Genomic DNA, 56,214 nt, shown 5'->3' on the forward strand with positions numbered 1-56,214 from the left:
TCAATAATATACTATTAAACATTACTCTTTCGTGAAAAAATAATAATTTAATAATTTTGAGATATATAACTAAGACAGTAAGGCCATTAGCAGGTGAAAAATATAAATTTCGACTATCTATTTTAAGAAAAAATATTCTAATGATGTTCACACTCACAATATTCTAAATTAGTAAATTTGTAATGCTATATGCTTATTATAGCATGTTATTTGAGTTTCTCTTAATTTTCATATTTCTTATTGAAATTTTTATTATTCTCATTAAATAATTTTTGAGGATCAACAAAATTAATTAAGAATTCAACACACGATTCACATAAGAATTAATAAGCAAACTCTAAATATTGAACGTTAAAGATATTTATATAGAATGCAAAATCAGACGCTTAAGAAGTAAGTCTCATAAAACAAAAGCTACATTTAAGCCTCAACATATTTTGTAAGTGACACCCCACAAGAAATAATGCTAATATAATAAAGGATCGAATCTCATTACGTAATATTCTATCTTCTTGTCCTTCTCTCTAATAATAATTATTTGGACATAAAACTAATAGCATTATTAAATTGAATGAAAGTGAATAAATAAATAAAATATCGAACGGAATGAAAGCTATCAACCGACCACCAACGATAGGGTCCAAATGTTATACTTATTTTTCCAAAAATACATTTCATGTTTCCACTTTCTATCATACACTAAAATATAACATTTTTATAATCATGATATTTTGGACGTTTTTTTTTTATAAATATTACTTGAATAAATAGGGAGAAATTATCTAACTTTTACGATCTTGAAATTTAAACTTGAAACAATAGTTTTTGATTCATTTTATTGATTAATAGATTACACTTTCGAGTGTATAGTAAAATATATTTAGTGATATAAAAGATGACTACATTTTTATTATTCAATCATAAGTTACTACTATATCACTCTTAATCGGAGCGTTTGGAGGTAGATTATCAAAATAGAAGATTGGTATTTTATTTTCTTACCAAGGTTATTAGTATTGTTTATACGTTTGTTTATATATAAATTTGTAGTGCTATTTAATTATTTTTTTCACACTGTTTATCTTATTATCTTTTGTTGTTAATTAATGTTTGTTGTTACTATTACCTTTTTATCTCTCTTTGAGTTAAAAGTCTATAAAAAATAATTTTTTTTATCTTAACAAGATAAGATCTGTGTATACTTTATTTTCTAAAAATTTATTTAAAATGGACTTTACTGATGAAATAATGAAGAATTTGTGAAATTTTCTTCTATTTTCTGCTGACCTCTTTTACAAACTACTCTAGAATTTATATACATTGTATGGAATCTAATTTTATAACAGAATTGACAAGTGTCCCAATTTCTGTTGTAACCTCCTAACAACCTAAAAATTAAAATAAATACTGAATTTACAAATACACAAATAAAATAAACATTATGTACAAGTCATATAACCATTGGACCTTCATCTACTATCCACACAACCTTTTCTGTCAGCCCAACTCAAACTGAAATCCAAATATGAAAACCCAAAATATAGGCCCAACTCTTGCCAAGCCCAAACTTGCCCCAACATAGAGAAATATCTGAGAGGTTCTAGACACTTCGATATGTACGAAGTGATCTGAACCTCTTCAGTCTTCAGCTACCCTTTCATCTTCTTCACTTCATCTTCTTATTCTTACCTGTGTATCATATCTCTGAAAGAGACAAATCACAACACCCCCCCTCAAGTTGGAGGGGAGGAGGAGACACCCAACTTGTCTAACAAGCGAAGATGAAGCGGTCCAGTGAGCGATTTGGTAAACAGATCGGCAAGCTGTGCGTTCGATTTGACAAAAGAGAGGGAAATCAAACCAGCAAGATACTGTTGACGGACGAAGTGACAGTCAAGTTCAACATGCTTCGTCCGTTCATGAAAAACAGGGTTCTTTGCTATGTGGATGGCAGCGAGGCTATCGGAATGTAAAGGAATAGGCAAGGAAAGCGGAACAGACAGATCGTCAAATAGGCGGACTAACCAGGTAAGTTCAGCTACAACTCGTCGCATGGAACGATACTCAGCTTCAGCTGAGCTAAGAGAAATCGAAGCTTGCTTTTTAGATTTCCATGAAATAGGTGAAGAACCAAGCGAAATAAAAAAACCACTAACAGATCGGCGTGAATCTGGACAGGTACCCCAATCAGAGTCACAAAAAGCGAGGAGTTTGTAGCAGGAGGAAGAAGTCATGTACAAACCAAGTCCTGGGTCCTTCAAAAGATAGCGTAACACCCGAAAGGCAGCAGTAAGATGTGGTTCACGAGGATCTTGCATAAACTGGCTCAAATGCTGTACAGTGAAAGACAAATCAGGCCTGGTGTGAGTAAGGTAATTCAACTTACCCAATAAATGCCTATAGAGTGTGGGATCTGTGATAGGTGTGCCTGTGTGAGCTTGTAACTTGACGGTAGAGTCCAAAGGAGCAGAGACAGGTTGAAGATTTAATGAATCAAACTCGTGGAGTAGATCAAAAGTAAACTTCCTTTGAGATAGAACAAGACCATGAGATTCTCGAACAACTTTCATACCAAGAAAAAAATGCAAATTTCCCAAATCTTTGATCCGGAACTCCGTATCCAGAAACATCTTAAGGGAATGTAATTCGGCTGGATTGTTCCGAGTCATGATAATGTCATCCACATAAACCGCAACAATAGAAATGAAATCACCTTCCTTCTTTACAAACAGAGAATAGTCATTTAAAGAATGTTTGAATCCTTTGAAACTGAGAGCAGAGGTTAGCTTTGAATACCACTGTCTGGAAGCCTGTTTAAGTCCATAAATGGATTTTTTCAGCAAACAGACATGGTTAGGAGAAGGAGGTGAGATACCTGGTGGAAACTTCATGTAGACTTCCTCATCCAAATCCCCATGTAAGAAGGCATTGTTGACATCTAGTTGAAAAAGACCCCATCTTTTCTTAATTGCCAAAGCCAAAATACACCTTATTGTCGTCATTTTTACCACAGGTGAAAAGGTCTCATTATAATCCACACCTTCTCGTTGAATATCTCCTCTAATCACCAATCTAGCTTTAAGTCTTTCAATGCTCCCATCTGAATGTTGTTTGACCTTGTAAACCCATTTGCAGGGTAAGGCTTTCTTTCCGGTAGGCAGAACAACAACATCCCAGGTATGATTTAACTGTAAAGCTTCAATTTCCTTGTTCATAGCTTCTTGCCAACCAGGATGATAAGAAGCCTGTGCATAGCTAATAGGTTCTTGGATAGTAGATATAGATTTAAGCATGTCTTGATTAACAGAAGATAAGTGACTAAAAGAAAAACATGCAACATTAACTGGACAAAAGAAATTACTTGAAGTCATGTCTGTGTGTGTGATAGCATTGCATATGTAATCCTTGAGATAGGAAGGAGTTTTTGGAATCCTAGAGGACTGTCTAACTATGGTTTCAACGAGAGGTTCAGTAGAATTAGGAATAGGAGAGTGAGAGATAGCAGAAGAGGTAGGACTAGTGATAGGATTAGTAAGAGGGGATATAAGATCTGTAGTGACATTGCAATCATCAGCAGTAGTAGCAGGATCTGGAGACATAAAGATATCAGATGAAGTAGGTTCTGGATTCTCATGATAAAATAGATGTGGAGGATGGTGGGGAGTAGGAGAGGAGAAAGGATAAAATTCCTCATGAAAAACAACATTTCTAGACACTGAAATTTGCATAGTCTTAAGATTCATCACCTTGTATCCTTTTTTATTGAAAGGGTATCCTATAAATACACATGGCAGAGCCCTTGGATCAAATTTGGATCTATGATTTGGTAGAGTAGACACAAAACACAAGCAACCAAAACACTTTAGATGAGAATACAATGGCTTTGTGTTAAATAAAAGTTCATAAGGTGTTTTATAGTGTAAAACTTTAGAGGGAAATCTGTTGATAAGATAAGTGGCTGTTAAAACACATTCTCCCCAGTAGGTGATAGGTAAGTGAGATTGAAACAGTAAAGCCCTGGAGGTTTCAAGAAGATGCTTGTGTTTCCTCTCCACTACTCCATTTTGTTGTGGGGAAGAAACACATGTGGTTTGGTGTATAATACCTTTAGAGGATAGAAAATCTGATTGGATTTTGCCACTTCCTAATTCAAAAGCATTGTCTGATCTTATTATCTTTACATGAGAATGGAACTGCCTTTCCACCATGCTTAAAAAGGATTGCAATATTGAAAATGCATTTGACTTTGTGCTTAACAAATGAGTCCAAGTAGCTCTTGTAAAGTCATCTACAATAGTGATAAAATATTTAAAACCATCATGAGTAGGAGTTTTGTATGGTCCCCAAGTGTCTATGTGTATCAAGTCAAAAGCAGATTTGGATGTGATTGTGCTTAAAGGAAAAGGTTGCCTGGTTTGTCTAGCCATAGGACAGATAATACAAGGCGAAGTAAATTTAGAACAAGGAGAAATTGGAACAATATTTTTCATATTACTCAAAGGAAGGTGACCCAGCCTGTAATGCCACAGTTTCTCTTTTACACTTGGATCAAAAACACTAGAAAAAACAGAAAACACAGACACTGAATTGGAAATACAAATGGACTGATCCTTAGGTAAGTTAAAACTAGAACTAGACAAGCAACTAGAAACAGCCTTAGGAAAGCTACTAGAAATTGCTGGCTGATTGGGCTTTAAGATGTAGAGTCCTCCTTGTTCTCTACCAAACACCTGAGGGTTCCTCAGTGAAAGGTCCTGCAAAAGAAAACAGGCACTAGGTGTGAAAAGAAGAAATTTTCTGAGTTGTTTGCACAATTTATGTGCAGACAGCAGATTAAACCTGAAAGAGGGTATATAGAGTACATCATGTAGAATAAATTTAGAGGAAAGGCAGACAGATCCTGAATAGGTTACTTTGACCCTTTGAGAATTTGGAAGATTTACCACAATAGGCTCAGAAATTGCTTTCAAATTAGTGAACAAACTTCTGTTAAAAGTCATATGCTCAGTTGCTCCACTATCTATTATCCAAGATCTATTATCAACATTGAATATGCAGGCATTGGAGTTAAAAAACTTAGTCATACCAGCACAAGTTAGATTTGCAGCATTTTCAGTGGAACCTGCAGCTTGCTGGTTCATTTTCACTTGTTCCAAAAGTTGCAAAAGCTGAGAAATATTGTCTTGATTCAAAAACTTTGCCTCACTGTTTCCTCCTGATTGTTGTGAATCATCTGCTGAACTGATTGCATTGTTAGATTGAATATTATTTTGAAACCTTCTTTGCTTTGTAAATTTGAAATCAGCTGGAAAACCATGAATCTTGTAACATTTGTCAATAGTGTGTCCTGGTTTCTTGCAGTAGTTGCAGTAAACTGTGGTTTTCTTAGTGTCATATGCAAGTTTTTTGATTCTTATGATCATTAAACCTCCTGGGATGTTGGTTAGCTGCCATAAAAGAGGATGATTCCCCTGGGTAATTAGGGGTTGCATGAATTTCTCTTTGTTTTTCATCTTGAATTACCAAAGAGTAAGCTTGCCCAATAGTAGGAAGTGGTGAAGACAACAAAATATTACTCCTTACTCCTATGAAAGTCTCATTCAGCCCCATCAAAAATTGCAAGAGTCTCTCATCCTGATGTGCCTTCACAGTCTTCTCTTTTGCACCACACTTACACTCACATACACATGCTGAAAAAGTATTCATTGCATCTAGTTCATCCCATAGACTTTTCATTTTTGTGAAATAAGTAGAAATGCTAAGGTTTCCTTGTGTCAGTGCATTTAATTCCTTTTGAAGTTGAAATAATTTTGCCCCATTTGCCTGACCAAATCTATCTTCCAGGTCAGACCAGAGTAACTGTGCACTGTGGGAGTACAACACACTTTCAGCAATCTCTTTTGATAAAGAGTTCAGCAACCAAGAGAGTACCATATTGTTGCATCTTTCCCAAGCTTTCTGGAGCATAAGATCAACAGCTGGAACAGTTAGGGATCCATCAATGAATCCTAACTTGTTCTTAGCTGAAAGGGCTATGATGACAGCCCTTCTCCATCCTCCATAGCTTCTACCATCAAAGAGAGCACCCACCAAATTCATCCCTGGATAATCTGATGGGTGTATGTAGTAAGGATGAGATGAATCCACAACATTAGTTGTAGTGGATCCTTCATTCCTTTCATCAGAAGAAGAACTATCTCTAGGCATTGTAAATTAGTTTATGAAATTACAAAAAATGATTGACAGCAGAATATTAAAATCAGACCTGCTCTGATACCATGATGAAATAATGAAGAATTTGTGAAATTTTCTTCTATTTTCTGCTGACCTCTTTTACAAACTACTCTAGAATTTATATACATTGTATGGAATCTAATTTTATAACAGAATTGACAAGTGTCCCAATTTCTGTTGTAACCTCCTAACAACCTAAAAATTAAAATAAATACTGAATTTACAAATACACAAATAAAATAAACATTATGTACAAGTCATATAACCATTGGACCTTCATCTACTATCCACACAACCTTTTCTGTCAGCCCAACTCAAACTGAAATCCAAATATGAAAACCCAAAATATAGGCCCAACTCTTGCCAAGCCCAAACTTGCCCCAACATAGAGAAATATCTGAGAGGTTCTAGACACTTCGATATGTACGAAGTGATCTGAACCTCTTCAGTCTTCAGCTACCCTTTCATCTTCTTCACTTCATCTTCTTATTCTTACCTGTGTATCATATCTCTGAAAGAGACAAATCACAACATTTACATTCTTTTTTATGAAATAAAAAATAAACACGAAAAATATAATCATTTTTTGTCATAAAAGTCGGCAGATTTAGATATAGCAGTGACTTATGATTGGATAATATATTCTTAAATGCTCCTCCAAAAGTCACTGACAAGGGTCCCATTCTTACCCCACGTTTATTGAAATAGTTGAATTAAAAAATTCGTACCCCTCATCTTTATTTATTTATTATATTATTTTAAAATGTTCAATAATATTTATTCAATTTATAAAATTAATAAATAATTTATTATAATATTTTTATTTTATTTTTATTTTAGAGTCGGGGTCTCTCGGAAATAGTCGTCCTACCTTGGTAAGAGTAAATTCTGCGTACACTTTACCTTCCTCAGATCCACGTTGTGTAATCTCACTGAGTTGTTGTTGTTGTATTTTTATTTTATTTTTACTATTAAATATAATTTATTTTTCAATTCTTAAATGACTTATATTTAATAAAAATAATTTGATAAAATTACAATTTGTTATTTCTATTTCATAATTTGTGTATCAAGTAAATATTGAAACAGTTTTGTTGTTGGTGGTGGACGGGTGAATATTACATTTTTTTTTGGTACATTGAACTCAAAAAGTTTGTCCTATGCCCATTTTACATGCTTAAATAATTCATCCACCTCAGCCATAACCAAGTGTCAGATAATCAGTCACTTCAATACTTGTTGAACTTTGAAGCCAACCCCTCAATATTAAATTAGTTAAATATTATACGTCTCGTTTAGTTTAACCAATGGAACATTAGATTCTCCAATTTTTTTATGTACATACTTCAACTGATTTTTGCATTTTGTCTTCATTTACTATAAATTGCAGTACAACTGAAAGTTGTGAAGAACAAGGATTGGTCACAAACTGTACTTTTGTTTATTAAAGGTTTGAGTCTTTTTGTCTTGCTTGATTGGGTAGGAAAAAGATTGAGTCTTTCTGTTATTCTTGATTTGGGTTTCTCTTTCAAAGGAAAAAAATTGTGTCTTTTTGTTATTCTTGATTTGGGTATTTCTTTCAAGGGAAAAAGATTTGAGTCTTTTTGTTATTCTTGATTTGGGTATTTCTGTTCTTTTGAGTTTGAGATTTAAGAGCTTGTGGGTGTGTGATTTATTGATTTTGGATTGGATTGAGCTATTATATAGAATGGAGGAAAAATATGAGCTTTTGAAGGAACTTGGTGCTGGGAATTTTGGAGTGGCAAGGTTAGTTAAGGACAAGAAGACAAAGGAGCTTTTTGCTGTCAAATATATAGAAAGAGGGAAAAAGGTTAGTTTTTGGTTATCAAAAAAGTTTATTTTTGTATATAATTTAGGTAGATGCTGTCATTATTTTTCACTTTGATAGGTTAAGGATTGTGTTGGATTTTCTTATTTGGTTGATTTTTCTACTGAACTCCTTTACTGGTTCTTCTTTGAAATTTGTGTGTGTTTGTGGTTTTGGAACTTTTGAGTTTGCAAAGTCAGCTTTTGAGTTTTTGCATAAAGTGTTTTCTTGAGCTAAATCTTGAAAAAAGAAGAACATTTTTTTCAAGATTTTCAAAAACAGGAAACCATAGCTGTTTAACTGAATTAGGTGTTCTAGCTGGAATTGCAGTTTGCATTATGTTTTTACTGATTCAACTATAAGACAAGTACAAAGGAGCAATTTTGGCCCATTACAAAAGATCTTTTAAGTGCAATATTTTTCTCCTCATTTACTAAGTTGTGTCAAATGCTTTCAGCCTGATGCAACAGTTGCTTTATTCTTATCTCAGATTGATGAGAATGTGCAGAGAGAAATCATAAATCATAGATCGTTGAGACATCCGAACATTGTTAGGTTTAAAGAGGTAAATACTTCCTTTATATCTATTTGTTACGAACCTTAGAATTGCATATATCCATCTGATGTTTACTGTATATATTCTTTTTATAATCACAGTATAAGAAACATTGTTACCCAATGACATTTCTGAAACAAAAGGCTCGGTAGAGCTTAGCTTTCCAGTTTAGAGATCATAATGATCATTATGCTTTTATCGAACCTGGATAGATATGATAGTCATATTGAGATGACTCCCCAGATTAAGTGGAAATAGAGATAAATTACACTAGTTCTCTTTTGTAAGAAGAGTGTATACTGAGTAGTTAGCCGACCCTAACTTGTTTGGGACTGAGGTGTAGTTGTTGTTGGAAAGAGAAATACATTTCAATTGTTCTGTTTTTAAGTAAGCAGAGTGCATATGAGTAATCCCTTGCAGTTCTAAACTTAAAACCTCAAAACACAATTTACTGGTCCTTTTTTAGTCTATGGATAGTTACTCCAATTACATAAGTCCCTCTTGAGCAACTGTAATATTGACTCTTACTGATGAATTTTTGTGGAATGCAAACGACGAGTTCATGGGGCTTAATCTTTAGTTAGACATATTTTGCTTGACCCAAATTTTGATGTAGTTGTCCAATGGATTGATTGTATACTTTATTTCTGGTGCACACTATCTATTGTTGTTGAGCGAAGCTTTTAGATTGCTGGGACTCCGCAATATATATGTTGGTCTTTAAAATTTTAATATTAATTTTCAATAGTATTAATTTGCATTAGTTTTGGGTCAAAGTGTTGCATTAATCCATTTGGAGTTAGTGCATATGTTACTCATTCCATTATTTTTTTTAACCTAATTATCACTAGTAAGTGGTATACTAAATGATAATTGTGCACTAAATATTAATGGTGGCAATCCATTATGGCTTTTTTTTCTTTTGAATGCCTTCCTCTCCTAAAAATAGAGAGGTCTTGTTTGTTTTGAAATGGAAGAAAATATAGAGTGCATTAAGTTTGTCAAAAAAGAGAGTTCTTATTAGTTGAAGGGAAGTGCTCTTTTTGTGGAGCTTTAGACTCAACTCTTGTCCAGAGTTTGTTGAGTTACACTTTGTGATAAGGCTGTTGTATCCTGGTGGGGACAAGTCAAAGGTTAATGTTAAAAAAAATAATGGAACGAGTAACATATGCACTAACTCCAAATGGAGTAATGCAATACTTTGACCCAAAACTAATGCAAATTAATACTATTGAAAATTAATATTAAAATGCTAAGGACCAACATACTACACTTACGTAACTTGAGAAGTCACAGTGTTATACTCCATATAGCACAAGCATTCTGACCTACCTCAAGACATTGTCTAAGTGGTTAGAGTCCCTGCAATATTTTGATGTTTCATGCAAAATTGTTTCTGAGGTTAAAAGTGACTAATCATAGGATCGAGCTGTATCTTCTCCATGTATAAAGGCGATCAAGGACTGAGTTTAAATTTTTAAGTGTCGCTCCATTTCGTTGAGTGTGTGTACAAAATTTATTATCACAGTACTATCAGCTGATATGGTTCTTAAAGAATAAATGTTGATCCATTATTGCTAGTTGTTACTTTTTATTATCCTACATTTCTTCTCTTTTCCTGTTTAGTGCATTTGTAACCTTCTTTCATCTGAATCTTACACATCTTGGCTGTTGAATTAGTATTCGAGTAGATGTTAGCATGAGTTAGGCATCTAGTAATCGTGGTTTTGTGTTAACTTCTGTTCTGTTCTATTATTTTCATTTTGCCGTTGATACTTGTCCATTAGACTACTTGGCATATGTATTGAATGGTGATGTACTCAATGGTCGATTACGCATTCACAGTTAACATGACATGCACTTTTTTTTATTTGTAGGTCTTGGTTACTCCATCGCATTTGGCAATTGTTATGGAATATGCAGCAGGTGGAGAACTTTTTGGTAGAATATGCAGTGCTGGCAGATTTAGTGAAGACGAGGTTATACAGATATCTCTGATTCCTTGTATTGTTCTATTTTTGATGAGAATGATCATGTTGTGCTTAGTAACTTCAATTTTGTGTCAACAAAAAACAGGCTCGCTTCTTCTTCCAACAGCTGATATCCGGAGTCAGCTACTGTCATACCATGGTAAATTTGAATATACATCAACAAATTGTACAGTGCTCATCTTTCTAGTGAGTTTCCATTTTCAAGTTGTTGCTTTTCTTTTCCTGTAGGAAATTTGTCACAGGGACTTGAAGCTGGAAAACACTCTTCTTGATGGAAGTCCTTCACCACGTCTAAAAATATGCGATTTTGGTTATTCCAAGGTTTGTTCTTGACTTCTAGTTATGAAGTTTGCTGTGTTACATTTAACATGATGTTAAATTTACTTATATATACTTTATTATGCAGTCTGGATTGCTGCATTCACAACCAAAGTCGACTGTGGGAACACCTGCTTACATTGCCCCTGAGGTCTTGTCACGGAAGGAATATGATGGGAAGGCAAGCTCTCTTCTCGGACATTGATTTAGTTTTGTATCACTGAGTATTTTTCTTTTTCGCGTTCACAAGTATAAAATTGGCCTAATAATTTTACCTTATTATTCATGTGCAAGGGGCCTTGCTTATGTTACATTTAACACTACACTAATATATTTATATATTATGAATCCTTAGTTACATGATTGTATTCTTTTCTTGTTGTTTCACTTGAATATTGTGCTCATGTTATCGTTATGCATTTTTCAGATCGCAGATGTGTGGTCATGTGGAGTGACACTGTATGTAATGCTAGTAGGAGCATACCCTTTTGAGGATCCTGAAGATCCGAAAAACTTCAGGAAAACCATTGGGGTGAGTTGTGTAAACTTTCATTTGATGTTTGCACCAGTAAGAGTGTCTTGAATTTTTTGGAACCTTTGTCTCAATTAGCGACTAAAGAATCTCCTATTTGTTTTCAGAGAATAATGAGTGCTCAACACTCCATACCTGATTATGTACGAATCTCAGCAGATTGCAAGAACCTCCTTTCGCGTATCTTTGTTGCAAATCCCTCTAAGGTAACATTCTTCCTAACTCAAGTACTCAACTATGGTTCATTAACATAACGTGTATCGCAATGTGTTAATTTTTAATTTCTATTTGCATTAAACATTTGAATTCCCTATTCAGAGGATCACTATTCCTGAGATAAAGAAACACCCCTGGTTCTTAAAGAATCTGCCAAAAGAACTGATGGATGTTGAGCATGCCAAGTACGACGAAGCTTCAGAGCAACTACAAAGTGTGGAAGAAATCATGAAGATGATACAAGAAGCTAAAATACCTGGAGTAGTGTCAAAATCTGAAGGGAAAGATCTTGCAGGGACAACAGAACAAGATGATACAGAGGAAGACCTCGAATCGGAAATCGACAGCAGCAATGACTTTGCTGTTTATGTCTGAGGATGACATTTTATCAATTGGACTAATAAGAGAAAAAGTTGTAATATGTAACTCTTTGAATTGTTTATTATGGTTGTATAGAAGAGTTATGCACAAAACTATTTACTGAGTTCTAAGGTGTGCATTTCAATTTGTTAGATAGATGTAATGTTGCTACAAACTTACTTTTTTTTCTTTCTATTTTATAACTTTTGAAGTGCTATCTATTGTAATGTTTTCTGGTTCCACGGATCGAATTTGAAATCTCTAGCTTAAATGAAGAGATTACGACCATCATATTACACGTTATAGTTAGTATTGAAATTATAATTTTCGTTAAGAGGAGGTACTATAGGTTAAATGTTACTTTGCATTTATATATATTAAATTTTGTACACTTAGTGAAATTCCTGTGTATAAAAAAGCAAGATCAACTAAAGAGAGGAAATGATCTGCCTCATATCATTTCGATTGACTAAGTAAAATATGTGTGCGATTATTGGTTCGAATTGTGAAATTAGTTAATAATATTTGTATCAGAATAGACATTCTACACTAAGACACAATCCTTCTCCAAAATCTACATAAACACAAAATACTTCAGACACCAGATTACTTTATATTAAAAACAACCTATTAAAAATAATTAAGTATATGTACTTCCTCATTTTTCTAGTCTATTATTTCCTGGACTATTGAGACATCATTAACGCTGCCTTTATATTTTAATATTAATAGAATTGAAAACAATTTAATTTATGATCTCAAACTAATTGACTTCATCGTTAATTTTTATTGTATTACATAATATACATGAAAGCCTAGCCGCCATAAAATAAAGATTGCCACCAACACAATAAGTTGCAATTTTATTAAGGATTAAAAAGAATAATATTGATATTCTCTATTATTGGTGAAGTACAACTTTACAACCTAAACCTATTTAAAATTGAACTATTATGTATTAAAATAATGGGATTAATTATTTTATATAGAAAGTGGAATATTTAATATCAAGAGATATCTCAACTCATGAAATAATTTTGTCTATCCCATTCTGATAACCGACAATCCTTTAGTGAACAAGTTATCTAGTAATCTATGATGAATTAGTTGACATGTACATGAGTTTAGTGTCCGAAGCCATTTTTTTTTTGAAAAGATGTCAACTAACACTCTTTTATTTCATTGAAAAATTACTAGATAAATATTCCTGTATGTATATATACTAGATATTAAATTTCCGACTTCTTAATGCGCGCCTGCCAATTGTTACTGTTCCTCATCATTTCAAGTGTGGAAGTAAGCATAAATATATTAATCTTGAAATTTTCTACCTATCTCTCTAGTTGGGGTAGAATTCGATAAATCGGTAATAAATTTGATTGAGTACTATCATGAGTATTATTAATCAAAAGACATATTTGCTCAATTCTGCATATTTTTTAAGAGTATATTTAGTTTTTTTTGTTCGATATATTAATCATCTAATTAGATTAATTGATGGGTACCATTAAAATAAGGAGAAATTTGAATCAAGTATTGGATGATAAGGTGCATATTTATGTTAGAATATTAGGGATAGGTATATTCGTTCAATTTCACATAATTTAAGAATATTATTGGTGTCGTCAAAAGAGCCTAATGACGAGTCTTATTTTTAGGTCTGAATTTTTCCTACACTCTATTTGGATGGTGGTTTCCTATGGTTTCATAATGTACGGTACGATATGGTATGGTATGATATTCTATTGTACAGTACAATACTATGTTTGGATAGACGGTATGATTTGCTATTGTTTAATGATAATTTTGTTGTTTGATTTGACTGTATGACACTGTATCGTAATTGATAAATTTACGAAAATGGCCTTAATTATTATAAATATTAATAATAATTGAAGAGAAAAATTCAATTTGAAATCCCTATAGAAACTTCAATTGAAGAGAGAATTTCAATTTGAAATCCCTAGAAGCTTCAAAAATTGTTGCGGAGGAGAATGAGTAATACGACGGTGAAAGTAGTAGATATATTAAGGTAACATTTAATAAAAAATAAAGGATAAATTAGAATTATTTAAAATTAAGTAAGGATATAATTGGAAAAAAAATAAAGAAACAATGGAACGCCACCAAATTGGCGATTTTAAAAAATGAGAGTTTTCATAGTCACAAAACCATAAAACCAAATCATATCATATCATATAATTATAAAAATAATCAAAACAAATATGATTCTCTTACTATCCATATTGAATCATACTACAGAAAACCACCATTCAAACAGTCATCGACTTTCGAGAAAGAGTAGAAGAATGAGACCTATTATGCCTGATGCTATGGAGGGTCCCACTCCAGTATCCGCTTTGATTCATGCAGCTACTATGGTAACAACTGGCGTTTTCATGATAGGATTCTATGGAGCAAGTCTCCCATTACTTTCGCAAACCAGTGGGACAACTCCCAAAAAAATAAATTTTCCACACGGCGATCTTTATTTAAAATATGAGCCGCTAAAAAAGTGAGGGGGACTTTCTATGGGGTTTTTGTTAGACAATGATAAGTCGATGCACTTGTTCCAAGTTAATTTCTGCGTCTCATAAGGGTCATGTGGACCAGATCAACCTAATTAAGGTTGAAAATAAATTCTTGAGTTCTTTGACTTTTGCACTACGTATGAACAGATTATATCAGTGTAGTTTTATAAGTGAGATTTATGAAAGATAAAATATATGCAGATTTTAGTACTTCTATTATTGTGTGTATAGAGAATTTGTTTCTGATAGATTCTTAGCTCAAAAAAGAAGAAGAAAAATCGAAGTGAAATTGAAAAAAATTAAATCACAACACAATATATAACAAGAAATACAACAAAATACGAAGAAAAAAAAATAGTTATAGCAATTTGACAAGATAGACACATATAAAGAAGCAATAGGTAACAATTTCCGTTCCAAAGGTCACCTTTCGTTTTGTCCAAAAGGGGAAAAAGAACTAATCTGTTTATTATTAGAAGAAATACCTTAATATATGTAAAATAATATAGTACTCGTAATATTATCATAAAAAATTATGGTAAAATGATAAATATTTTTTATTTTTAATTAGATATCTCAAATTCAAGCCATGAATATGAAATTGTCTTTGATAAGAAGTGTTTTTCTCCTCCAATGGTGGACTTTCCGAAGAGAATTCAAGCTAATCTAGCCTCAAATCGTGTATTGATTAGACAAAATAGATAATAGTATTACATTTATAAGTACCAGCGTTTGTAGTCCAACGGTTAGGATAATTGCCTTCCAAGCAATAGACCCGGGTTCGACTCCCGGCAGACGCATTTTCTTTATTTTTTTAATTCTCTCTACTTTTATTAATTTTAAATATTTTGTCCTATTATCCCTTTTTCTTTTTAAATTAAAGACGGAAAATCATATGCTCATATTATTGTGGGAATTACATAAATCTCATAGTATTAAGAGCTAATTATAAAAATCCCATAAATTTGATGGAATCCAGATTCATCCCAAAACATCCTGATACATCACGTAAAGTGATGTATCCGAGAATAGGAGAGAGTAAGAATTTTAATAATTTTTTCAAATGATAATTTTTTTTAGAGAATATGGTAAAATAAGTTGTATACTTATGTAATTTTTCCTATATTATTTGTATTGCATGTAAAATAGGATTATCCTAAACTAAATTAAAAAAAAAATAAAGGAAGAAACATAAATTTTGGTTAAAAAGAAAAAAAAAGAGGAGAAAATTAGGAGAAAGAGAATGGAAAGAGTTGTAGAATTGAAGGGAATAGAAATTTATCAACACACATTAAAAAATAAAAATGAAAAAAAGAGAAATAATTAAGTTGGAATTTCAAATTTGTCTCTACATGAGGGCCACTTTCCTTGTTCTTTACTAACCCACTAGAAGGGTAATTGTTAATAAGGGAAAATGGTCATATTTATTCTTTTAATATTGTCATTTGTTATATTATTAATTTTATTGGATACGTTGTTATTATTACACCATTTGATCCATATATATCTATACAACAACAACAACAACAACAACCCAGTGAAATCCCACAACGTGGGGTCTGGGGAGGGTAGATTGTACGCATACCTTACTCCTACCAAGGTAGGATAGCTGTTTCCGAGAGACCCTCGGCTAAAAAAAAAGCGGAAAAGGGGGTCAGATAAAGTTAAAAAAATTCAAAGCGCTATAGAAAAATAAATCACGAAGGCATCACAGATAAAATAGAGTAATCAAAAGTACTGAAAGCAATAAATAGTAATAGAAATAGCAGAAATGAGAGTACAAGGAATTGTAATGTGCTAGTGCGCCTATGAATAGGGAAGAATAACGAGACTATGTACTAGCCTTCTACCCTAATGTGGGTCCTCCACAGCCTCCTATCTAAGGTCATGTCCTCGGTAAGCTGTAACTGAGCCATGTCCTGTCTAATCACCTCTCCCCAATACTTCTTCGGCCTATCCCTACCTCTTCTGTAGCCATCCATGGCCAACCTCTCACACCTTCTCACTGGGTCATCTGTGTCTCTCCTCTTCACATGCCCAAACCATCTCAGTCGCATTTCCCGCATCTTGTCTTCCACCGAGGCCACTCCTACCTTGTCCCGAATAGCCTCATTTCTAATCCTGTCGCTCTTGGTGTGACCACACATCCATCTCAACATTCTCATCTCGGCAACTCTCATCTTTTGAATGTGAGAGATCTTAACTGGCCAACACTCTGCCCCATACAACATAGCCGGTCTAACCACCACTTTGTAGAATTTGCCCTTAAGTTGTGGTGGCACCTTCTTATCGCATAGCACTCCGGAAGCGAGCCTCCATTTCATCCACGCTGCCCCAATACGATGTGTGACATCATCATCAATTTCCCCGCTGCCTTGCATGATAGACCCAAGATACTTGAAACTACTTCTCTTTTGAATAGCTTGGGCACCAAGCTTAACTTCCACGCCAACCTCCTGATGTGTCTCACTAAACTTGCACTCTAAGTACTCTGTCTTGGTCATACTCAGCTTAAACCCTTTAGACTCCAAGGTATGTCTCCAATCCTCCATCTTAGCATTAACTCCACTACGAGTCTCATCAATCAGGACTATGTCATCCGCGAAAAGCATACACCATGGCACCTCACCTTGAATTTGTCGCGTCAATGCATCCATTACCAAGGCAAATGAATCTATAGTATTATAAAAATGACTCATATTTAACCTTCTTTTCGTTGACTCGATTCGTTTTAGTCATGTGAATCCACGACACAACCCTTCTTCGATTTTCTATCATATACCCATTTTTATTTTCTAACTTATGATGTGAAATACGTTATGTTTTAGTAGGAACAATATACCTTACCTTTTAAGTGAACTTCATCGTTTGGTGTGATAAATAAAAATAAATAGTAATAAAATAAAAAATATAATTCGAAAATAAATTTTGATGTCTTATTTAGTTATTAAATTTGTGATAATTTATTCCATCACTTGTATTATAATAATAGAATAAGTTATTTCATATATAAAATAAAATAACTTATCTAAAAATAATTAATCTCTAAATAATTAAAATAACTTATTCTTAACGAAACATACTTTAAAGTTTTTCCATGAAAAAGTGATAATTAAGAATACGCCATGTGTGAATATTGGAAAAAGTTGGCCTACGTGACTACTAGTCAAAAAGAACATAACTTTTTGAAAAGATAAATATAGGTAATAATAACCCCTTCCACACGCCAAAATTTGTGGGAATTACATAAATCTCATAGTATTAAAAGCTAATTACATTCTATCCATATTTTTTTCCAAATTACAAAAACCCATAAATTTGATGGAATCCAGATTCATTCTAAAACATCCTGATACATCACGTAAAGTGATGTATCCGATAATAGGAAATGGTAAGAATTTTTATAATTTTTTCAAATGATATATTTTTTTTAGAAAATATAATAAAATAAGTTGTGTACTTATGTAATTTTTTCTATATTATTGTATTGCATGTAAAATAGGATTATCCTAAACTAAATTAAAAAAAAATAAAGGAAGAAACGTAAATTTTGGTTAAAAAGAAAAAAGAGAGGAGAAAATTAGGAGAAAGAGAATGGAAAGAGTTGTAGAATTGAAGGGAATAGAAATTTACCAACACACATTAAAAAATAAAAATGAAAAAAAGAGAAATAATTAAGTTGGAATTTGTCTCTACATGAAGGCCACTTTCCTTGTTCTTTACTAACCCACCAGAAGGGTAATTGTTAATAAGGAAAGATGGTCATATTTATTCTTTTAATATTGTCATTTGTTATATTATTAATTTTATTAGATACGTTGTTATTATTATACCATTGATTCATATATATATATATATATATCTATAGTATTATAAAAATGACTCAAATTTATCCTTCTTTTCATTGACTCCATTCGTTTTAGTCATGTGAATCCACGACACAACCCTTCTTCGATTTTCTATCATATACCCATTTTTATTTTCTAACTTATGATGTGAAATACGTTATGTTTTAGTAGGAACAATATACCTTACCTTTTAAGTGAACTTCATCGTTTGATGTTTGATGTGATAAATAAAAATAAATAGTACTAAAATAAAAAATATAATTTGAAAACAAAATTTTGATGTCTTATTTAATTGTTAAATTTATAATAATTTATTCCACTATTTATATTATAATAATCAAATAAGTTATTTCATATATAAAATAAAATAACTTATCTAAAAATAATTAATCTTAAAATAATTAAAATAATTTATTCTTAACCAAACATACTTTTAAGTTTTTCCATGACAGTGATAATTAAGAATATGCCATGTGTGAATATTGGAAAAAGTTGGCCTACGTGACTACTAGTCAAAAAGAACATAACTTTTTGAAAAGATAAATATAGGTAATAATAACCCCTTCCACACGCCAAAATTTGTATAGAAGTTAACGCCAAAATAAGAACGTTCAGATAAAAATTTTATTAAGAAAATTTAAAATATAAATAAATAAATAATAATAAAAAAAATTAATATAAAAATAATTTTAAACATATATAAATATTATAAATTTTCGTGGAAAGAAATTCAAATAAAACCTCTCAATCCTAACTGAAATCTAAGTGACATAGTGAATCATCACAGCTTTTATTGGGCAAAGTTAATCATAAAAAGTACACTAAATATTTCTAAACAAAAAAAATCTTTTAATTTTTCAAACTTAATATTAAACATCAATTACCAAGAGTAGTATGGTAAATTAATCTTGTCAATTTATTTTTTACGGGATGTGCCAAATACAAAAATAGGATAAAGAATAAAATATGATTATTAAATAATAAGTAAAGACACAGTGAAAAGAAAATATTAAGATAAAAACACGATCACACCAAATCAGTTATCGTCACCTAACAATAGATTTATACGATACGATACAATAAATTTTAAATAAAAATAAAAACAAACATTATATTTAAACTAACAATAAATTACAAGACAATGAATGGCAACCATCCAAATTAGGTGCTAGCTAGTGTCCATTATTTCCTCCCTTTCATATTACTTGACCTATACAAAGTCAAGTAAAATGAATCGAAGAAGGGCATCCGAGCAGTAGATACGTCGATTGAAAAGTTAGGTTAGTCAACTTTTATTAGGACTTCTATTAATTATTAATTCGGGTGGGTGGGTCGGGAGGGAGGGGGGTTGTTTAATTATTTGTCCTATAAATAGGGGGGTGGGTGGGATAATGGATTGTGAAGTGAATTATAAAATGTCATCAAATATGATGAATAAAAAGATTTGGAGTATGTTGTTGTTAGTAGTGATATTATGTGGTTGGGAGATAAAAATAGGGAAGGGAGAGGTGAGTGAATCAGTTTGTAGAGAAGAAAGGAGGATTGGTAAGAAAGCATGTCTGCCTGTATTGTTTGGAAGTAATCCATTAGCGGAATGCTGTGAAAGAGTTAGAGTCACTCATTTGGAATGTTTTTGCCCAATTCTTACTCCCAAATTGGCTGCCATTCTCAACCCACGCCGACTCATTCGCATTGCTAAAGGCTGCGGACGCACCATTCCTCGCAACTTCAAGTGCGGAAGTAAGCACTCTGCACGTCCTTTAACAAATATTTTTTTGTCTCATCTCTTAACTTTCATTAAAAAAATCTTATTTTATGTGGCGTTATTTGATTTGATATGATAATTAAGGAGAAAAAGAATTTTTTTTAAAAACAATTTATAGATATTTATGTGAGTATAAATTATTTCATTATAAGGGAGAAAGAGGAATTTTAAAGTCGTTTGTCTAATTATAATAAGGTGACTCTGATTAAGGACAAAAAGATCATATTCATTGTATCACAATTTTTATTAGGTCTGTTCATTTTTATTTGTTCATAATGGATTTTGCACCTTTTTAAAAAAAAAAGATAAATTGTTTTCTCTACTTTCATTAAATTGAGTCCTTTTCTTTTAAAAAAATATTTAACCGAGCAAATATGAAAAAATTTTAAAAAATATTTTTCTCTACACTAAACACATCCCATATTCTTGTGGAACAACAATTTTTTGTTTGGCTTTGCGAAATATTTGGACGAATTTTGTCACAAACTCATATTTGCAGCAAAAATGGTGGAGGTTTAAATTTCTTTTAAGGATAGAAATTACTCTATTACATGCCGTTTCCGATTTCAATATATAAATATATCTGTCTTATGTTTGTATTTTTTTTTGGGGGGGAATTTGCAGGTATTACCATTCCACCTTAATTCTGGGATGCATGTTTAATTAATTGTGATATTAGTACTATGCTCTGCATAATTATGGTATTCAGTAATAACTAAGGGAAACATGTGTTGTATTTCTTTTTGTTACTATGGACCATTTGGAATAAGTCATGGTTGTTAAGTATTGTTTCTCAATATATCATAGTATGATGTTGTATTGTACGTATTATATTATATTATTTTAATAAATATAATGTTTGAATAAATTGTATCATTTTACATCGTTATATATTGTCACACAACAATAATTTGAAGAATAAAAACCTATATGAAAAATATTAGGAGGTGAAACTACTATATATATATATATATATATATATATATATATATATAATTAAAGTAAAAGATAAAATAAGATTATTAAATAAAGATAAAATGAGAAAAAAAAAGAAGAGAGAACTATTAAAAACACCTCTAAACTCCGCGCGAATTAGTAGTTCATCCTCGAGCTATAATTGATAGTCTTAGAATAACCCCTTTACTTGACTAACTGAATTTAATTAAGTACATCTCCGATCTTACAATATGAGTGAAATATACCCCTAAACTCTTTCCAAATTTAGAGGTATTTTCAATACTTCTCTCGGCTTTTTATTAAGAGTCACATACTCTTACAAGAGTTTGAGATCACTTGCTATGTCATGTGGTAGATCGATGGTGTATATAAGTTTAGTTAGTCAAATAGAGATGTGTTTTTAAATCTGTCACTAGTTTGAGAATGAAATTAATAATTTACACCAAATTCAAGAGTGTTTTCAATACTTTTTAAAAAAAAAAAGAAGATAACAATGCAATTACATAAAATTAATCATTAAACAAAATAATTTTTTATCATTATTCAATAATAAATTTAACGATACGATACATTAACACCTTGTTGGACGGGTGTTATACTGTTACCCATTATATTATTGTATTGTATTATCAATTGAAATATAATATTTTCAAATTGCGTAATTCTAACTAGCTAAAACAAAAAAATCCAACGAAAAGTCGTTCTCTGCCAAACATGATCGTAGATTCCTCTTTATTACACTGTAGAGCTTGATATTCAGGACTATTTCCAACTGTAACAATTTCTTTAAAAGATTATTAATTCATTCTCATAATCTTTCCAAATTTTAATTACTCATCTTCCTATAATTTTTTTTTAACCTCAATTTCATACACTTCAGTATCTTCAGGTCAACGATACCACTAAACCAAATAATACAAAAATCTCACAAACCAAACGGAATCAGCCAAATCCGTTTCTGGGTTTTCATCTCCACTCATCAATCTAAAATGGGTCGGAAGCCAAATGATTCCGAACCCACTCGTTGTGCCACTATGATCCTTCTCTTGATGGGTCTATTTTCTTGTACCGTCGTTTACATTTTCATGTCGGCGGTGATGAGACCCACCGGAAATTCGGCTGATGAGCGGTTGACGGCGGTTGAAGGTGAATTTGGCGGCGGTGGTGACAGTGAAGTGGGTGGTGGTGAATGTTGTAATGGGATCGAAAATTTTGAGCTTTGGGGAGCTGCTGTGAAGTGGGGTTCTGATTTTAAGGTTAAAAGTTCTAAGGAATGTTGTGAAGCTTGTAAGGCTATGTGCACAGGTAATCATGGGCCTTGTCTTTGTGATACATGGGTTTTCTGTGGAGATAAAAAAGCTTGTGGTGACAAATTTGGTGAGGTGAGCTTGAAACTTTTTCTTGATTTTGTCCTTTTCTTTTCCTATATAGTGTTTTTAGTTGTAAGTTATTGGCCAGTTGAAATGATTTACATAGTGCCACAAGTGATTAATGATTTGGTTATATGTCCAATTTTGATAAACCATGCATGTTTGGACCTTTAATTATGAATGATCATACAATTGTAATGCAATAAGTGATAAGACATGATTTAGTGAATTGTGATGTTGGTTCTTAAACTAATTACAGAAGTGAGCTATTAGCAATTCGAGGCTGTTTTGCAGCACATTGTTCCCATGATTTAATTGCCTGCTCTTTTCTTTTAGAAGTATTTTGCATGTGATCACTGAGGGAGTCAGGATTTTCACTAAGAGGTTCAAAATATGAAAAAAAAATAAACACATGAAGAAGCAGAAGGAGTTCCATATCTACTCTATATACATTAAAGATAATTTCAACCATGTATAAAAAATGTAATTTTTTGCCTAGGGGGTTCGGATGAATCCCTAGGCCCTACATGGCTCCGCCCGTGCCTGTGAATTGTGATTAGCTAGAAATGCTTGCCTCAGATTTTGTGTGGTGTCTGTAAATGTGGCGTATGTATTTACTTTCAGCATTTATGTAAAATAGCTACTTTTTTTTCAGCAGACCATAGTTTCTAAAATATTTCAAGGAACACAATCAAACAACCACATGAACTTGTTGTTTTCCTTGACAATCTGGAGAATTAAATGAGAAATTGTCAGTATTAATCTCTTTTGTCCTATTGAATATGCAAGAAAAGGAGGTCCAACTGCAAAGGTTTCAAAAAAACCATTCGGGCTTTCTGGAATAAGTTTTTGGAGGTTAAAGCAGTTTACTGAAGTTCGGAAAACTAAGAGCCTGTTTGGATTGGCTTATTTTAGGTGCTTTTAAGTCAAAATAGCTTTTAAGCAGTTTTGGAGTGTTTGGATAAAATTAAAAAGTGCTTATAAGCACCTGCTTTTAAGTCAAAATAACAAAAATAAGCCAAAAGTCATAAGCCAAATGCCAATCCAAACATGCTCTAAACTAACTATTGCCCATTTATAATAATGAAGCAGAGCTCAGTTTTAGAGAAGTCCTCATTTACTTAAATTTGGCATCTATTACTTCTGCATTCATTTTAGATAACGTTGTTGTAAGATTATCTTTCGGTATTTTTAGTTACTTTCTGAACTAATATACACAATGTAAATGGGAGTTTGACTGTTTGGTCTGGCGTGTTTTGCTTCATGCTGCAGTGCTGGTTGAAGAAGCAGAAAGATACTTTGGCTCCTGACAAAAAGGAAGAAGGAGGCAAGAGTATGTGGATGTCTGGCATAGTTTTTGGGAAAGGAGAGGTATACAACTTTCTCAACAACCTAAAATGTACTGCTGTATTTCTCTGATAGCATTATTTCTCTTCATTGTCCTCTTGTGAACAAGTAGATTCAATAGTGAGAATAAGTTTTGGAACTCTTTGCAAAAATGCCTGCAATGATGAAAAGTATACTACAGCACGCATCACCCGTGCGACATTGCCATAGACATTTTTGCAGATTATTCTTAAGACTTACTACTTTGTATGTTACGTATAAATCCATTAACTTTTATAATGATTGAATGCTGATTTAGTAATAGGTAACTTTTTAGATTCTTGGGGAACGTAATGCATCTGGGAAGAATTTCTTTCTCTTTGTAGCTTCTCTGCTCTGTTGATTCTAATGTTTCCTCATATTTTTTCTTGCTACATCCGAGAAACCGTAAAACTCTTTCATTTGTGGAGGAAATCATATCACTACCTCTTTATGGCACTTGAAATTTAATGTACTAACTACAAAAATTTCTCTTTTTCAATCCCTCTTCCTTTTAGGGAATTATCGCCTTGGAAACAGAATTTGGTGCTATTCACGTTAAGGTATGTTCTGTTTCTTGATGAATGCCTACTTCTATATATCTTGCCACAGAGAAATGACGGTATCTAAACAAATGCTGCGAAATTGCAACTCATTCTAACTATGCGGATAAGCCTTTGGAGTGCATTTTGAATAATTTTGCTTAGACACAAAAGTTTCAGTGGCTGCCACTGATTTCTCTGATCTAAATATTCATATATATGGATGAAAATCAGCTTGTAAGAGTGCATACATATTGAAAATAGTATGTGCTACTGCAATGTGCTATATTGTTTTCTGTCTTAATGGATAGTGGGATATAATTCCAGTGCATGGTGAAAAAATTTCGATAGAATCCAGGCAATGAGCAGTAGTCTTTGAGGTTTAACTTTAATAGAAGGATACTTAAAGCGTATCTCCGTCAACGTTGAGATATCTTTTGAAAAGTAATAAATAACATCGACAGAAGTAATGATAAGGAAATAAAAGCAATGGTTTCTGGAAGTTCTTGTGAAAAGAGTTGATTTTGCTGATCATGCTAGATGAAATTATTGAGGTGTGGATTGTTTGACTACTGCACCATGCTGTTATACTTGTAAGATCATGCGTAGAAGCAACTGCAAAATTGAAAAAGAGGAAGGAAAACCTGCTAGGTGATCATGGTTTCTGGATCAATAAGAAAGTTCATGACCAACAAGAACTGTAATACCATTATTGCATGTGAATATGGTAGAATGCGATTGATTCTTTCTGTGATTTATCAAAAATAAATAAATAAGTTGATTCTTGCGGTGACCCTAATGAACCAGTCCCCCTTTCCATTTCCATCATTCACATTTTCTGTTAAAATATGATACTCGGAAATTTTTATCAAAGATAAAGCATGTTAAGATCAGCATCCCCTAATTATCCATTTATGATTTGCCAGCTAGGCTGTGTTGTTGTTGTAGGCTTATCTCTACAGCTACTTGCCTATCCTTGATAAACAAACTACTTGCCTGTCCAGAATTCTGCTCTTTCTTCATGCATCTCCCCAGCTTTAATACAAAATAGTCATAGATAAGGAAAGGGAAGAAGCAGAAAGAGAAGTAGAAGAAAAGTGAGAAAATTTGTGAGCTGAGGACCCAAGGCACACCCTTCCAGAGATTTCGAATGACCTTGTTATTCAAAATTGTGTTTTTTATAAGGTTCTATCTCCTTAATATGACCACTACTAGTGAGGACTGTGCCTTTTTTCAAGTCTTCGTATTTCTTAAAGGTATAGGGAAAGATTTGTTTCGTATGGGAGGGGATACAATATAACGTTATATTGAAATTTGTCATCCATAAGATGTCTCAACACTGTTATCACTTTTCAGAGTCACTAGGCTTAGTTATCATCTAGTCTTTTCCCTTAACAAGGATTTTCTAATTTCTCTTGATATTCATGTCTGTATTTTTTTTTTCTGCAGCTTTTGCCAGAATGTTCCCCACACTCTGTTTTTAACATTCTGGAGTTGTTGGGGGTTCGCCACTCTGCTGGATGCCAATTTTTTCGTGCGGAAACTCGCGGACAAGTTTGGGATGCACGCGGAGATCACATAAAAGATGTAAACTTTCATTACTCTTCTACACTATTACATGTGACTTCTAATCCTAAACAGCTTCGTTTTGATGACATGAGTAAGATGAATTATAGGTACTCGTCTCGATTTGGCTACTTTGACTATGTATAGGGATTTAGAATAAGTGTTCATGTTATCAATTTCAAACTTCCTCCATCCCAATTTAATGGAACTCTTTTCATTGAAGTTTTCTTTAAATTCAATTGATATATTTTCTTCTAAGCAACTTTTTAAGTTTCTATTTAAAATTTTCTTCCATTACTATGTATATTCTTCGCATGTCACATTTTATGTTAACTTTTACTATTAAGGGAAGTCTTTTGCAATGATTACTTCAAACATTTTGTTGAATATTTTTTATATTAAAAATGTGATTTATGTAAATTCTGACTGTAAATTTTATTTCATAAATTTGAAGAATCAATATCTGAATTTATGCCGAAAATTAGAAGGTTTGATAAGCTCTGGCATTTCGGGATGGAGGAAAGTAATATACAAATCAAATTAATATCCTACATGCCATGTCCAGTCAAATAGTGTTTACATAATGGAATGGCTGGAGTACTATTTTGACTTTGTTATATACACAGATCTGGAAAACCATGGAAGTGAGAGAAGCATTATGCATGTATATCCTCAGTTGCTAAACATGTTTGGCTCCTTCCTCTTTGGACTCCAAAATTGTGTCCTATTTCTTCGTTTTGTATGTAGTGCATTCTGCAATTCAGCATCCTTCCCAACTGATATGGCTTGTCAAACCTCTTGGGAGCACAACATGAAAAATTAGTTGCTGCTGATAGCATTTTGTTTATTGCATCCTGTGATTGAAGATAGTATGTATAAATGAATTTTCATCTAGTATTCGTCTCGTGTAAGAGATTTCTCAAGTGCATTAATCATTTTGTGCACTCAAATGCTATCTTTTACGCTAAAAGCTTTTAACTTTCATCAGTTCTTTTGCATCTGCTTTACAACATTTCAGGCGTCTTTTGGCCCTCCATATGCTTTGTTACAAGGAACTCTTGGTGCTGAAGGATTAACATTCGACACAGTTCCTAGTGAATTCTGTCCGGAAATAAGACGGGGTTCAGTTGCCTGGGTTGGTTCTGGCCCTGAATTCTTTATAAGCTTAGCAAACCATCAAGAATGGAAAAACTCATACACTGTTTTCGGCTATGTGCTGCCGGAGGACATGGAAATCGTAGAGAAAATAGCTCAGCTCCCCACAAAATTAGACGTCTGGACCGGAGTCAACGTGACAATCTTGGAGAACCCTGTACCTTTGAGAGTACGACGAATCAAGTCCAGCAATGGTGATCTTCTCCTCAATAGTTAGCACTTAAGGATCTGTATAATTTGCAATTTAGCACAATAATGCTACTTTGTATATTGAAGTCATACTTTTGAAACTGGTCTTTGCACACTTCTATATCCTATGTAATCAATTTTGCAGAGCATGTTTTCATAATTTGGAAAGAAGAAATAACACCTTGAAATTTTGTTGTCTCTAAAAGTGAATTGCATATTACTTGGTTTTCAAATCAATCCAATTTTAGCACAAGATTGGAGGAGAAAAGTGATTACAGCTAGACTTCTCTATAACCATCTGTTCTGTACGACAATATTTTAATTTTAATACAACGGTGAAATGTTTTTCGCAATTAATTTTCACATAACATTATTTTGTTATAGCGGTCAAAAGTACCGTATCAAATGACACTATTATAAAGAGATTGATTTTCTTCAAATGCTTAATATTATGAAAAATATAGCACATACAAGCTTACAACAATAACAATAACAACATACCCCGTGAAATCTCAGTAAGTGGGGTCTGGAGAGGGTAGAGTACATACAAATTTTATTGCAACCTCGTGAAGGTAGAAAGACTATTTATGAAAGACACTCGGAATGCATCAATCCAAGTACAAGAAGACGAAAACAATGAAGAGGATCAAGAGACTTCGGTTTTTCGAAAGATGAAATTAATCTTAAAAAAGAATATGAAATTAATTTTATACTTGTTTATTCAATAATTCCTAGATGAGTACATGAAAATGTAGAAAAAGGTTGCTCGAGGGACAAAAACGAAAATATGGGTAGCAAAAGCAATATATTTTCAAATTGTAGGGGCTAAACTCTAATTTAAGATTTGTCTAAACCCAATTCGCCAAAAATTCTCATATATATAACACCACTTTGAATTCTTCCAACAAACTCCACAGCTACTTCCCGCCACCACCATCTCCGCCATCATCCACCATGATCGCCACCGCATAAGGCGGAAACCTAGATTTCAAATATGGTGCAATTTCACGAGCATATAATCACAGAACTTCTAGAAGATTCCAACGGTGGTTTAATAGTTACCTCATCAGGTCTCGGTCTTCATAAACTCATATCCTCCCTTTTCCTTCTCCACCACCACTCCCAAGGCTGCTTACTTATCCTCTCTGCCACTCCTCCTCAGAAAAGCTCCATCTTACGAAATTACGAAAATGACATTCAATCCCAAATCTCTGGTGAAGTTCCGAATTTACCGTCGGAGATCACTTCAGACTTGCCGGCGAACCAGAGGCTGTCACTGTACACTTCCGGGGGCATTTTATTCATCACTTCCCGGATTCTTATTGTTGACCTGTTGACACATCGTCTTCCGACAACTGCTGTTGCCGGACTTGTTATTCTCAACGCTCATTCGCTTTCGGATACGTCAACAGAGGCATTTATTGTACGTATTTTGCGGTCAACGAATCGTTCTCTCTATGTTCGTGCATTCTCCGATCGTCCTCATTCTATGGTTTCTGGTTTTGCTAAAGCTGAGAGAACGCTTAAATGCCTTTTCCTTAGAAAGCTTCATCTTTGGCCTCGATTCCAGGTAATTCCTTTAAACTCAATCATGAAAATATATAGACTTTTGGTTTGAAGGATAATAAAATGTGTAACCTTTGGTAATCATTTTTTGAGCACTTTCTAGTGTTTGGTTGGGTATAAAAATTATTAACATATGAGAATAACATAAGGTGGATAGTGTATGAGGATAGTGCTTTTGTGGTAATTTTGAGTTCTAAAAGTGGACAACAATGAGCTGTAGGAAAATGTTTAAATAAGGAGCAAACACAATTCAAAAAAAGTTCAACATGGATACATGGACCTGATTGAACGAACTAAATAAGTTGATTAGACATTTGCCTTTAAGGGTGTGATTAGGAGTTGGAATCCCATCAAGACATATTTGATTCCTTCATTCCAGATGCACCAAAAACTAGTATTTGGCACCATTAATCAAGTTATTTGATGGATTTCCCAATTCTAAGTGAACACCAGCTCTCATAAGCATCCTTAATACTGTAAGGCATGACCAAGGCTATTCCAAGAACCGAAAAAAGCTATTTCAAGAACCGAAAAAACACTCTCCAAATGTGCTGCTACTGTACAGTGAAGAAACAGATATCTCACGCTCTCAAATTCCTTCTAGCACATATAACATCTATAGTAGTCTGAATGTTTCTTTTGCTAAGGTTGTCTTGAGTAAGAAAGGCTTCCTACAAGGTTGGCCAGATAAAATCAATTACTTCATACAAGGTCGTTCACAGTAGTTAGTTAGTTTAAATTATTCTAACCTCTTTTTCACAGTTTAGTTGGATTATTCAAAGGGCCTGTATGTGAGCTGGGGGAGTGGTGGTGATCCAAGCTCGGGATAATCTGGTTTGAGTGGTTTGTTCTTGCTGTTTCAGGTTTATGTATCCCAGGATTTGGAGAGTGATCCACCAGAGGTTGTGGATATAAGGGTACCGATGTCAACATATATGATTGGGATTCAGAAAGCAGTGATTGAGGTGATGGATGCATGTTTGAAGGAAATGAGAAAGACTAATAAGGTTGATGTAGAAGACTTGACAGTGGAGAATGGTTTGTTTAAGTCGTTCGATGAGATAGTGAAAAGGCAGCTAGATCCCATCTGGCATACCTTAGGGAAGAGAACGAAGCAGCTTGTTTCAGATTTAAAGACATTAAGAAAGCTGTTGGATTACCTTGTTAGGTATGGAAGTTGGTGTTTTCTTTCACCACGCTGTCCTTCCACTCACTATTTGTCGGAATTACATGTACTTCATGTCCCATTATGCATTATTTTGTTGGTATTAGATGTCTGTGAGATATTTATTGTGTATCTCTAAGAAAGCTAGTTGATGGCTCTTATTTTCTTGAGCAAGAGGGTTTTTAATTGTTAATACTTTTCTGCGACATTGTCTTTGTTGTTCATTGGTCAAGATGCTATTATTTGATATTTGTTATTTATAAACTCTTTATAATTGCTGCATCAGGTTATGGCTTATTTAATATTCTTACTCCGTTGATTCGAATTGTGTCTTGTCGGGCGTCAATTTGAGAGAAAACCCAACACCCAACATATGTTATGTAGTAGTTTGAAAGATCAGTTTCTAATTTGGAAGGTATAATTATTTTTGAATACTTCAAATATCAACCATTTGTATTAAGTATGACTTTATGTTTTACTGGTCTTTAGACAGTTATCTGCTCATAATAGGTGAAAGTATCAAATGGTATTCCCTCGTCTAAAATAAGTAGCCTACTTCTCTTTTTCAGGTTATCCAAAACCTTGTCCACTTTCATTTTAGGGAATGTTTGTGCATTTTCAGTACCACAATAAGTTTTCTTAGACCCTTTTCTCCTCTTCTTAATAGAAGTTCATTCCATATTCTGTTCTACACCATGATATTTAAAATATGACCCCACATATTCTCGGCATATTCTAAAAAATACGTACTTTCATTTAAACTTTTCTGTTAATAATTATGTCATACTGGGACCAGCAGATTGGTCTGGAATGAGAATATAATAGGATGGATCTACTTGGTTGCTAGTCTGAATCCTTTGTTTATCCTAGTTTAGGAAGAGGGTACTAGTGCTGTCTGTGAGGTCTGCTTCAGTTTCTTTTTGCTTATGATTCTTGTATTTGTAATATAGCTTGATCTAATTTTTATATGAGTAGGTATGATGCTGTAACTTACTTGAAGTATCTAGACTCACTTAGAGCATCAGAGAGTTTCCGGTCCGTCTGGATATTTGCAGAGTCCAGTTACAAGATCTTTGAGTATGCTAAAAAGCGAGTTTATCATTTTGGGAGGTCAGATAGTGGAAAACTGGGGCTGAGTAAGACTGTATCAACCAAAAAGAGAAAGCTTAATGACAGCAAGAAGGATGAAGGTGTGTATTAACAGTGCTGACACTTTTTTTGTCAATTGGATTCTCTGTTTATTTTCTTAATGAGGGAATTGGACTAATTTTAATAGCTTGAATGTGAGGTGATCATACTAATCGCAGTGGGGATAACCGTGCCAAATTCCTCTCTTTTCTACCCTCCCCCCCCCCCCCCCCCCATAAAAAAAGCACAAAAACAAAATAGTAAATCAAAAACATTGGGCAAAAGGAAGCACTTATGTAGTTTTATGGTGGTGGAAGTTAAAAAAAGGAACTAGACAATCAAAATAGCTAAGGTGTAAATTTTCTTATTTGAATCTTCCTGCTCATCATTCAATAGTAGCACAACAGTGTAGAGCTGTAAAGCATGACATAGTTCCTCTTGTTTTGCTTATATCTCATAGATCAGTCAACAAGTGCAGAGAGCAGGGTCGTTTTGGAGGAAGTCTTGGAGGAGCCACCAAAGTGGAAGGTCTTACTTGTGAGTGAGTGAGTTCCATTTTCTCAATCATTAATGTAACCTTTGGCAGTTGAAGAATCAACTTTAAGTACTAAATAACAATCATGTTGACTTGTTAATATTATTTGTTTTAATTTGGGTTGCTGGCTTCTGCCTAAGAAAACAAATTTATTGCTTTCTTGGGTTTTAATCCTAGATAATTTTATTCAACTAGGATTTTGCGGGTTTGATTTGTTTCACAGGATGTCCTAGTGGAGATACAAGAGGAAAGAGATAAACAGGCATCGTCTGGAGAAGAGAAAGATCATCTGGGTGATGGGGATGACAATGGAATTGTTTTAGTTGCTTGCAAAGATGAATACTCATGCATGCAACTCGAAGATTGCATCACAAATGGCTCACAGAAGGTTTTTTCTAAGATCTTATCTTTACAAGCCACACTGCTGTTTTCTTCATTTGTTTGTTTATTTAATAAGGGAAGATAGATCAGCCAATCTTAATAGAAATTGTTAGTCCCTGTACATGAAAAAGAATAGTGCGAACAAATTACTGCAAAGTTATACTAAAAGGTTATTTGAAACAATCTAATCTTTTCTTAATTGTGACCATGTTTTACTGTGCTATGCACCATTGGTATCTTAATACATTTTATACATTGGATAGGTCATGCGTGAAGAGTGGGAAAAGTATCTGTTGAGCAAGGTACAGCTGCAAGCATTGCCAAAACGCAATGCCAAGAAAGCTAAAGAGCCTAAAGGGTTTGGGGTACTTGATGGTGTTGTTGCATCACCTGGAAAGAAAGCAGAAGTTAGTAGCATAAGCAAGCAGGAGCATGATGCACTGCTGGCAGCTGCATCTGAAGTTAGCAAAAGAATCAACAAGGATATTATTGGTGAAGGTGATAATCAGAAACATGTGGATGGTGTAGGTTCTGTAAAAGGAAAGGGTAAAGGAAAGAAAAAGAAAGGTTCAGCTGGTGAAAAAACCAACAATGATGTGGCACCTGAAGGTAAATCTGATACTTTTTTCTCTTATAACAGATAAAAACAAATGAATTAAATCTTACGTTCCTGGTATTTTCCTAGAAAATGCAATGGAAGGCAGATGTTTGAATGAAGTGTTTCTTCGAAAGCACGACCAAGGTCTGGATGTTGAGTCTTCAAGAGAAACTAAGAAGATCCCACCAGTGGTTTTCTATGCCTTGGAGAGTGATAAAAAAATTCTTGATATTTTGAAGCCCTCTACCATTATTGCTTACCATCCTGATATTGCATTTGTGAGAGAGGTTGAGATCTATAAAGCTGAGAACCCTTCAAGAAAGGTTAAGGTGTACTTTCTCTTCTATGAAGACTCTACTGAGGTGCAAAAGTTTGAGGCAAGTGTGCGTAGAGAAAATGGAGCATTTGAGTCCCTTATAAGACAGAAATCACTGATGATGATCCCAGTAGATCAGGTTAGCTCTTTTCTACTTGTAAAGATCCACTCATCACAGTATGCTACTATTAATTTGCCATTTATGTCTGTCTAAAGAAATATCAATTTGCACTGTCTGGCAGGGGTGGGGTGTAGTCTCATGCTTGATCTTTGACAAGTTTTAATTTGTCTGGTTTTCTTCTTCCCATTTCAGTAAATCTTTTTATTTCCCATGTTTCATTGATTCTATGGATGATAATAATAACAATGTTAATATTCAGTAGCTGGTTAACTTCTTCATAATTAATAGTCTGTTTGGCCGAGCTTCCGCAATCTGCTTAATTTGAAATGTTTTTTTTTGTCAGAATTGCTTTTCAATTAAATAATTTTCGAGAATTGCAGTTTGTGCTTCTCGAAAGTACTTTTGCCAATATTAGAGCATCAATTTGTGCTTCACCAAGATTATAAAAGTGTTTATGGAGGAAAGCTACTTTTTTCAACTTCTGATAGACAACTTTTGCTACTACTCAAAAACAATTACTTTTTTCCTAAAAGCTTGGTCAAACACCTCACTGTCTAAAATAAGCACTTTTCGTTTCCCAAAAGCTTGTCCGAACAAGCTATAAAAGATAGTTTTTCTAACATAACTGAAAGGTATACATTCATACAAATTTTGAGGGTGCAATATGATATGGTAAAAGTAAAGATGCATGGATAATTTGTAGAATGTAAGAGTGATCTGCCTAGGATGTGGAGGCCTTGCACAAAAATTTAAAGAATTTTAGGAATTAGATACCCAATGTGTGCATTAATGTTTCATCTGTGAGTGACTTGTATCTCGATTCCATAGTTGATTTTCAGGTATAGAATGAAATTCCCTTTAATCTGCAACCAAATCTAAAATGAAATTAGTTGTTCAATAGCTGCATAAATTCATTTCTGTAATCTGAGCTCTTTTCTTCCCGATTTTGGTAATTGTCTCCACAAATTTGCATTCAGTTGGGAGAACCCAACCTTCTGTACTAATAAATGCTCCTCTGTTTTGGGAATTAATTGTGGATAATTATCAGGAGGGACGTTGTCTGGGACTGAATTCCTCCAATGAGCCTCAGTCCGTTATATCTCAAAATCATATAACCAGAAAAGCTGGTGGAAGAAGAGAAGCAGAAAGGGAAATGCAAGTACGTATTTCCAAGTTTTGTTCTGTTGACAATTACATAATTGGATGCCGTCATCCCAATACAGAGACTTTCTTTTTAACCAGGTCATTGTGGACATGAGAGAGTTCATGAGTACTCTTCCTAATGTGCTTCACCAGAAAGGCATGCGCATTATACCAGTGACCCTGGAAGTTGGTGATTACATACTTTCTCCGTTTATATGCGTAGAAAGAAAGAGTATCTCTGATCTATTTGGCAGTTTTGCATCGGGCCGTCTTTACCACCAGGTGGAAATGATGTCACGTTATTACCGGATTCCTGTTCTTCTTATTGAGTTTTCACAGGATAAAAGCTTTTCATTTCAGGTAATTGTGCTGCGTATATTCTGTTTTGGGTTTATCTGTGTTTTAATAGTTGTTTTTCTTGATAAGTTCTCGTTTCCTTTGTAGTCAGCTAGTGAACTTGGTGATGACGTAACCCCAAATAGCATTATCTCAAAGCTTTCCTTGCTTGTTCTCCACTTTCCTCGGCTTCGCATTATCTGGTCTCGTAGTCTGCATGCAACCGCCGAAATATTTGCATCTCTTAAATCAAACCAAGATGAACCCGATGAGGTCAAGGCCATTAGAGTGGGTGTACCATCAGAAGAGGGTGTTGTTGAAAATGATGTCAGGTTAGTTCTATAATTGTCGTCTGCTTGGTACAGGTTAAGCATCTAAAATCTTATTCTGTTGTTTAGCAGCTTGATAACATTCGTCTTGGCTTTACGTTTTTGTAGAGCTGAGAATTATAATACATCTGCGGTAGAGATGTTGAGACGTCTGCCAGGTGTGACAGATTCCAACTATAGGGCAATAATGGCTGGGTGCAAAAGCTTGGCGGAACTTGCCATGCTTCCGGTGGAGAGATTAGCAGAATTGATGGGTGGTCAGAAGGCTGCCAAAATGTTAAGGGAATTCCTCGATGCAAAATACCCAACCTTGCTCTAACTCCCCATAGGACTGCTTAATGCAATGGTTCTAGGAAACGACCTAGCTATACTGTTGTATCATCATCGGCACGTCCCCAGATCTTACCTGCTGGGAGATGGGAAAAAGTTATCATGGCCATTTCCATCATGTAGTTCTTAGGATTTTTATTGCTTTGTTCATTTATTTATTATGAGTTTGCTGTCATTGCAATCTGTGAGCTCAATTGTGGAGCTTTGCAAATTCTAATTGTAATTTTAAAGAGGCTTTCTCTGGCGTGATTCTTTCTGAATGATTTGGTCAATGTGCAATGGAATTTAAAGGTGTTAGGCCAAGATGTGTCTTATGTTGGAGAAAGTTATGGTTTGTCTGCTTGAGTTGTCTTTAATTAATGTCAATAAGCAGCTAAAATGTGGAACTGGATAATCTTTTCACATGAAATAAAGTAGTCAATGGAGCAAAAAATCTGGTCCAAAAAACGAGAAAATTCTTTTGTTTAATTTCTTCTTTTACTTTTTTAAGGGGTTTTATAAGAATAACGTCTCGGTCTGGTAAATTGAGTAGATTGTAAGCCAATCATCATTACACATTAATTGGTCAGTGAGTATTATATCCCAATGCTATTATGGTTTCAGTCTCAATAGGACCTTATCTACCTATTAAATCACAAAAAGAAAGTTGTCTATAAACAATTATGGAGTCAATGCACCTTATGGACGGGAAAAGATAAATCTATATAATAATAATAATAATAATAATAATAATAATAATAATAATAATAATAATAATAATAATATATAGGCCAAAAAAATGAAAAAACATAAAATAAAAAGGGACTCGGATGAATCGGGGGATTGAACCCGACGTGAATCGAACACGCAACCTTCTGATCTGGAGTCAGACGCGCTACCATTGCGCCACGGATCCGAGATATTAAAATCTGATCATATACTTCATTTAATAAGTAATTTAAAGCTTAAATAGAAATTAACATTAACAAAAGAAATGGTCTACAATAAATTGGAAGTGAAAACCGACTGCCTACTTATTATCCAACTTATCAAAAAGCAGGACATAAAGTATCATTGAAGATGGTAAGTATCATTTTTTTTTTGGCTAATAAAGATCACAAACATGCAGAAGATTTGATAAGCTGAGAGAATGTGCTCAAGGAAATGGAGTTTCTTCTACAACCATATATATTTACACCCTCTATTTATAGAAAAAGTAGTTAACTTAATAGCGTATTTGGATGAACTTTTAGGTTTGGTCAAATATATTTTTAAGTCAATTTTTTTACTTATAAAAGTATTTGACAAAGCTGAATTAATGACTTATTTTAAGTCAAAAACCAAAAGTAGGAGAGCCCTACTTTTTATTTTTAATTATAAGTTTGATCAAAAATATTATTTTGTACCCTCAATTCTTTTTGATAATTCCAACTTTATTTGAAATATGACCCTACCTCCTCTTTCCCTCAACTATCTTTCACTGTTGGCTGCTGCGCTCTCTCCTCTCTCCAGCGTATATTTTTCTTGTTCTTCGCTCTCTCTTCTTTTTCACTTAAATTTTTCAAAATTATCGACATTGAAGTAAGATATTCTTCATCCTCTCTTGATTTCTACATTTTCTTTTTATTTATGCGTTTTAATTTATTTATTTTTTGATTATATATTTTCTGTTTTTTCTTTTTGTTAACTTGTTAAAGGCTCAATTTTCATAATAGGACTGTAGCTAATTGAAGTTTCTGAGTATGGGATTTTGCTGAATGAGGAATGATACAATTGCTGTTAGCTGTAAAAAAGGAACGCAGAAAGAAGAGAGTATAAGGAAAATCAATTTTATTCATAGTGAAGAAGCCTGCTGCTAGTTGTTTAGTGGGGTCTCTATTTCTGCATGTTTAGATAAGAGGCATATTTCAAGCTTAGGATAAAATATTTTATTAGGTACTTCTACTGCTTAGGGGATGTGATATTTACTTATTAAAAATGAAAAAAAAACTTGCGAGACTTTTGCAATTGGAAAAAGTGTTATCGTTAATTTTGTATAAAAATTTTATCGTTAATTTTGTTTTAAACATTTTTTTAGAAATATAAATCTTAAAATTAATCAACTAAAAGCTTTAAAGGTATTTCAGACATTCATTTTGATTTTAAAAAAATGTCTAACAGCACTTTTATCTAAACACATCAACAATGTTTCTTCAGCTGCAACACTTTTATCCAAATATATAACTATTCATTTTTAAAGTAATTTTTGACACTTTAAAAATTTACTTTCTTTAAATTACTTTTTTTAAGTCAATTCAAACGGACTCTTAATCCCAAAATAACTAAACCTGACTTTTCTCTTTATAAAAATAAATAGACATTCATAATAATGTATAAAAATATATTTATATCACTGTCAATCTTATTTTAGGATTTTGATCACAAAAGTTAAAAAATTCTGGCAGGGGTACAGCAATATGCATGTTCTTGAAATGCTGTTAACAAGTAAAAGGACAAGGACATTCCACAAAAACTATTGGAAAAAAATCAAATCTGATAGTATAATAGAAAAGGATTTTTCAGCCATAAACTTCAAAATGTCCATTAGTTAATACTATAACATATCAAAGTTGCAGCTTTAATTTGCAGCAAATATATTACCATGATCCAAATAGCAAGATTTTGTGCACAAAAAGGGCCCCTTCTTTTTTTTTTTTGACACAATTTCTTAAGAATTACTCCTTCTCTTCAATTTACATGTCTAACTTGACTTGACACGAAATTTTAAAAAAAAATAAAGGAAAATTTTGAATTATATGATCTTAAATTTGTCATATAAGATGTTGAACGTGAAAAATTAATAAATATATACAATAACATTTTCATTAAAACAAACTAAAAATAAAAACATGAATTTAAGGAAGTAATAACAATTGATTCATTTAAACTGTTCTCAAGGTCAGTTTATATAGGCACCTCGATTAATTTCTCAAGGTACGTTGCCTCTCACTAGTATATATGGGGAGATTCTATTCACTAAGATTTAGATATATAAAAAAAATTATCTAATATTTTTGCTTCTGCTAAACAACTAAGCCTAAGACCACACGATTCTCAAGTCTCAATCCACTTCATTTAAGACCGAACTATATTTTTGGGAGCTTAAAGTAAGAATATTATGTATCAAACTCCAAAAATAAAAATTTTGGGTATTATTAGGTATTATTTTAAATTTGTTGGGAAATCAAGAAATATAGTTTAGTAAGAATATTATGTATCAAACTCCAAAAATAAAAATTTTGGGTATTATTAGGTATTATTTTAAATTTGTTGGGAAATCAAGAAATATAGTTTGCCAGTGTATGTGTGGGTAAGAGAAATGTATATATAACTATACCAAATTTCTATTTGTCTTCTTGTTACAATTGATATGTTCCTTTTGGTTGATGGCAGACCATCTTAATTGATTAGTATCAAATTCTTGGTATTTTCCCCTTCTGCTTAATTATTTGTGCTAAAATTAAAGCATTATATCCACAAGACGACATCTGCCTAGTACTGTATCTTATTAGGTAATTAATTATTTGTGCTAAAATTAAAGCATTATATCCACAAGACGACATCAGCCTAGTACTGTATCTTATTAGGTAATTAATTATTTGTGCTAAAATTAAAGCATTATATCCACAAGAGGACATCAGCCTAAGTACTGTATCTTATTAGGTTAAGTTTCCTTCGTGTTTTTTTTTTTTTTTTTTTTTACGGGAACAGACCCTACACGAGGCTCCCACCTCTCGTGCACAGCCAGGGGTTGAGCCGCACACCCCCAAGCCTTATTATACATAAAACAGAAAAATACACAGAGGGGGACATAAACCTAACCTCCAATCCTATGGTGGTTCATAAGTCGGTCATCCTACTAAGGTCAGCCAACTCATCCCCGATACAAACACACGAAAAGGAAACCTAGAAACTATGCACCTAAAGAAGAGGACTCCTCTCGATACACAGAAACTAGGAAAGCATAAATAAGGGAGACTCGCCCTTTACATAAAATAAAGGAAAAATCTAAATAAAACTGGGGATGAATCCTCATAAAAGCTATATACAACAAAATTTTAGCGTCAACGAGGATCATCAAATAACATGGCTAAAAATATAGCATGGAGACAAACACTGCAATTGGGCGCTCAATCCAATGCTGCAACACTAGTAGTAGATCATGGAGGCTTCTTAATCCTTTTGGTCTTCCTCCGTCTAAAGCTAGGTAGGCCGGCTCTATCTAGCATGTAGTATCCTCGTGTACCTCGAGGTAGCTGCTGGAGGGTGGTGTAGTGGCCTGGAGTGGTAAGAGTGTGACTGTGCTTGGAGAGAGCATCCGTAGTGAAGTTTGCCTCCCTGTATACATGCTTGCAAGAAAAGAAAACAAATAATTCGGAAATATCAACAAGGTCATGAGTTATCCGGTGAAGGCTCCACGGAGGTTTCGTCTGATGATTGATCCATTTAGTGATCAACTCCGAGTCGACTTCTAGGATAACGTGCTGAAAGCCCTGTTGAATGCACCATTTAAGCCCATAAACTACCGCCTCTAGTTCGGCTTGATTGTTGGTTCCCTCCCCTAACGGTATGGCGTAGGCGAAGATAAATCTACCCATATGATCTCTTAAGATGCCACCCCCCCAATTGCCCCCGGATTACCCAACGCGCTTCCGTCAGTGTTCAGCTTAACGAAACCGAGTTGTGGTTTAGTCCACGAGACATGGGTGATCTTCATTTCATGAGCACACTTATCTATGTAGGAAATAGTGTGGATCCAGTTCGAAGGCCAATGGATATAGGGGTACGCGATTCTAAGTAGATTAGAGATGTCTTTGAAAACGGCAAATTTCACTCTCGCCAGGCTAGAAATCTTCCCCCCGTATTTGCTCGCGCACCTATTCTTCCACAAATTCCAACATATAAATATTGGGGTGGAGTGAAAGATAAGTTTGTGAGCTTCTGTGTGGTACTTGTGAAGCCACCAACTTATAACAAGAGGTTTGAGGGGTGTGGCTTCATGCTTTATCCCTAGGGAGTCAGAGAAGTAGCGCCAAATATTCCTAGCGAAGTGGCCCGTGCTGAAAATGTGCTCTATGGTGTCTGGACCTGGACTGTGGCAGCAATAGCATGGAGTGTAAACCTGACCGAATGCAATGATCTTTTCCTCCGTTGGCAGCTTGCCTCTAAAAGCCCTCCACAGCAAAAAAGAGCATTTAAAGGGGATGTTTTTGTGCCAAGTGTAATGGTCGGAAAGTGTCTTGGTCCTATGTTCCCTCACAAGCTGCCATGCCGAGGAGCATGTGAAGTTCCCATTGGTATTCAGCTTCCAAATGGCCTGGTCCGGTGTGTTTCCTTGCAGCTGAAGTGTGGAAGAAGTGATAAGAGGAACTAGTTGCGCTGGTGCCAATTGATTTAGCATATCGATGTTCCATTGTCCATCTATAAGAAAATCAGCCACCCTAGCATTGCTTGCTCTTCCCAACTCCTGCCTATAGTTGGCTAAGGGTCCGATACCTAGCCAATCGTCCCACCAAAAACAACATGAACCCGAGTGAATCCTCCATTGAATGTGAGGTTCGGCAATGTGTTTGTTGTGCATCATGTGTTTCCACACAAGCGACTGGCCAGAATGGAATTTTTTGATGATGGGGTTGGCTCTCTGACAGTATTTGGCTCTAAGGAACTCACCCCACAACGTTGGTTTAGCTCTAAAGATCCACCATTGCTTTAACTGGAGAGATTTGCACACATCTATAGTTCTCCTTAACCCAATACCTCCTTCGTCATAAGGGTAACAAAGTTTTTTCTATGAAGCCCAATGGTATTTTTTTTGTTATCCTTCCACCCCCAGAAAAAATCAGCGGTGACTCTCTCAATCTGTTTGAGAGTGGTACGGGGGGGAGTAATGGCCGAAAGAAGGTGAATGGGGAGCGACTGAAGTACATATTTCACGAGTGTAGCTCTGCCGCCGTAGCTGAGGATTTTGGAGTGCCACCCTCTAATTCTGTTGACAACCTTAGAGACCATGTCCGTGTAGTACATGACTCTCTGCCTGCCAATATACAGAGGGCATCCTAAGTAGGTAATGGGACTATGCTTCTGAGTGAAACCCGTAACCTGTTTCACCGTTTCCACATTGTCTTGGAGCGCACTGGGATGCATCATGAAGTGGCTCTTATTCTTGTTTATAAGCTGCCCCGATGTCTTTTCATACAGAGTCAAGGTCTTCATGATAATTTGAAGAATTTCCCTCCTTCCGGAGGAAAAAATGATAATGTCATCCGCAAAACTCAAATGATTAATCTGTAGGCCTCTTTTCTCCATATGAAAACCACGGTAGAAGTGGTAACAATGAAGACTATTCAACATTCTTGACAGCACCTCCGCTCCCAAAATAAATAAGGCGGGAGAAAGAGGATCACTCTGTTTGAGCCCTCTGGTGGAGTGGAAAAAACCATGTCTAGACCCATTAACGATAACAGAGTACCAGTTGTTAGACATGATTCGCCAAATCATATCAATAAAGGTCTCACCGAAGCCCATCCTTCTCAGTACCAGACAAGTATAGGACCAGGAGACTATCATATGCTTTGGCTATGTCTAACTTGATAACCACGTTGTCGCCAATAACAGGCTTTCGGATATCGTGGATAATCTCCTGTGCTAGCATGATATTTTTAGAGATGCTTCTTCCTTTTACAAACCCGGACTGATTAGGAGAAATAAGACCGGGGAGAATCGGAGCAAGCCTGAGGCAAATGAGTTTTGATATGATCTTATTGGTGAAGTTACTGAGACTAATGGGTCTATAGTCAGAGAGTGTGTTGGGGTGATATACCTTTGGGAGCAGGATCAAACAGGCATGAGAAAAGAACTTAGGCATAGCATACCCCCCAAAGAAAGAAGTAACCACTGCTAGTAGGTCTTCCGAAATAATCTCCCAACAAGCTTGGAAGAATTTTCCATTCATACCATCCGGACCAGCTGCAGAATTAGGATTCATGGAGAAGACTACCTGTTTCAACTCCTCTATGGTAGGCGTGGCTTGAAGGTTTTCATTCTGAGCATCTGTGATCATTCTAGGAACGTAATTCAAGATGTTCTCCGGAATCGGAGACTCATCGCCAGTAAATATTTTCTGAAAATGATCGCATGCTGCTCTAGCAATATGTTCATCGCCTTGAATCCACTCCCCCTCTTCGTTGGTAACCTTGTGAATGAACAGTCTCCTTCTCCTACCACGGATTAGAGCATGGAAATACTTGGTGTTAGCATCTCCATCCTTGAACCAATGTAGCTGACTTTTTTGTTTGAGAATGTTCTCTTCAATTTTAAGAAATCTGATGTATTCGGCGTTGAGAGCATGCAATTGCATCCTGTTCTCTTCATTATTGGACACTATCAGATTTTCTTCGGCACTTTTCACCAATTCTTCATATTCCTTAACCCTGGCAAAAATGTCGCCGAATTCCACTCGCGATCATTTACTAAGGGTGGAGGAAAGTCTTTTCATTTTATGGTGGAAGGACAACATTGGATTCCCTGTCATGGGTCTGCTCCAGCAGGACTCTACTGTTTCGAGAAAAGTAGGGTTATCCACCCAACAATTCAAGAATTTAAAATATTTATTCGCGGAATCCTGCCTAGCATTCATCTCTATTAGTAAAGGGTTATGGTCAGAACCAGTAGAGGAAAGATGGGTAATTGAAGTGTGAGGCATAACGGCTAACCAATTATCGGACACCATAGCTCTATCGAGTCGCTTCCAAATTCTTTTATGCATATCTCGTTGATTACACCAAGTGTAGTCTGAGCCATGATACCCTAAATCTGTAAGGCCTCAAGCTTCAATAACGCTGATAAACTCGAAGCTTTTTCGCATGTTATAAGGGATTCCACCTAGTTTCTCATTAGTGGAGGTAATGACATTGAAGTCTCCAACTGTGCACCAAGGAAGGTTAGTGGGAGCGTGGTGAAGGAGCCTATCCCAGAGCGGCCTTCTAAGAGTATCTTTGCATTTTCCATAAACAAATGTCATAAGAAATGCATTTTGATGCTCTACGTGTTTCACCTCGCAAGTGATCTGTTGGTCGTCAACATCAATAACATTACAATCGACATCTTGAGTCGAGAATATCCAAATCTTGCCATTAGGATTACAAGCGGACCCATCCATACCAAGGTTGATTCTAAAGCTTTGTAGATGAGCATTGTTAGAAAAAGGTTCTAGGATGGAAATTATGGACGTTTGATGGATATGTTTGAGAGAGTTTAGTCTATCTATGACTCCTTTGGTATTGATACCTCTTGCATTCCATACAATTGTGTTAATCATTGATGGGATCTAAGGTTGTGGAGCCTAGTGTTTGGTCTGCTAATAGAAGCACGAATAGTTGTAAATTTTGAATTGTGATGAATGCCTCTAGGTGATAAGCCTTGCTCACTAGCTAGTTGGTTCATCTCGTCATTCGTGACCTTAGTAGTGGTCTTGGATGGAGCAGCTGTTTTAATGGACTGTTCAGTAGTCTCTCCTTCATCCTCAAATTCAACCTCACCTTGAAAGTCTTGGTCATATTCATCCTCCGAATGAATAACACCATATTCATCATCACTAGTAGGAGTTGAAGTTTGAGCCTCATTGTTAGTGCATAGGATGTTGATGGCATTTTCAGGTTGCATAAAAGGAGCTGGCTGAATATTCAAAGGGGTAAGATTAAGGAGATCTTCACAACCAAAATCTGGACTTCTTATTGGAGTGGTCTGATCTAGGAGAACATACTGTGAGCAAGAGGTTGAAACCACCTCACCATTGTTATCTTTTTCACTTGTATGAACAGTCGTTGTAGGGGTGGAGGCTGCAACTTCTGGTTGCTTTTCTAGTTTCTTCTTTCTAGCTCTCTTTCTCCTTAGAGTTTTAGAGGTAGCAGGCTGATTAGAGTTGCTAGGGGTAGCTGAGAATTTCATATCATTAATGTTGTAAGTGTCTTGTTGTTTGGAGTTTGAATCTTGCACTTGGTGGGAGCAAGGACTAGACACTTGGTCACTTAGGATTGTGCTGAAACTGCAGCCAGTAGCTTGGTCATTTTCAGCCATCTCAATGTGACCAAAACTTTGCCTTTGGTGCTGAAATGATGTAAGTGTAGGAGCCATAGCTTGCACATTTTTTTCTTTCAAACTAGGGGCTGAACTAGCACCCAAAACCTGTAAATTTTCCTCCAAATCTGCAGTTGAGGCATGCCCCAAAACCTGCAGTTTTTGAGACTGCATATGGGCTGAATAACCTCCCAAACCTGAAGCTGCAATTTGACCAAATTCAATAGCAGTACCAGCAGGTCTGAAATCATGCACCTTCGTTAGAATGACTCGTTAGGTCATTTTAAAAATGGTTTTTTTTTTTATAAAAGATCTTTTTTGTATATTTAAATAGAGAATTTTGGACTATTTAATAACTTCGGTTAACTAGTTGATGTGTGATTCTAAATAAATAATTTAATTGGTGGATTAAAGTGTTAATTTATTTAATATCTTATACCACTTTATTTATTAAAATAAGAGAATTTTTTTGAGAGAATCGTGGTAAGGGCTGAAGATCGAGTTCATGCTTTTTTTTGGGCTTGTGTAAGGATTTCTTACTTTTAGTACCTAATTAATTAGAAAAAAAAAAAAAAAAAAAAAAAGAAGAGAATCGCGAGGAACTTAGGGTGCGGCGAACTGCAAAGCACAAGATGTGACTTTTCTTCAGGTAAAATTCTATTGGAGAATTTCTTTCTTATTTTTATAAATTAGTGTAAATTGTAAAGGAGAATGACTGGCCCTAAATTATTTTATATTAAATGAGTAGATTGAACAATCTGAAGTAATATTGATTGGGGTTAGAAGTTGTTGTTGTGCCGTGGCGGGAAGAGGACAAGTATGCCCTTATTGGCAACATTGCCAAATAATTGAATGACAGTGGCATGTTACCAGTAAAATATATGACCGATAGAATAAGGGTAATGGTCACCACCATTGTTCCTTATTAGTGCCTTCTATTTTTAGCTATTGTTATTTTGTTATCAAATTAAAAGTTGTGTTTTGATATATTGAGATAGGTAATTAAATGTTAGGCATATTATCTTATATGAATTTCATTAAATTTATGATATTGGAGAAATTGAAACTTAATCCTAGGCTTAAAATTTGGAAAATATGAGAGTCAAAATCTTATTGTGATTATTTAAGTGATTAGATTACATTGATTTGGAAGCCCAACGAAAAGGGAAGACTCAAGTTTCGGAGTGATTGCTTGATTATTTGAGACAAGTGAATTTTTAAACCTCAGTTTAAGCTTGTAGATGCTTGTATTTCCGTGTTATGTGTACCAGAGAGTAATGAGAATTGGACTGGGTTATTGATTGTATGTTGGCCTTAAAAATTGAGATGAGGGGTATAAAATGATGATTTAATGACATGTATTGGTGGAATTGATATGTTGTGATTATGGGTTTATTTTGGACATGTAAAATGAATATGTTGATGTGAGATAGGAAAAATTATTGTTGTTGTCATGTTATTATCGTGAATCATATAAAAATGAATTGATTGCATTGGTTCTGACATATTGTGTTGAGAATGAAAATAATATGAAACAAAGGGGTCGGGCCACACGCTCCATGGCAGGTATTATGAAACAAAGGGGTCGGGCCATACACTCCGTGGTAGGATGTGTATATTGAGGGGACAAGCCACACGCTCCGTGGTAGGTAACATGGACAGAAATGTCCCCCATGAATTCCGGACTATAATTCAGTGGATGTGTACCGATAGGACAGACATGCATCATTTCATTGCATTGCATCACATTTGGTTGATATTTGTGAATTTGTGTTTACCACTTACTGCTTTGTATATGTTGAACTTGACTTGATATGATTCACATGATGAGACCATTGATGAGTATTTGTGGACTGTATTATTATTATTATTATTATTATTATTATTATTATTATTATTGTGTAGAGTGTAGAGTTGGGCTGATTTTATGCAGGTTGTAGTTTATGAGGTTCGGTTGGAATGACATGAGTACTTGTATCTATTGAGCTTTGCTTAGTTTTAGTTATCCACTTATTGAGTACCGTGTTGTTTGGTACTCACCACTTGCTTTTACACTTGTGTAGGTTGTGAGCCCGGACCTGTTTGAACTCCTACTATTTTCTACCACACCCGAGGCTATCATTTCGAGTGTTGAGGTAGCTGTTACATCCATCTAGCGGATACCTCTTACTCTTTCATTATGTTTTAGTCCTATTATAGAGAAAAATACATTGTGACTGTATTTTCTTTCGTACTTCAATAATGTATTAGTGGCTTGTACACGTGACAACCAGTCTTGGGGGATTTTGAGATTATTTATTTGTTTTTGACTAAGTTAAACCTTGCTTTATCTCAATTACTTCCGCATTTACTTTCCATTGAGTTTTAGGCTGACTTGTCTTGGTGGATTGAGATGAGTGTCATCACACTCGAATTCGGGTCGTGACATTTGTCTTTCTTATATATTGCTTAAAGGTGGCTAGAAGGCCAAAGCGAATAATATCATAGCAACCGAATTTACATCGTGAAATGTGGTATTAGAATAATATCTCTCTTAATACGGTGGTAGAACAAACCTCAATAAGAATGTTGAGTCCCTAAAGGAAGTACAGATGAATATCGTAGTCGTTGAACTTGAAAAAGAGTTCGATGTAACTAGTTCGTCTAAAGCAAAATTTTATTAGAACGGGATGAAAATTAAGTTTAAAGTCATATAAGCGCAAGTTAATCAGTCACTTTATAAAAGTGACTTTTGGATTAAAGTCGGAGATAAAACTACAAGGCCCAAAAGAATTGAGGTGATTTTTCAAAGAATCAAACCAAATCAGACAATACTCCGATAATTGTGCTTGGACCGTGACATAATGCGTATATCTATTTCTTTTGAAAATATATAGGTCGTTTTAAGTAACTAATGTTCTTCATAGTCATTATTGTCGACATATATATTCTTTGCAATATATGGTGGAAATTTTATTATATGCTGGGAATTAATGAATGAGGCTATGGAATTGAGCCTAGCTAATAATCCAACTTTTGATATTCATTTGCACCATGAATATTGGCTTTTCTATTATTAAACAAAAGCAATTGGATAAATAATAATGAAGTTATTATAATCATTTTCCATTATTTTATGTTTAGCTAATGGTCTTTATCGAAAATAATTTTTTTATTTTCGCAAGATAAGAATAAAATTTACAATATACATACTATTTTTTTTAAATTGTATTTATAGAATTATATTAAATATGTTATCACCCTATCCACTCAATTCCCTCCACGCCTCTCCCACAAAAGGGAGAAAACACACAGACCAATAACATATGCTATGCTGGATTCCATTATATATGTTTCATTGGCCCAATAAAAGATCAATGCATGTGTTAATAATATTAAGAACGTTATAAGTCCTTTCTGATTTCATGTGTAAATGACTGCTTGAAAAAGAATGTTTGCTGTGAAATATTCAACGAAATCTCATAAAGTGGGGATAGAATATACGCATATTTTATTTTTATATTTTAGAGATAGAGAAACTGTTTCTGAAAAATTCTCGGCTCAAATGAAACAAATCAAAGTATAATGGAAAGGAAAAAAGATAGTGAAGAAAAATATGACAGCCAATAACAAAATAATGCAGAGCATATATGCAAGAAACTGTAACATTAAAACAAGATGGGACCACCTAACTATAGTAAACTACAGATTATAACAGATATTATAAGCCAAAGACTACATAAATAGGTTAATACTACGACATACACGGTGCTCTAAACTAACACGTCCAAGCAAAAGACTACAAGATTATGTCAATACTAGCTAAGACAATACTAAGACTACAAGAATATGTCAATACTAAGACAATACTCAATTACATACTAATTTTCTTCCCTTATCTACAATATAACCTACACCCTCATATTCGATGTCTAATATTCGTTTTGAAGTCTGATTAATTCATATTTGTACCAGAAGTTCAACTTTTGGGTGGTAAAATGTACTATCAAAGACAATTTTATTCTCAAGATTCGACTCAATATTTTCTAATGAAGGATTAAAAAGTACTTACAAATCCACCACAACTTGAATAAGCAGGTAGACAGGTAGTTATTTTCTGTAATTCTTCTAACTAAAGGAGCATTAATTACTCCTCTATATATTTCAATTTATGTGAACCTATTTAATTAAATATAATATAATATTAAAAAAGAATTTTTTTAAAAAAAAATTATAATTCTAAATATATCATAATATTTATTTGACCATAAAAGAGAGGCGAGGAATGAGGTCAATGAGAAATTAAAATCCTAGCTATAGTGCCCCACTTTGTTTAAAAAGTAATAATAATTATTATTAATTACTAAAAGGCTACAATTGATCTACGACTTCTAATTCATATATTCTCCTTGAGTGCAACTTAAGCAATCACCAATAAGATTGAAAAGCTTAACAGAAAATTCCACAATTCCCCTTAATTCTTTTCTTTAAAATAGTCAACAGTGAATATGCTTACCCACTGTGTCAAATCTTATTATAATGCTAATCTTAATTAATGGAAGTTTAATTCTTGGTCTTAATCATCATCAGAGTCATTACTTTTATGCAATTGTTTGTATATATGATCCTAAATGAAAATTGGACTTTACTGGAAATTGGAAATTTGGAAAGTGCCATTTGCCACTACTTATTTAATTGTTGTGACACGGGTAGACATAGAGTGTTTTTTTTTTTCGTGAATCAATGGAAAATTTTGTTATGCATTATAATTTTTTTATTTATTTTTCATCGAATCAGCTTACTGGGAAAATACTTGGTGGGAAATAAATTCTCGCTGAAATACTGAAAAATTATTACTTACTAATTTTTACGTGTTAAATTATTATTATTTTTTCTTTTTTTATTGATTCAATCAAAATATCTGTGAGGATAGTTGTTAAACTTTTTTCAATAGAGAAATAGTAATTCTTTTAGTAGTTTGATAAATCATGGTCTAGTTGTTAGAAATTTATTGTGTTAATTCAAAGTCTATATATTTAGTGACTATGAATGATCATGGTTAACATATAGTAATTGGTTTAAAACAAATTGTTCACTTTCAATAGTTTTGTTTTATGTTGCCTCTTGACGTTAATTCTTGTTCAGAATGACATCATGGTATTTGTCCCCATATTGTTCAATGATACAATTTGGGATTTTTAGGGTGTTTTTGGTACAAAGAGATAAAGTAACTTTCTTATTTATTTTATGGTGTTTCATAAGTAGGTAGAAAGTATTAATTTTAGAAATATTTATATACAATCTAAACAAACCTTATATATATAGATAGATAGATAGATAAAGATGGGCGGGATGAAGAGTGGGAACCAGAGAAGTAGCTAGCTTGTAATGCCATTTATCTTATAACTTGTTTTCTAAATTTATACCGGAAAAGTCATTATTTTCGATTTTAATGAATTCTTTCTATTTTTTTTACAGAAAATATTTTTGAAATTTTTTGACCAAAACATGAAAAAATATAATTGCAATACATTTTTTGAAAAATGTTTCATCTATACCAAACATACCCTCATTCTCAATATCCATATTAACTAACTTATCCAGAACTTTATTTAAATTAACCAAAAAAAGATATGTGGTTAAGAAAAAGGAATCCAACGTTAGATATTAAAGGGATAAAAGCTTAACATTATCTTCTTTTGTGTTGTGATTTGTCCGATAACTTTTTGTAATAAAAAAACTTGAGATTTGGGAAGAGATATCAGCCAATTGGCAATTCTCAATTATATTACTAGTACAGTTCTTAGATTTTATTCACTACAAAAAAAAAAGTGTTTTTGACTCTTTTTCCATCATTTACCACTAATGAGGAAGCATAATTGATTGACCCCTTTAGAGGTCTCATGTTTGAATTTATGTGAATAATTTATTTTTTTTTAGTTGAAAGCGTCCCTCAAAGAATGGATCCTGCAATGTAATGCCTGTGTTGAAATTTAATCGAGCTAAATATGGATATTAGACATTGGGTGAGAAATATATTTTATTTTTTGAGTTTGACAGTTAAATTAAGAAAAATGAATATGATGGATCAAATTCCAATTATTCTCAATGAAAGAAACCTTTTAATTATTATTGCTTTTATACAAAGAATGGATGCTAGTCACATCTTTTCAAAAAAATTCCTAAAAGAATAGGTCAAACTCCCTCAACCTTTTGTTTTTGATTCCTCTTAGCTAATTATATTTTAAATCATTAATTCGACCCTTTTTCCACCTTTATTAGGTTTGGTCACAAATATTATTGGGGAAAACTTGGGAAGTGGTGTTTGGCAAAACTTTAGAAAGTTTTAAATATTTAAAATTATTTTAAACTTTTATATTTTATAAAAAAATATCAATCATTTATTTATTCCAATTAATATTTATTCACCTCCTCCGAAAAAGTTTGAGTTATAATTTTAGTGACAAGATTGAGAAAAAAGAACAGTAAAACTGAATCAGTGACAAGTTTGAATATACGATTAATGTATTGCTCTTTTCCATATTGTTATTTTGTTGTTGTTGATTTTTATCAATTATGTTATAAAGTTATTTTTTAACGGAACATATTATTTATAAAATGATAATACAAACTTATGAGAATTTTTCATAATTTTTAAAACTTACGAGTATAAATCATATTTTTTGAAATAGTATTCTTAGAAAAATTTATAGCCAAATACATGATAAAACTTCATCCAAAAATAACTTAGGAATTTGGGGCCAAAAGATAGCTGTGTCGTTTTGAGTCTTGGTGCTCTAAAAAGCTGAGGGAAGAATTAATCATAAGGGTATAATGGTCACCCTAAAAAGAATCAATGGACAAGATTGTACTTTCAAGCAAATCAGGGGACACACTTAAGGTGTTACTATACATCAACCAAAAGTATAATATGATGAGAGTTGAGAACTTGAGATGGACGAGAACCTTTCATCATTAGTCAAAGTTTTCCGCTTTTAAAAAAATATAAACAGAATATTTTTTTTTAAAAAAGATGTTATTCCCATTGCTTATATAAAACCTTGTCATTGAAACCCAAAGAAACCACATTACACTCAACCAAAAAAATGGTTTTGTCCAATTACCTTAATTCTCTGTCCAAAACACCTCAAAAGCTAAAGAAAAGGATGTTAGCAACATGGACACCAGACCAAGAACTCAACAAAGTGAGGCTAAGGTCTGGTGCTGACATGAAGAGGAAACTGACATGGTATGATTTAGTAGCTCTTGGAATTGGAGGAATGCTTGGTGTTGGAGTTTTTGTAACAACTGGCCATGTTGCTCGTAAAAACGCGGGCCCTTCTGTTTTCATCTCATACATAATTGCTGCTGTATCTGCCCTTCTTTCTTCCTTGTGTTATACTGAGTTCTCTGTTGATGTTCCTGTTGCTGGTGGAGCTTTCAGTTATCTCCGAGTTACTTTTGGTAAGGATTTAATTTATATATATAACAGACACATCATCTAAAAGATAACTACATGTAACTGTCCATATAAATAAGGTAGGATTTGATTTCTCAGATTGTTACTCAACTAATAGTTATCTCAGAAAGTCTATCCTTCTTCTGGATTCAAATTTTTTTCAACAAAGAAAGTGACTTTCTGAGATAATAACTCGATGAAGGTAGCTAACAAGTTTATATACTCCATGTTGTTATAGATACTAACTTGACGAAATTAAATGGATGCAGGGGAATTTGTGGGATACTTTGCAGGAGCAAATATATTAATGGAATATGTGTTGTCAAATGCTGCTGTTTCAAGAAGTTTTACAGAGTATTTGTCATGTGCCTTTGGTAGAAATGATCCAAATTCATGGAGAATCCATGTACATGGTTTAATGCAAGGTTACAACATGTTGGATCTCCCCGCGGTCGCGTTGATTATTGTCCTCACTATTTGTTTGTGTCATAGGTATGTTTGCTACAGTCAAATCTCTTTATAACGACATCATTTGTTCAGATTAAAAATAATTGTTATAGAGACGTCTGACTGTATAGTAGTTTATCTTTTAGTGGTTTTTGATTGTGATATGAATGGTGTATCTATTTTGCAGTACTAAAGAGAGCTCAATGTTGAACCTGATAATGACAGTCTTCCATGTGGTCTTTTTTGGATTTATAATAATAGCTGGATTTTGCAATGGAAAAGTTGAGAACTTAATAAAGCCAGGAGGAATAGCTCCTTATGGTGTTAGAGGGATTGTTGATGGAGCAGCCATAGTTTACTTCAGTTATATTGGATATGACACAGTGTCCACCATGGCTGAAGAAATAAGAAACCCTTCAAAGACTCTACCTGTGGGAATTGTTGGCTCTGTCCTCATTGTCTCTGTCCTCTATTGCCTCATGGCTCTATCCTTGTGCCTTTTGCAACCTTATAACATGGTACGTACTTTGTTCAACTGACTTATATACACCGACAGTGTAAAGAATTTACCAGTAAAATTTTACTTAATATACATACGTAGCTGATTACCTATCTTATTTTCATATAACAATCTATCAATGTTGTTAGTATATAGAAGTTCAACACGTTTATAAGTATTTGTAGATTCCGGAAGGAGCATCATTTTCAGCAGTTTTCGAGTTGATGGGGTGGAAGTGGGCAAGCAATGTAGTAGGGGCAGGTGCAAGTTTAGGGATTGTGGCATCTCAATTAGTAGCCATGCTTGGACAAGCAAGGTACCTTTGTGTCATTGGGAGGGCTAGACTTGTACCTTCTTGGTTAGCCAAAGTACATCCTACTACTGGCACTCCACTAAATGCTACTATCGTCTTGGGTAAGTAGTATCGTTACGTTAAATGGAAGATCGTTTGATTTAAATAATTAAGATATTAGAGAGATGATACTTCTTAACTAATTGAATCAACTACCATCATTATCTAAACATAATAGAATTTTAATTCGTCAAGTTGTTCACAAATTCTTAAAAAAATGCTAATACATGTGGTCTAAATGATATTGCCCATATGATATTAGAATTATTTACAGTAGCCACTTGTCAAAATAAAAGGCAGATTTTATTATTATTATTATTTTGTAATTTGTATGTTTGTGGTGGCTGTTTTTTTCTTATTTCTTTTTATTAATTTGTTTTTACTAGTGATAAACGTATAATCCTATTAATTAAAACACCTTTCTTGGAAAGCTTATATCACAAGAAACCTCCAAGGACCAATTAAGTCGATCTATAAAGGTAAAATCCTATCTATATATATATTATATTAGTGAAAAAGAAAGACTCCCTCCTTTTCCTCTATTCCCCCTTTTTGAATATTTATGGTCTATTAGCTAGTAATAGGCATCAAAGAATAGCTTTATTTAAACTGTAAAAACAAGTTAAAGAAATTTTTCAAAGACGCATCTTCTCATAGTTTTAAGAATATAATAAGTTCAATGCTGAGAACTCACGAATAGCTGCTTAGTCTCATCCGAGAATTTAATCTCCTTACTCTTTACTGCTTTTTTCAAAGAAAAAAAGTTGGTTTAAATTTTGAATCCGGTTCTGTTATATATACATGTACAAATTTATACCAATCTAGCAATATTTAAGACATGAATTTCTACAAGCTAAATGCATCTTCTCATAGTCTTTTTTTTTAATTCATTTTTTTGTTTCTATTTTGTAGGTATATGCCAAGCATCAATTGCATTATTCACAGAGCTTAATATTGTAATAGAGATGATCTCCATTGGCACATTACTAGTATTTTACTTAGTGTCCAATGCACTTATATACCGTCGATATGTAATCCTTAGCAAAAATCCACCACTTCACACTCTTTTCTTCCTTTTCCTTCTTTCATCCACCTCTTTTGCATTCTCATTATCATGGAAATTCAAATTACATTGGTGGAATCTCATGTTATTTGCGGTCATTACTATTTCCGCGACAGTTATTTTCCAGTATTTGGTCCCTCTGGTCGTTACGGAACGACCAGAGAGTTGGTTAGTTCCCTTCATGCCATGGCCTGCTACGATATCGATTTTCCTAAATGTGTTTCTCATGACAGCATTGAAAATGGTGGCATATAAAAGATTTGGTATATGGGCTGGTGTTATAACAATATTTTATGTACTATATGGTGTTCACTCAACATATCATGCTGAAGAAATATTGGAAATGGTTGTTGTTGATAATGTGAATACCAATTCTTCCACCCAACAACAAATTACTAAGGTTGAGATTCAACTTTTTTAATGTATAGTACAACATTTAATTACCTAGGCATGTTAGTGCTCTATATATTCAGTAAAAGTAAATAATGTAATTTTTACTGTACAGGGGTAAGGAGGAATTAATATACCCCTTTGTCATGTATATATATATTTTTTGGCCTTGGCCAGCTCACTGGATATAAATGTATCATAGACTTCGTAAAATATGAATGTGTTACTGTAAATTCGATCATAATTTAGGTGTTATTGTAGTCATTTTCCCTGAACTGAAATATAGGAGTAATATTTTTCTTTCAGGAGTGTTCGGTACGAAAGAAAATATTTTCCAAGAAAACGTTTTTTAAGAAAATAAGTGATTTCTTACTTATTTTCTGGTGTTCGATATGCAAGTAAAAAAATATATATTCTAAAAGTATTTGTATATATTTAGTTAAGACGACATTATGAGAATGGGTTGGGGGTGAGGGTGGGGCGATGGGGAGTTGGGGGTGATGGTTGGTTCTGAGGGTGGGAAAGAGACAATGCGTCTTGTTTTTGCTACTTTCATTATAAGTCATTTTTCTTATTTTCAAGAAGCTTGTTTTACTAAAGAAAATATTTTCAAAATTGTTGACTAGCCAAACACACAAAAAAAAAAAAGGAAAACGTTTCCCCCATATGGAACACACCCTCGATCTTGTCTACGATCTAATGATTTTGTTATGATCAGTTAAAGATTATGTGAAGAACAAATATGAAGAAGGTGATAAAAATGATTAAGGCCAGCCATTATGATTCATGATGCACATATAACTAGGGTCTTATAATTATTTTATAAAGTAACGTGATTATGTAAGTATTGCTTTTACTGTTATTGCATACATCTTGAACTCTTAGAGATCGAAATCATAAATCAAAGACATGAATTAAATAAATTCATATTTCAGTTACGATATAAATTATCCACAAGACACCTTATTTAACTTGATTCAAGATCACCAATCAATTTCTCAATCAATTCGGACTCTTAACTCATTCAGGGGAGTATTTTGAGAGGATTTCTAAGTTCACGTGAATCCATATTCTCCGATTCCTAGATCATAGTAGTGTTATATTGTTAAACTCCACACTTAAAGTATCATATAATGCGATGATGATTTAATGCATCTTTTCAAGTATCATTTTTGAATATAAATGCGTCTACTAAAACTAGTACTCCATTAATTGCAGTTTGTTTGTCTGATTTTGACTTGACACGGAGTTTAAAAAATAAAGAAGATTTTTGAATCTTGTGATCTTAAATTAAAAATATGTAGAAGGTACCAAATGCCCTTAATTTTATGATTTTAAACATGTCATGTGAAAAATTAAAATTAAATAATTGACAATAAATGAAAGAGACATTCTTTCTGAAAGGGACTATAAAGAAAAGTAATATAAACAAATTAAAATGGATGGAGTAATAATGAATGAATTTTATAAAAATCTCTTGCAACTAATCCCAATATCTTCGACACTGTTTTAAAAAATAAGAATTAATTTTTGACCTATAATAATAAAAGCCTTTAGAACCACTATGGAAGCTTTTTTGCAGAAGGAAAAGCAGCAGGTCAATGAGGAAAATGATCCATCTTCAACAAGTAAGCAAGCAAAGAAGAAGAATAAGAAAAGTA

General features: G+C 33.7%; 5 protein-coding genes and 2 non-coding genes across 8 annotated transcripts; 6 read left to right on the forward strand and 1 right to left on the reverse strand.

Moving 5' to 3' along the window:
- Positions 1 to 7,488: 7,488 nt before the first annotated feature.
- On the forward strand, positions 7,489 to 12,365 carry LOC129889774 (serine/threonine-protein kinase SAPK3-like). Its single transcript, XM_055965220.1, has 10 exons — positions 7,489 to 7,684; positions 7,942 to 8,065; positions 8,553 to 8,627; positions 10,496 to 10,597; positions 10,695 to 10,748; positions 10,838 to 10,930; positions 11,016 to 11,108; positions 11,355 to 11,459; positions 11,567 to 11,665; positions 11,778 to 12,365. The coding sequence occupies exons 2-10, from the start codon at positions 7,943 to 7,945 to the stop codon at positions 12,048 to 12,050; spliced, it is 1,017 nt and encodes a 338-aa protein (XP_055821195.1). The 5' UTR covers positions 7,489 to 7,684; position 7,942; the 3' UTR covers positions 12,051 to 12,365.
- Positions 12,366 to 15,294: 2,929 nt separating this feature from the next.
- On the forward strand, positions 15,295 to 15,366 carry TRNAG-UCC (transfer RNA glycine (anticodon UCC)). Its single transcript has one exon. It is a non-coding gene; the product is annotated as a tRNA-Gly (tRNA).
- A 4,424-nt stretch (positions 15,367 to 19,790) lies between these two features.
- On the forward strand, positions 19,791 to 21,007 carry LOC129889776 (uncharacterized). The gene is made up of 2 exons (XM_055965223.1): positions 19,791 to 20,154; positions 20,804 to 21,007. The coding sequence occupies exons 1-2, from the start codon at positions 19,806 to 19,808 to the stop codon at positions 20,821 to 20,823; spliced, it is 369 nt and encodes a 122-aa protein (XP_055821198.1). The 5' UTR covers positions 19,791 to 19,805; the 3' UTR covers positions 20,824 to 21,007.
- An 821-nt stretch (positions 21,008 to 21,828) lies between these two features.
- LOC129889775 (uncharacterized) lies at positions 21,829 to 27,523 on the forward strand. The gene is made up of 5 exons (XM_055965222.1): positions 21,829 to 22,518; positions 23,779 to 23,877; positions 24,390 to 24,434; positions 25,863 to 26,000; positions 26,998 to 27,523. Exons 1-5 carry the CDS (start codon positions 22,126 to 22,128, stop codon positions 27,349 to 27,351), a joined length of 1,029 nt encoding a protein of 342 aa, XP_055821197.1. The 5' UTR covers positions 21,829 to 22,125; the 3' UTR covers positions 27,352 to 27,523.
- Positions 27,524 to 28,242: 719 nt separating this feature from the next.
- On the forward strand, positions 28,243 to 35,574 carry LOC129889777 (DNA repair endonuclease UVH1). 2 transcript variants are annotated; one of them, XM_055965224.1, is made up of 11 exons: positions 28,243 to 28,893; positions 29,753 to 30,057; positions 31,030 to 31,244; positions 31,643 to 31,719; positions 31,941 to 32,105; positions 32,362 to 32,707; positions 32,784 to 33,151; positions 34,182 to 34,292; positions 34,376 to 34,636; positions 34,721 to 34,944; positions 35,050 to 35,574. In XM_055965224.1, the coding sequence occupies exons 1-11, from the start codon at positions 28,318 to 28,320 to the stop codon at positions 35,258 to 35,260; spliced, it is 2,859 nt and encodes a 952-aa protein (XP_055821199.1). In that variant the 5' UTR covers positions 28,243 to 28,317; the 3' UTR covers positions 35,261 to 35,574. The 2 variants fall into 2 exon arrangements, with proteins under 2 accessions (XP_055821199.1, XP_055821200.1); XM_055965225.1 differs by having other exon boundaries at positions 31,661 to 31,719.
- A 520-nt stretch (positions 35,575 to 36,094) lies between these two features.
- Positions 36,095 to 36,166, reverse strand: TRNAW-CCA (transfer RNA tryptophan (anticodon CCA)). The gene has a single exon. It is a non-coding gene; the product is annotated as a tRNA-Trp (tRNA).
- Positions 36,167 to 51,449: 15,283 nt separating this feature from the next.
- Positions 51,450 to 54,584, forward strand: LOC129890758 (cationic amino acid transporter 6, chloroplastic-like). The gene is made up of 6 exons (XM_055966245.1): positions 51,450 to 51,807; positions 52,072 to 52,294; positions 52,437 to 52,767; positions 52,934 to 53,162; positions 54,013 to 54,141; positions 54,397 to 54,584. The coding sequence occupies exons 1-6, from the start codon at positions 51,450 to 51,452 to the stop codon at positions 54,582 to 54,584; spliced, it is 1,458 nt and encodes a 485-aa protein (XP_055822220.1).
- The last annotated feature ends 1,630 nt before the right edge of the window (positions 54,585 to 56,214 follow it).

This window comes from Solanum dulcamara, chromosome 5 (genome assembly GCF_947179165.1).
Source record: "Solanum dulcamara chromosome 5, daSolDulc1.2, whole genome shotgun sequence".
Lineage (NCBI taxonomy): Eukaryota > Viridiplantae > Streptophyta > Magnoliopsida > Solanales > Solanaceae > Solanum > Solanum dulcamara.

Excerpts from the sequence above, each read along its gene's own strand:
- LOC129889777 (XM_055965224.1), top strand. The coding sequence starts at position 28,318 with ATGGTGCAATTTCACGAGCATATAATCACAGAACTTCTAGAAGATTCC. Across the intron at positions 30,058-31,029 it reads CTGTTGGATTACCTTGTTAG|GTATGATGCTGTAACTTACT; the intron begins GTATGGAAGTTG and ends TTATATGAGTAG. Across the intron at positions 34,945-35,049 it reads GTTGTTGAAAATGATGTCAG|AGCTGAGAATTATAATACAT; the intron begins GTTAGTTCTATA and ends ACGTTTTTGTAG.
- LOC129889776 (XM_055965223.1), top strand. The coding sequence starts at position 19,806 with ATGGATTGTGAAGTGAATTATAAAATGTCATCAAATATGATGAATAAA. Across the intron at positions 20,155-20,803 it reads TCGCAACTTCAAGTGCGGAA|GTATTACCATTCCACCTTAA; the intron begins GTAAGCACTCTG and ends GGGAATTTGCAG.
- LOC129890758 (XM_055966245.1), top strand. The coding sequence starts at position 51,450 with ATGGTTTTGTCCAATTACCTTAATTCTCTGTCCAAAACACCTCAAAAG. Across the intron at positions 51,808-52,071 it reads TTATCTCCGAGTTACTTTTG|GGGAATTTGTGGGATACTTT; the intron begins GTAAGGATTTAA and ends AAATGGATGCAG. Across the intron at positions 53,163-54,012 it reads AAATGCTACTATCGTCTTGG|GTATATGCCAAGCATCAATT; the intron begins GTAAGTAGTATC and ends TCTATTTTGTAG.
- LOC129889774 (XM_055965220.1), top strand. The coding sequence starts at position 7,943 with ATGGAGGAAAAATATGAGCTTTTGAAGGAACTTGGTGCTGGGAATTTT. Across the intron at positions 10,749-10,837 it reads TCAGCTACTGTCATACCATG|GAAATTTGTCACAGGGACTT; the intron begins GTAAATTTGAAT and ends CTTTTCCTGTAG. Across the intron at positions 11,109-11,354 it reads GGAAGGAATATGATGGGAAG|ATCGCAGATGTGTGGTCATG; the intron begins GCAAGCTCTCTT and ends TGCATTTTTCAG.
- LOC129889775 (XM_055965222.1), top strand. The coding sequence starts at position 22,126 with ATGGGTCGGAAGCCAAATGATTCCGAACCCACTCGTTGTGCCACTATG. Across the intron at positions 23,878-24,389 it reads TAGTTTTTGGGAAAGGAGAG|GGAATTATCGCCTTGGAAAC; the intron begins GTATACAACTTT and ends TCTTCCTTTTAG. Across the intron at positions 26,001-26,997 it reads GCGGAGATCACATAAAAGAT|GCGTCTTTTGGCCCTCCATA; the intron begins GTAAACTTTCAT and ends ACAACATTTCAG.